At 34.8% G+C, this 72,089-nt stretch overlaps 6 non-coding genes across 6 annotated transcripts; 3 read left to right on the forward strand and 3 right to left on the reverse strand.

Moving 5' to 3' along the window:
- Positions 1-550: 550 nt before the first annotated feature.
- Trnag-ucc (transfer RNA glycine (anticodon UCC)) lies at positions 551-622 on the forward strand. The gene has a single exon. It is a non-coding gene; the product is annotated as a tRNA-Gly (tRNA).
- Positions 623-12,510: 11,888 nt separating this feature from the next.
- On the reverse strand, positions 12,511-12,582 carry Trnaa-ugc (transfer RNA alanine (anticodon UGC)). The gene has a single exon. It is a non-coding gene; the product is annotated as a tRNA-Ala (tRNA).
- A 6,185-nt stretch (positions 12,583-18,767) lies between these two features.
- On the reverse strand, positions 18,768-18,839 carry Trnag-ucc (transfer RNA glycine (anticodon UCC)). The gene has a single exon. It is a non-coding gene; the product is annotated as a tRNA-Gly (tRNA).
- A 3,430-nt stretch (positions 18,840-22,269) lies between these two features.
- On the reverse strand, positions 22,270-22,341 carry Trnag-ucc (transfer RNA glycine (anticodon UCC)). Its single transcript has one exon. It is a non-coding gene; the product is annotated as a tRNA-Gly (tRNA).
- Positions 22,342-25,788: 3,447 nt separating this feature from the next.
- Positions 25,789-25,860, forward strand: Trnag-ucc (transfer RNA glycine (anticodon UCC)). The gene has a single exon. It is a non-coding gene; the product is annotated as a tRNA-Gly (tRNA).
- A 12,240-nt stretch (positions 25,861-38,100) lies between these two features.
- On the forward strand, positions 38,101-38,172 carry Trnag-ucc (transfer RNA glycine (anticodon UCC)). Its single transcript has one exon. It is a non-coding gene; the product is annotated as a tRNA-Gly (tRNA).
- Positions 38,173-72,089: the final 33,917 nt, after the last annotated feature.

The raw sequence follows: 72,089 nt of genomic DNA on the forward strand, positions 1-72,089 counted from the left end.
CTTTTATTGAAATAACCCTTTATCTATAAGTAAGCCTTCAATCTATTACAAAATTTGAAAAAAAAAAAACAAATGCTGTGTTTTTAAAAGTTAACAATTAATTTTGGAGTGAAGCTTATTAATCTTTTGTTGAAGATTAAGCTTGAATTGAAAAAAAAAAAGAAACTTTCTCCTGAAAACTTGACGTCTTTCCTGACTTTTTAAGGATCTTTTTTAAATTGTTTAAAGTGAGTGCATACGTTTTTGTTTTTCAATGGGCTATACCAATGTAAAAATAAGTGCGACTTTTGATCATTTTTTGTAAAAAAAGAGTACTTAGAGAATTTTTTGGAATTTCTATCTTCGGAGAGGCCAAATAAAATCTTATCTAATTATAAAATCATCAGAGGCGATGAAGTAGCTCAAACTTAAATAAAAATTCTTTAAATTAGAAAAACCTTAAAAAAGTATCAATATTTAACGAAATGGCGTCTGTTTTGTATACGAAATACGAAATTACGGGTTCTGCAGCCACCCTCCTGATTCCAATATCCCCTCCCAAATCTTAAGTGCGTCGGTGGTGTAATGGTCAGCATAGTTGCCTTCCAAGCAGTTGATCCGGGTTCGATTCCCGGCCGACGCAAACACCTTTTTTCTTATTCATCCTAAAGCTTAAATAAAAAATGTTCAATAAAACGTAATAAAAATCACAAAAAATGTATAACTATAGGAACTCTAAATATTTGTTTATTATTATTATATCCATAACGACACATTCACGTGTGTGTACACAACTCAGTTAACTCAATTAGCTATGTTCAAAAGTTTATCCTCTTTTCAGTATATACCAACCCCTTTACCCTAACTAACCCCCTCCCGACCGACTTACTCACAGCAGACTTTTCTCAAAACATTATTTCAAAAAGTATCTCTCAACTCAACAAACAAACTTTCCATCCATAGTGTGCTAACTATTTGCCCTAAATTCCCAGTTTGAAAAGTGTTTGTTTGGTTTATTCGCGTCGCAGTGTCTACAAAGTTTTCCACTTGTGATAACTTTGAAACTACTGATTGTAGTCGGATTCACTGTATATACATATTTCTATACACCCATTTTATACTTTTCCATTTATATATAAGTATACATATATATAGTTGTATGTGTGAATGTTTTTAAAATATCTTTTTGTAGAGAAAACTTTAAAATAAAATCGAAAATTTAAATTCACTTTCACACACATTTTTGTGGGGAAAATTTTGTGTGATGCAACAGAATTCGGTGACCTTTTCCTAAAGTCTTTCAATATACATAACACACATATCTATATAAAGAAAAGTGTATATAGTCTCTATTGCAACATAATTTTCAATTGAATTTAAAGTTATTCTTTTCGTTTTCCATATCTCTCTCTTTAACCCTCTCTGTCTGATGTACATTTTGAAATTTTTGCTGAAGAACATCCTGGAAACCTGAAACATGTTTCAAAAGGAGACAGGAATTAAGCTCGAACACTATAAATTTATATCTTATACAGGACTTTAGGTTAAAGAAGAAAAACTTTACAATTATTATTTCATAATGTACATGTACAGTACATAACTAGGTAAATAGCATTTAGAGGTGCTTTAATATGCTTTATAATGACGTTTAGCGATGTTATGTTTGTAGGAAGAGTCACTCTATTGTCAGTTTTCTGTCAAGACCAAGTTTTTTTTTTGAATATATATGAGTGTGTAGGATTGCATAGTAAATACTTGAATCTAAAACAAACTTTTTGAAGTGAGAGGAAAATTTTTGAACAATATTTATAACATGGGACTCCTCCATGTTCTGCGGGATTTCCAGAAAACTGAAAGTTAAAGGAAGAATGAAGAAACTTGAACTGCTATTGCATAAAAAGAAAGTACAAAGATAGAACGATGTCCTTGAAATTATAACATTATGCTTGTAAATTTTGTTTGAAAATTGAATTAATATAAGGAAAGATATCAGCTGAAATTTGAAAAGTATAGTTAACAATATATAACTGGTAAAAATATGACTTTTGAATCAAATATTTCCAAATAAAATCTGAAAGTTGGTGTGGAGAATTTTTCACACTAGATAAAATCGGAACTAAGCCAATAAACATTTAACATATCTTTTATAAATAGATAAACAGACAAATTTGAGAAAATATCAACGTGAAATAAAAATTTGGCCAGTCGGGCGTATACGCACTTTATTTTGTTTTGTTTTATTTTTTAACTTCCCATGGGAACTAATTGTCATCGGTACGAATTGTCAAATTAAATATTGACATATCTCGACTTTTAAGGACTCAAGAATATAATTAAAAAATGTATAGAGTGATGTATGCATGTGCGTGTGAACGAACGTTAAGGATACTATTTGCCGCTTCCTACAAGGTTATCCATCTTGCGGTTTTAAAAGTAAACGTTATTAAAACACACAATAAATATTTTTTTTCGTGATATTTCTTCTTTATTGCAAAATTTGAACTATGAAATTATATGTGAAGCCCTACATTATTTAAATGACCAATACGAGCACTGTTGTAAACATCGATTCATTTGAGGTATTTTTCGACCGATTTTTGGCACATATTGGCAGGTATATCAGCCCTAACATGACGAATGTTGGTTTTTAAGTGCTCAAGAGTTAAAGGTTTATCTGAATAAACACGGTGTTTCACGTAAAAAAGGCAACGGTGTCAAATCGAATGATCTTAGGAGCCAGTTGATATCGCCACGACAAGAAACTACGTGGCCAGGATGTGTCTCTTCCAATAAAATCATATTCGCGTTATGTGGCATGTCGCCCCATCTTTTTGAAACCACATATTCTTCAAGTCGTATTCTTCCACAGAAGGCAAAAAACGTATGTTATCATAAAACGATAACGATCTGAATTGACAGTTACAGTTGTTCCATCGTCGTTTTACAAGAATTAAGGTTCAATCACACCTGTGGACCAAAGAACGCACCAATGTATAGATGTAATGACATCTCCTCAATTACTTAAGGATTCTCAGAACCCTAAATACGACAGTATCTATTTGAATCAACAGTACGGTGTATATAATTTATTGTTTGAAGTTTATTTCCTGCAAAAGTTGACCTTGACTGCGCCTCAAATGGTCCATCCGCTTAGTCCAATTTTAGTTTACTGTTTCCAACATTTCGGCCAGTATTTCACGAATAAATACTTCAATGTTGTCTTCTAATGCGTCAATTGAAGCTTGCTTGTCTGTATAGACATGAGCTTTAACATAGCTCCTCAAAAAATAGTCTACGAATGATGTGACATCGCCTTAGTGAAACTACGTGCCATGCAAGTCAAGCTCTTGCGTTTTGGGTACAAGAAAGTTGGATATCATCTCACGGTAGTGCCCACCATTCACAGTTACGTTACGATTCGCATCATCTTTGAAGAAGTACGATCCAATGACTTTTTCTGGATGCATTTATAGCTCTTGCAATATTTCTAGCTGATATTCACCCCAAAACCGAAAATTCTATTTACTTACCCATTGAGCCAAAAATGAGCTTCGTCGCTGACCACAATTTTTCAGTAAAAAAGTGGATCTTCGGCAAACTTTCCAAGAGCCTATTCACCAAAAATTGTACGTGGCAGTAGGTCGTTTGGCTTCGATTCTTGCACCAGCTATATTTTGAAAGGCATCACACCTAAATCCTTCCACAAAATTTCCCACGTTCGTTGGTGAGTAATAAAGGTCCAATTGCTGCGAACGGCGACGAATCGAGATTTGGTGGTCATCATTAACACTGTCAAATACAGCTGCGATATTTTCTTCAGTTCGCACTCTACGTAAGCGTGTTGGTAGTTTAATGTCCCACAATGTAAATTTGGTGCGAAATTTAGTCACAACAACCCGAATAGACCTTCAGTGGATCGATTTATGTGATCATAAAATGGAAGAAGTGCGCTAAGAACTTACTTAACAGAGCACGCATTTTGATAAAAAAAATTCAATAATTTGCAAGCGTTGTTCATTTGCAAGGTGATTCATGGTTAAATTAGAGACCAAATTGAAGGTTTTTGACAGTGAAACAGAACACGAAACGTGTGTCCGCTATTTAAGCCAGTGTTGCCAAAAATATTATAGCTAAAAAATCATATCTGGCTGCTTTACCAATTTGTTTGCGTTATGCGATGGTTAAACGATCCATTGTTGTAAATATCAGACTTTCAACTATTGGTTTACCAACTTAGTTTGACAGGTGTCAAGTTCCAGCCCTATGTTTTTAAAAACCCAAAATGAATAACCCGTTATATCTCAATTAGAGATATCGACTTCAAATAAAATTTGTTGTACAGATTTTATAATCGAAAGATGCAGAAAGGACTTTCAATAAAATTTAGTATGTGATTTTTGTAACTTTAGCCTTAAAAAAATATTTTTGTATTGACCCCAAATATCTCACGGACCAATAACGCTAGTGACTTCAATTTAATAACATTACGTAATGTAAAGTTATACCAAATTAAAATAATTATGAAAAAAAATCAATTAACAATTTTTTTTAACAAATCAAAAATCGGACAAAATATTTGATACCTCGAATATTTTGCGAAACGAAAAATGATAATATCTCCAGATTTATTTTATTTAACAAATAATACCGTTTTTCGCACCTGGACAACCAAAACAACGCGTCTCTTATAAAAACAAAAACGTAAAAACGCACTACTTAAAGTTTATAAAAATAGATTTATCACTTGAATATCTTGGCAAAAATTAAAGATGTTGTATTAAATTAAATCGTATGTTATGCAAAAATATTGTTTTACATATTTAACAAAATTAGTAGAAAAGTCCAAAAGTCAGCTTTTTTATAAATAGCAAGAAATATTCCGCTAAGTTAGTTAAAACAGATGTTTAGACTAAAATATTTTTAAAATAGATGAATGTGTTGACTTAAAAATTATTTCATTCTATGCAAAATATTGTTTTTAACAAACATAATCGATATTTTCTTTTTTTTTAATAAAAACTTTTAGAACGGTGCTAAAATTTAAAAAAATGGAGCCTTCTAAATATGTCAGGATTAAAAACAGATCAAACTTATTTTATCATATACAAAATATTGTTACTCACTTTTGGTTAATTTATTTGCAAAATTGTAATAAAAACTTTTTTACAAAACACAAACACCTACAAAAACAACAAAAAAAATGGTAAGAAATATTTTTCCATTCAAGTTTTATGAGGACAAAGAAAGTTATTGATTTCATATTCTGTATCTCATTCAAAAAAATGTTATTAATATTTTGTAAAATTTTTAGAAAAATTTGGAAGGCGGTTACGGATAGAAAGTTATCAGTGTGGGTTGAATCCCAGGATCTTCTTTATTTATTTTTGTAAACGTTTTTTAGAATCGGAACTTCTTGTGCTCTTTTTGTTTCCCTTTCTGGTTTGGTTTTAAATGCAGTGTTGTAGCTTTCAAGGCTTATCAACAGCTATTTCCGATCTTTCACATTTAAAATAATTAATACAAATAATAAATAAAGGCCCGTGAGCACCAAATTTAAGAAAAGAAATATAATTCTAGAAAAAATCGAAGTTTTAGTTAGAAAAAAAAAATTTTAAATTTTTAAATAAAAATGAAAAATGGATATTTTCTTCTGTTTTATTAACAAAATAATTAAGTTATCACACGCTTTTAAATTTCTAAACAAGTTTAAATTTGTTTGTGTTTAGTTTGTTAAGAATCGATTTTACCAAGAAAGAAATGAACATTTTATTAAAAAAAAATCAAAGATTTCTACATTTTAACTTTCCTCCCAAACTTATCTTTTTACATTTTTTAATCAATACATTTTTGAAGGATTTTCAACTGTCGAATTGGTTTTCGTAGTTTAGCAACACAAAATGGAATAAATTAACAGTGCTTATATTTGCAATCTTTGAAGGTTGTGATATTTTGTAAAAATGTTAGTTTAAAATTGATTAAAACTCATTTCCGACTCGGATTAACTTGCGACTAAATAAAAATGTTGGCTTTAAACTTATTACACAATTTGGTAAAATTTTCGTTTAAAATAAACTTAAGAAATTTTTTTCACCAAAGCAATGTATGTTTTAAATGTTTTGTATATCTTAGTAAAAAAAAAAACGTTTTTCTTTAATAAATGTTAAAAAAAACTTTTGAACTAGACAACACTAAAACGTATTAAGTTAAGAGGAAACCATACAACATTCCACACAATTTGGAACTTATAAATATATATTAAAATTAGTTTGAAATCGAAAAAAATAAAAATATGTAGATACATAAAAGTATTTGAAAAAAGAAATTCAGTTTCAATATTTAATTTGAAAGCATTATTTAACGTTTACATTTAAAAGTTTTTTCAAAACTATATTCAAATGGGTTTTGAGTGCTCAGTTTTTTTTCAAAAATTTCACAAAGTCTTAAAATAAATAAAAATGTATTTTTTTAATATTATTAATTTTAAAGGAACACATTATCTCATTTTTTTAATAATTCAAAAACGAATTGTGGAAGTTTTGTTGTTATTAAATAATAACATTTTTGAACCCTTAACGCATTTTTTAGGAACAAGATGAATAAATATTATGACCCCTATTTTATTTGATGTTCTCAATAGATTCTCGATTTATTATACCTTATTTTATAAATTGTCTTATCCAGTTCTCTTTTGTCTTTTCATTATGGAAATCCATTGTTCTAAATGTAATCTTCTTACTTCTAAAACTGATTTGAATTTTTGCGGAGTTTGTCAATCGGGTTTTAATTTTAAATGCACAAAACTAAGTGAAACCATACGGACCACGATTGAATCGAATGATAATTTATTTTTATTTCATTCCTAAATTCTATACCATAAATTAAAGACCTATATAAATTCTTAAATGTTGATAATAAATCGGAACTCGATAAACATGTGAAGTCCCCGCGTATAACGCTCTGAGGGCAAGTCACCGACTATGGTACAAACCAACAACAATAAACAATCACAGCTGAAAGGAAGAAAAGAAATTGTTCATCTTTTCCTCCATGTTTGGAATACGATGATATTTGTTCGATTCTTTCATATAACTTCTTTAATCGATTTTAAACAGAGTTTTTCAGAACAAGATGATTTGGATAGTTTAAAAAAATTGATGTGTCAAAAAAAACTGGTTTTCAAATGATTCCCCCTATTCTTTTGTAAAAATGTTAGTATTCACTTTGTAGTGTTTTAAACTTTATTTTAAATAAATTTTTACAAAATGGTGTTTTTCTTAATGAAAGAAAATAGATCCCACTTATAAGAGTGATTTTAAGCACTTAGTGAAGCACTATAGACCAATATTAAAACTTTCAGTTATTCCCAAACTTTTTGAAAAAACGGTCATACAAAGACTTCATTTTGCTGTGTCTCAAAAACAGCATGGTTTTGTAAAGGGTACATCAACGTGTACTAATTTAAGTCTACTTAGAAATAATTGTTATAATCATGTTGAAAAAGGTAGACAAGTTGATGTCCTGTATACTGATTTTGTAAAAGCCTTTGACCGCGTGTATCATGGTCTTCTCCTACAAAAGCTTAAGATATTAGGATTGAATGCTTTATTTTTACAGTGGTTAGATTCATATCTTTCTGATAGAAAACAAGCTGCTAAAATAGATGATTGTGTTTCAAATCTTATAGACGTGGTGTCAGGTCTTCCACAAGGCCGTCATTTCTTCTTTTTATAATCTTTATAAATGATTTACCATTTATTTTTAATTTGTAACTGCTTGATGTACGCTGATGATGTGAAAGTATTCTCAGCCACATCTTTCTTGAAGATAGCTTACTAATGCAGTTGGATATAAACAATTTTCTTAAATTTTAAGTGCATCTAAAACTTCATCCCTTATTGATTTTGAGTATGAATTCTATGATGTTAGTCTTCTGCGGGTAATTGAAGTAAATGATCTTGGGGTGGTTTTTGATTCAAAGATTGACTTTAGATCTCATGTTGATAAGATGGTATCTAAAGGTAATTCACTTTTAGGTTTCTTGAAGCGGAACTCTAAAATTTTTAAGGATCCCTATACTTTAAAGACCTTATTTTTGTCTATTGTAGAACAATCTGTTTTAGAATATTGTTGTATCGCCTGGTCTCCTTTTTATGATAATAATATTTTGAGAATTAAAATATTTCAGAAAAGATTCACTCTTTATGCACTTCGAAAACTTAACTGGGTTGGGTCTTTACCAGATTATATATCAAGGTGTGCCTTATTATACTATTGACAACAGAATAAACTCTTTTGATTTGCTTTCATTAATTCTATTCCATGTTCCATCATGAGTTTTTCGCAATATAAATTAAATATTTTATCCTCCTTTTCATAGAACTAATTATGGTCTAAATGAAACAATAACGCGTTCTCTATATCTTTTTAATACGGTGATTGATTATTTAATTAAAATATAATCCAAAATTCGTGTAAATATGTATAATTTATAATAATGTAATTGTATACATCTTATTAGATTTTGTTTTGTACTAATTTTGTAATCAGCAGATCTTCTATCAATTGATGAAATAAATAAACAAGTTATTATCTGAGATCACCTCACTTTGACTATATGATATCCAAGTCTTTCCAAATTCGGATAATCATGTTTTGTATGAATAGAACAAATTAAATCGTGGGCATTTCTAAGATTTGTCCACACATAATATTTACTTTTTTTTTACAAAAACAGTGACATTTTTAGAGAATTTTTTAAATCAAAATATTATAGAGATTTTTGTTTAATTTCGAAAGTCAAAATATTGAAAAAAGAGTTTTAAGGTCGTAACTTAAAATGCAGAATTTAAATGGTTACCTAATAAATAAGCATTTAATTATTAATTTTACCCGAAGTCATGGCACGGAGATCATAATTTAATATAACACTGAAAGAGAATAAGTCTTAAAATCGTACTTCGATAAAAAAAAAAACTACCTTAGGAACCAATTGATGTGAAAGTGTTGTTGGAAATTTAATTTTCTTGAATTTATTAACTAAGTTATTGTGATGGATCCGATTTGTCGAATTAAAAATGTTGAAATTTCTCTACGTTTTAAGGTCTCTAGAGAAAAAATAAAAGATTTTTAGTGAGTATGTGCGTGTGTGACGTACGTTCGTACGTTCGTACGTCCGCACGTTCGCTACGTTTTTTTTCGTGGTCTAAAGCTCAAGAACCATAAAAGATATCGTCTTTAAATACATTTTTTATACCGATAATAATGCAGAAAGATGCACAAAGGGCTCTCAAGAAAATTGCGTAGGTGGTTCTTTTACCATAGCTGTTTAAAAAAAAGGTGAACATTTTGGTTAACCCTAAATATCTCACGAGCCAATAACTCTACAGACTTGAATTAAATTTTATATTATAAACTGTAACGTGATACCAAACCAGTATATTTTTGGAAAAAATCCACATAACCGTTTTTTTATAAATCAAAAACACTGAACAAAAAATTGTCACCTCGAAAATTTTACGAATAAAAATGATTTCATCTCCAAAACAATCTTGTGCAACGAAAAATAACGTTTCCAACATCTGGTAAAGTTTTGAGAAAAATCGAACTGACAGTTTTTTTTTACAAATAACTAAAAACCTACAAAAGTTGTTAAAAATTGATTTTCGAGTCAAATATCTTTTCAAAACTTTAAGATCATATATCACTGTCAACATTCAGTAAAATTTTAAACAATAAAATCCTAAAAAAAAACAATACTAAAACTTGGTAAAAATTTACTTTCGACTCAAATTCAAAAATTTAAAATATTGTCTTTAAGCTTTTTATTTAACAGACAATTCGATATTCAGTAGTTTTTTTTTATAAAAATCCAACTGTCCGTTTTTTCATAAAAAAAAATAATATCTACGTAGAAAAGTACGCAAATTTGGTAAAAATTGATGTTCGGTTCTTAATATCTCTCAAATTAATTTTATTCGTCCAATTTGCAAAAATTTAATAAATGCCGCTAAAATGGGCAACATTTTTTTAAAATATTCTAAATGTTTTTCTTAAAATATTCTGAATGTACACAAAACTTGTTTATGTATAATCTTTAATCTAGTCCATCATTTTTTCAAGAAACAACACTTTAATCTTTCTGCACTTTATCTCTTAAACATTTTGTCCAACTCTCCACTAATGTTCAGCTATCAGGTTTATTTTTGAACTGAGTTTCTAGTTTTCTCTATTAATGGCTAATCAAAAAATGTCCATTGATAAGACTTGAAAAAATGAAGTTCCTTGACTCTAAATATGAGTGGATTCAGATAAGTGAGTTAAATAAAATGTTGAATCATTTTCGAAGTAATAATCTTGACACCATAAATTTGTATTTATTTTTTCAATATTATTTTATTTATTAGTAAAATAAAAGACGACTTTCCTTAAACTAAGATGTTTTGTAACTTTTGTGGATATGTTTGAGAAATGTTAACATCAAGTTATTAATATTGTTTACTGTCCTGAACAACACACTTTATAATAATGTCTTCTTGAAGTTAATTATGTCTATAGTTCAGGAGTTAATCTTTGCCTTCTTGAAGAAGACAATTAGCGTTTTACCATTGCATTACATTACGTACAATGCCATCGTTTAATCTGCTTATTTTATGCTTACAGTTATTTCCCACGATTTAATTTGAAATCAGTGTTCAGACTTCAGAGACATATTAAAATAACTCTTCGGTAAACCGTGATTTATAAAACGAACACGAAAACTCCATATCGTTATAATGTCAACGTGTTGTTGTTGATCTCATCCTCCTTTACACTGTCGGTGGTCATTACACATTGTCACGTTACGTTACGATGTTTCAATTAGCATCGCTTGCTGTCAACAGTCCCTTTTGACAGTAAGTCTCGCGTTTTTGACCTCAAGCCATCATCCAGGCCATGTAACCGTATATAGCAGCTTCTTCGTCTTTCACCTTTTTAGCCAAAATAATAAAAAAAAAAACAACGGCATTCATTTACTATAATATCGGCCTTTTCTTGGGTTCCGTTCGTTCCCACATGCCATCGAGGGCATCGTGGTCATAAATATCCATTTCATTCAATTTGGATCCCAAAACAGGTCGTCCGACTTTTTTTTTCAAAGAGGCTTCTCTGATGCAGCATCTTTATGCTGCTGTATCGAATATCTGAAAAAAAAAAACACACAAAAGGCCAACCAGGGTTCAAATAGATTCGGTGTGAGGAGCTTGGCGGTTCACAGCGAAGAAGAAAAACATCTTCCTGTGTAATTTTCTTAATTTTCCTTCTCCCTGCTCCTGGTTATTGGTTAGGTTAGGAGTTTGGTTGATGATAATATGGCTCGCCGAAGCGAGAACGCACTCCCCAATTGTTGAGATTCATTGCACTCTTTGGCTTTGCCGAATAGATGTACGTCGCGTCGAGTATTGAAAAATTAGCGGAATGCAGCGGAAAAAACTCGTGAAGCTGAAACGCCTGCCGCCGCCGCACCGCCACCCTGCCGCTACACCCCTTGGATCATGAAAAAACAATCGTGCGGCTCCAACAAGATTTTGGTTGTTGTTTGAGGAGTTAAACTCAGGGAGGAGGTGAAAAATGGGAAGCAGCATTGGCTGCGATATTATGTCTAGCTGTAGAGTAAAGCATCAACAATGGTGTAGCCACCTGCGCTGCGAAAAAGGCTCCAATTTTCACAGTCATATTGTATCGCTGCGGAGCATCTTTTGGTGGATTGTGGGATTCCGTGTGCCTGCAATCATATATACCTACGACTACAGACACAGAAGTAAGGCAATGAAAAAGGGGAAAAAAGGTGAAGGAGCTAGTTTTCTTTTTGGAATTTTCACTTCAACAATAACAACAAAATAGATGGAGTAAACCACATAGACTGCAAATGATGGTTGCATTGCGCTGCTGTGACCAGTTCTCTTATTTTGAGGTTTGGTCATGTTTTTGGTTGGATTCTTTAGGCCATGGTTTCGAAGCAGCAGCAGCAGGAGGACTACCTCTAGAGTCATCGTCGTTGCTTATCTTCCAGAGGCGATGATAAGTGGGTGCCTATTGTTGGTTTTCTCGCATGCATCTATACTTTGGGTTTGGGGTTTTGTTACCCAAACCAGGACTTTTCTTTAGATTCTTATTTTTGTTTTACCTTTTCGAAAACTTGAACAAACATTATTGTGCTCTAGTTTCTCATTTTTTCTTGTAAGGAGCTTGGAGGCGGGAAGATGCATGGCTTGAAATGATATTAATTTCTTCACACGATTATTCGTATCACAGTTGGTGCGCGATAGTTTGTAAGAGGATCTATGAGAATAAATTGTTGGGAAAAAGCGTGTTGATTTTGTGTAATGAAGCATTTCCTATGTAATTCTGTAGATAGATGTAAAAGGTGTAATGGTTCTTAAGAACACCAATTGAAGGGTAGAAGTTGTGTTAAACAATAAATTCAACTAAGTTTCTAGTAAGTTGGGTTTAAGAAGTTGTCAAAATTCTAGTGTGTTGGGCACCAAAAAATTATGGAGATGCCGGGGATCGAACCCGGGGCCTTTCACATGCAAAGCGAACGCTCTACCACTGAGCTACATCCCCGATATTATTTTTCATTTGGCAGATTTCGATAGTCGTGAGTGGTTTTTAATGGGTATTTTATGCACTTTCGATTTAGAAATTAAAAATTAAGTACTAAGGCCGCCAATTCACGACACAAAATAACTGCGCAAACTGAAATTTTACTCAAGTCGATTTGTGCAAAACATGATACAAGTGAACTGCACAGATCTCAGTTTAAAAAAGTTTTCGTTCGTTGAACATGAGTTCAAAATTAGCTATTTATATAATGCTTGCTATTGTAGTAAAAAAAATTAAAATTTAGTGCAAAAAAAGCTCATAGGCTTTACTCTTCATTATCCTGTTGCTATATATTCCGGGCTTTTTATTTTCCATAGAGCCGGATGTTCTTTATAAAGTTCGAGGAACTCGCTCCAGAACTTTTGTTCATCAGCCATTATAAAAAAAAAACAATGTATAGTGGCGTAAATAAAATTTGTATACTGAGCGGTTGCACAGTTTTTGACATTCACGACACAAATAACTGCACAAATTTAAGACTAGAGCAAAAATATCAAAATTGTTTTAATTTTTACACAGTTTAATGCACAAACCGCTCAAACAACCCCATTCACAACACAACTAAACTGCGCAAACCCCAGTTTGCGCAGTTATTTTGTGTCGTGAATTTGCGGCCTAAGTAAATATGATTCGTGCAATTAAGTCAAAAGGTTATGTATAAGACGAGGCTCAAAAACAACCGACGAAACGTTAAATGTTGGTATATTTTGTAATAATAATACAAGACTCGTCAAGACTAAATGAACAGTGAACTTGATATCAAATCAGATTGAATTTTTTCTATCTTATTGTCTACTGTTTCGAATAAATGTCTAATCTGTGGGTCTTTATGGGTGCAGCACTTGGAAGGTTACCTCAGCCATAACAAGAAAGCTGCAAACATTCATGAATAGATAACTTCGTAACATCCTAAGGATTTTCTGGCCAAACCGCGTATCAAATAAGGTCCTTCATAGAAGGACAGGTCCACGTAAGTGGAAATGGATTGGACATACGCTACGAAAAGATAACGACTGCATTGTAGGCTAAGCAATGCAGTGGAATCCGCTGGCTAAAGAAAGAAGAAGAGCTGGACGACAGAGAAGCACATGGTGCATGCCGTCCACAGATTTCTCTCAAAACGCACCTCCGTCCAGTTAGTTCCAGTTAGTTTTAACTACTTAGTGAACACTTTATAGGACTATTACAACATATTCGAAGCTCATGCCTGTAAGGAGCGGTTATGCCGGCTCTCGCCTTGGAGTTAAATCGTGCATAACCGAGCGTCTCATAGCCATCAGCATTAAGGCTTAATTCCGCAACATTAGCCTAACATGCCCAAACGCAACACAGAAGAGAAAGATGGCAACACCAAGGCCATGTTCTTCGAGCTCTTGAACAAAATATACAAGCAGTGTTCTAGCTACGATATTAAAATTGTCCTTGGGTTTTTAATGCTAAGATAGGAAGGAAAGACATCTTTTGTGGAATAATCGGAAAAACATCCTGAATGACAACACTACCGAGAACGGATTGAGGCTCATTGATTTTGTTGCGGGGCGAATCGTTATTATCCACAAAGAAACTAGAAGCTCTCCACATCAATCTACCGTCAACCAGATTGAATGCAATGATCGACGCTAGAAACGTTTTCAGCATCATGATTGTCCAAACTTTTCAAGCAGCTAACTTGGGTTTAGACCACTAGCTCGTAGAGGAGACCCTCTAAACTGCACCAACTAAGGAGGCATCAGCCTACTTAACATCGCTTACAAGATTTTCTCTGCGGTAGACCATCTTTTCATCGATTTCAAAGCCGCATATGACAGCATCTACATCTACAGAAACGAGCTATATAAACCAATGTCTAGTTTGTTTGCGCAAGATAACTATGGAAAATTCACGCTGCTCTATAAAGGTTAGAAACAACTGAACAGAATCTTTGGATGTCAATAAAGGTTCTAGACAAGGTGATGCGCTGTCATCCAATGTTCTTAACATCGTACTGGAAAGAATAGTGCAGAGCTCCCATGTCAACGCTAGAGGCACTCTCTTTCAAAAGTCTAGCATATGGTGATGACATCGTCATAATCGGAAGAGTTCATCGTGGTGTCAATGGGCTTTTGTGAGTATTAATACAGAGGCGGCAAATGAGGGTTAATGAGAGAAAAACAAAGTACATGCCGTCTCAAGAAAGGAAGGGGTTGGTGGATGTGTGTACTCTAAACGACTGAAATTAAGTCTCTCATTCCGCCTTCTCAATCATTGTAGCGTGTTACAGGAGGACCTTTTGATGATAAAAGGAGTCTTGTCTTGGCTCAAAGAAAAAGTGATATCAACATCTGATATCCGTATTTTCTCTGATAGCCAGGCCGCTATCAAATCTCTGGAGTCTGGACTCTGTCTCTACGAACTCTATAACAGTCCATAACTATCGATCATCTTTAATAGAAATGGCGCAACAGTTTAATATTCGCCTTTGCTGGGGCCGGGCCATAGAGACATTCCAGGTAACTGTAAGGCAGATGAACTCGCCAGGAACGGTACAGTAAAGCCCATGCTACCACGTTTGGCAAGTACTGGCATACCAATCGCTACTTGTAAGCTGCTGCTTATGCAAGACGCTGTGAAGAGGGCAGGCACCAGGTGGAACAACATCACCACGTGTCAAGTTACAAAAAACATCTGGCCAACACTGGATTTAAAACGTTCAAGGTGCTTTCTCTCTCTAAGCAGATCGCATATATGCTCGATAATAGGTGTCATAACCGAACAGACACTGCCTAATAGGAAAGCACACCACGAGACTAGGCGTATTCTCAAATGACTTTTGCAGAAGATCTATGGACGAGGAAGAGGAAGAAACGGTTCTTCATCTTCTCTCCACATGCCCTGCTTTGACTCGAAAACGCAATAATTACCTAGGAGAATTCTTCTTTAACGATCTAAACGATTTAAATGATATCGGTATTATCAGCCTCTCACGTTTCGTACGGGACTCAAGCTGGTTCCATTAAGCTTAGGAGAAAGCCTCAATATTCATGTGGTATCACAATGGGCCATTTAACTGGCCTAAGTGAGTCCGTTTCCATCTTGGACAGCCATTATAACCTAACCTAACCTTACCTCAAGAAAGGACTTACAACACCGACACGTCTCGGTCAAAACGTCACCATCGACAGACGTAACTTGGAGTTCGTTAAGGATTTCTTCTACCTAGGCTCCACTTTGAACGCAGAAAACAACACCGACCCTGAGATCAAACGAAGAATAACTCTTGCCAACCACTGTTTCTTTGGTCTAAGAAAGCAATTGAGTAGCAAAGTCCTCTTTTGAAGGACCAAAGTGTAGCTATATAAGATTCTCATCATCCCCGTCCATACGGTGCATAAGGATGGACTACGAAAAAAGCGGGTGAAAGTACATTGGGTAGTTTCGAGAGAAAAGTTCTTCGTGTGATTTTCTGTCCCGTATCCGTATGCCTAGAAGGGGAGTGGAGGAGAAGATGGACTGTGCAGCAACGTAGACTTAGTCAGAAGGGTAAAAGTCCAACGACTTAGATGGTTGGGTCACGTGGAGCGCATGAATACCGATGTTCATCCCGGAGAGTCTTAGAATCCACACGTTGCTGTATGTAGCTCGGATTATATGAAATCTCGATTTATTCGAGTTTAAATCCGTTTTGATTTTTCAACTGCCTTACCGCTTTTAATGCATTAATTCAAACATCTGTGTTTATCTTATAAGTATTGTCATATTTTTCATTGATTTCATAAAACTAACTTTACGAAGCAAACATTCACAAAGCATAAGACTTACAACCAATTAACATTAAACCAAAAGCATATCGTCAATCCGATGCTGAATTATTGTCCATTAAATAAATCCATTTCCCGCCATTAAATTCTTTGCAGTAATGTCAATGTCAATAAAAGAGTAATGTCGTCCATCAAATCAACTGTCATCACATCTTAACCATCAGTGACACCCATTCTCCTGAATCATCTCGATTGCAGCTTGCTGCAGTTGTGCAGCAGTTCACATTCACTTCACATTGCGTTCCATCAAAATTTATGCATTTGTTGTACCTGGCCTGGTCCGCCTCTTTGGCTGTGGCTGCGAATGCGAAGCACTGCTCCGGCTCGAGTTCCACTTCCATCGCATCGCATCTCCTGCAGATTGCACACACTGCACGTGATTATTATTATTATTATTGTTGTTCCCAAACAAAGACATGTTAAAGGGTTCCCTGCATCGGCATCGGCATCAGCATCAGCATCGGATCGAATTACAAGGCCGGGCCGAGCAGTCTTACAATACGAGTTGAGTATAACAACATGTCACCTGTGTAGTAAAGTGCGGTGCTCCTGTCTTCTCTTCGTTGCTTCTGTATGGACACGGATTGTATTAAACCAGTGCGGATTTCACTTAGAGAACCAAGAGATGCCATTGGAGCGACATAATGGACCAATTACCTTATCTCAGATGGTGCGTCGATTATTTATTGCCCCAGCCAGCCAGCAGTCGCAGTCGAGTGTGGCCACGAATTTTATGAGCGCTTCCAGCTCGTGATATGGGGAATTCAGAAAAGGAACCGAGCTTGGGTTTGGGTTAGGGTTCGGGATGTGTGTTCCAACATAAGGATCATCGACTACACCAATAGACACATATGGAAGCATTGTTCAAGTGTTGATTTGCTAGCTCAGAACTCAAATCCTAGATAGCACCGCTTCGCCGCCGATGCCACCGCTAAATCACAGCCGCACACAGAGTGGGTTCCTCCAAAGATACAGATCTCAAGGAAGACTTTCGATGGGGTATGGTCACATCTTGCATCTTAGATCGCAGAAGAGCAAGGAATCATCGAATCTCTGTACGCCCGCCCAGCCAATGCTTCTCAGCTCTGTGCTCATAGATTTTACTTCAAATAGCTGTCTCATAATTTCAGATCGAGTGTGTAGGCCTAGGAGACGCTATTAATCTCGGACACCACACCACCGCGCAGCCGTCGCGGTCGCTGCCACCAGTAGCCTTGCTGGCTTCTTTGGTTGTGGCATCGCACACGGTGCACGGGAGGGCTTGATTGCTGTTCTGCTGAAGCTGTAGCTTATCGGTTGCTCAGTGCATGGAGATTTCAAGATACCGCGAATCAGAGAGAGAGATCCAGGACCACCATACGCTGCCGGCCGCCACTGTAAAGCCACATCAGAGGGCGTCTTATATGTACAAAGAATCAGAACCGAAGAGTCTATCGATCGATCGAGAAGATTATCTGCTGTCTGTTTGTCCAATCGGCAACTATTCGACGACGACGACGCCGAGAATGACGACGAAAGAATGGGCCTAGATATACTTAGGTGGGTCTGGAGAGGAAGGAATGCAAAGAGCATCTCTTAGGTCCTGTATGCGCTGCCAATTATCGCCATTATTTTGCAATTGTCAAGAGATTTATTGAAAGATGAAATGAGTTAAATCGAAGGGAAAACAGACACTGCCTTGCCATAGGTTAGGTATGGTTTACGTAGGGTAAGGCAACTTCTTGCCTTGAGGTTATTTTCATGTAGATATTGTGTAGTTTAAGGACCTTAACACAAGAAACCTGTGATGTGATGGCTGTGCCTTTTTGCCATGGCAATGAATGCAATTAGCATGGAGGTTAAAATTAATTTTTCCAATTAAAATAAATCAATTTCCGTTTCGCGCGCTACGGTCTTTATGTTCTATGTACGGTAGTAATCGGTTTTCATTAATGCGCCGACAAATTGAAAAATTTACGATTTGATTCTTTCTTTCGGCTTATAGGGATTTTTATTTTTATTTTTATTTCCTTACAAAAGGATAGTGTCATTCTCATTTCGAAAAAAAAAATAAGTAAAACGATGGAGGATCCTAAAAGGATTAAACTTTAGTGGCAAAAATGCGAAGATAATTAACAATTTAAATTGATTAGAAAATGTACGCTAGAGCCTATAGAAAAAGTTTTGTGATTGATGTTTTCAGGGAGAAATCTTGTCAGAGAAAATTCCTTCAACAATAATTTAAAGAAAATGTTATTCTAACTTCATAATAGTTAGGGAAGAGGTTGATAGCTTATTAAGAATTGTTAAATTGCACGCATTAGTAAGTGAAGCTTTGATGAGTCTTAACTCCAACTTAAGCAAAAAATGTGCGTCGGCCGGGAATCGAACCCGGATCAACTGCTTGGAAGGCAACTATGCTAACCATTACACCACCGACGCAACTTACCGTTATAATTTTCAATTTTCAAAATCTCATTATTATGAAGAAAAAATATTAACTAAAGCGAGCTTTAAAATTAAAGGAGACATGAAATGAATTATTTAGTCTTAAGTGCTTGCTCTCAAACTTGAAGTTCCCTAGAATTGTATTTAAACTTTAATATTAAAAGATAAAAAATTGAGTTCAAAAACAGTATAGCTATTTGTTTTCAAAAGCAAACACAAGTGAAGAAAATTGGATTAAAAACGACGCGACGGTTGAATTTTGGTGGAGAGCTTTATTTAACTATTTCTAAAAATTCCTCTCAATGTCGAGTGAAGCACAAAATTTTAAGAAAGCGTGAAAGGGGTGAAGTTTTATCTAAATAATTCAAAACTGTGTCTTTTTCAAAAGTTAAAAGCTCTTGGGTCTTTCATTTGCTAAATATTCTAAGATGTTTTTATGCCGGTTTAACCATTGTTTTATTTTTATTATTATTAATAAACACATCTTACGTCAATACAGCGGATGTTAATGCATAAAACGTTCTGTGGTAAAATATCTTAAGTTCACTTAAGCTATTTTTAACTTCAAATAGTAAGTTATTGTAATGGGTTCGATTTTTCGAATTCAAAATGTTGACGTTTCAGGACCCTAAAGTCGAAATAAAAGATTCTTAGAGAGATGAGACATTGGACTTAAATTAATTTCATCTTTTAAAAATATTGTTTTCAACATTCAGTCAAATTTTGAGAAAAATTACAAAAAATAAGAACCTACACAAAAAGTTACTAAAAGTTAGTAAAATTTGAGGCTTAAGTAATTTTTGACACAAATATCTTTTCAAAAAGTTAAGATTATGGTTTCCAACTAATTTTATCTTATAAGAAATATTGCTTTCAAAATTCGGTAAAGTTTTGAGAAAAATTTAATTAACAGTTTTTTTTTACAAAAAATGGAAATCTTACAAAGGCTGGGATGCGACCCACACTGATAACTTCACATTACGTCTGTTAATTTGTCTTGGTTAAAAGTTTGTTAGTTTTCGTGTTGGTTAAAAAAGTTGTCAGCTGAACTATTCTTAAAAGTTTAAAAACTACCAACACTATTTTTTTATAAAGAAATAGTTTAGTTTGAAAATCAAGTTTTAGTCGAAGTCGAGATTTTTAGTCGAAAACATATTTTTACCAATTTTAGTCACAATTTTTACAAATTGGATGAATAAAATTAATTTGAGAAATAATAAGAACCGAACATCAATTATCACCAAATTTCAAACGGAAAACAATATTTTTAATTCTTGAAAAGCTATTTGTGTCGAAAGTAAATCTTACCCAGTTTTAGTATTGTTTTTTTCTCAAAATTTTACTGAATGTTGACATAAATATTGTTCGAAAAACAAAATTGGTTTGAAGCCAATATCTAAAAGTTTTGAAAGGATATTTGAGTCGAAAATCAATTTTTTACAAACTTTTATTAATTTTTATGTTAGGTTTTTTTTGTTAAAAAAACTGTCAATCCGATTTTCTCAAAAATTTACTAAATGTTGACAACAATATTTTTTAAAAGGTAAAGTAAGTTTAAGGCCAATATCGGTATCGATGAATCTCTTCTTCGTTGGATTAGAAATTTTCTTTCGAACCGTTCAAAATAAATTGGTTTGGTTCAAGTCTGAAACATATAAAATAAATGCTGGTGTGCCCCAGGGCTCCATTTTGTCTCCGACCCTTTTCCTCATTCTCATAAATGATCTCCTGTCTGCTACTGATAATCCAATACATTGTTTCACTGTCAATAGCAATCTCAGCTTTTTATATTCGTTTCCAGACTCACCATCCTCCTGTTTGGATGAGGAACTGCAATGGTAAAATATAATTAGATCTTTAAATTCCGACATACACAGCATTGTACAATGGGGAATAAAAAACCGCTTCAAAAACCAGATGCTGTCTTGTATCGTTAAAGCAAGATAAACCCTCTTTGCCACTATCTATGCGTGGCACTTGCAGCAACGAAACGGAAAATCTTGACATCCTCGGAATTTTTATCAGAAACCACCTTTTGTGGAGCGATCTCATACCCGATGTTTCCAAAAATGCCGCAAGATGTCTAGATTTTTTGAGACGTTGCAATATACAAAACCGTTATACGTCTGAAACTTTAATATATAACTCTCATCTCTGTGCTAGTTCAGTAACTTATTTAAGCCTCTTGGATAATATTCAAAAAAGGGCTTTTAAAATGATTGGTGACATTAACATTATCAACTCGTTTACGTCACTCGAACATCGACGAAAGGTTTCTTGCCTCAACCTTTTTTACCGATATTTTAACGGACTAAGCTCTAGTGAAATAGCCAGTTGCATTCCTCTCCTTAAACAATTTAACCGTAATACCCGTGCTTCTAGAAACGCCCATCAGCTTACCCTTAAGCCCAACTTCATGATGAAATGTCAAAGCATACTGAGCATCTTTCTCTTTGACACCATATCTGAAATCCCGCGTGATCTTTCAAATACTAATGCATGAAAATCCTAACCTCAAAAAAATCACACTTTATAAAAAATCTCAAATTTTTGAAGAGATATTTGTGTACAAAATTAATTTTTACCAATTTTTGTTAAATTTTCTCATAAGTTTTTTTTTTTTTTAAGAATATTGAAAACAAGATTTCTTATAAGATAAAATTAGTTAGAAGCCATAACCTCAAGTTTTTGAAAAAAAATATTTGAGTAGAAATTCAATTTTTACCAACTTAGAATAATTATTTTTTTAGGTTTTTATTTTGTATACAAAAACTTTCAATTTTATTTTTCTCAAAATTTTACCAAATGTTAAGTACGTCATTTTTCGTCGCACAAAATTGTTTTAGAGATAAAATAATTTTTTATGCGTAAGATTTTCGAGGTAACAAATATTTTGTTTTCAGTTATCTTGATTTATAAAAAATCGTTAGGAAAAATCGAGTTTACAAAAAATGAAAACCTAAAAAAACATCCATTCGACTCAAATATCTTTTAAAAATGTAAAAATAAAAAACAATCAGTTTTTTCATAAAAAATTAAAATCTACAAAATGTTAAAGGTAAAAGTGCACCTAGGCGTATACTCACTTTTTTCTAATTTTTCGAAGGTTAAATAATTTCGTGATGAATGAAATGGTATTGGCTTTACTGAAGGAACATAAAGTATTCATTAAATTCTAACTAAAAATCTTAAGCCATTCTTAACACATCCAATTAATTTATCAGCAATATTAATTTATAGAAGCTTCCATCTTTCTAAGACGAATCAGTAATTCCGAAGCCAAACCCCTTCATCAAGGTCTTCTATTTGTTTCATGTTCAGAGAAGTCTAAGACACTTAAATTGAGCTCAAATTTCTACTACTAAGTTACAGCTTTATTATTATCACAAACTTAAGTTCATAGGATGAAGTTTGGTAAAAAATGTGCGTCGGCCGGGAATCGAACCCGGATCAACTGCTTGGAAGGCAACTATGCTAACCATTACACCACCGACGCAACTTACGGTAAAATTTTGATATTTTCACAATTTCATAATATTTTTGAATTTTTAGCGTACGTTGAACGTGGAATAATTGGAAGTGTTGGTATGAAATCACTTAAAAAGGAGTAACAGCGTGTCGCCAAATAGTCTGTCTTCAGTTTTTATATCTGTCAATACCCTGCTCAACGGCTCAAGCGAATGTTTGTGTGCCATAATGCATTCATCTCACATGATTATTTTACATATTTATTATTGCATATTTGATCGTTTCCACATTCGCGTAGTACGGCTAAAAAACGAATCTCTGTATTTTACAGTAAGGCCGAAGTTAGGCTCGAGGGTATACTGATGAGCATTCCTAGAAGCGCGAGTATTGTGGTTGAACTGTTTAAGCCCCCCCTGCAACTGGCTATGTCACTAAAGCATAATCCGTTAGAATGAAGGTAAAAAAGGGTCAGACAAGAGACCTTACGACGATGTTTAAGCGAAGTTAATGAACTTATGATGATATTATTATCTATCAATTTAAATGATCTACGTTCAATACTATCCAAGAGGCTTAAGTAAGTTGCAGGAGCACCAGCCCAGATGAGATGGGAGTTATACTCAAGCTTTGGACATATGTAAGTCTTATAGATAACAGCCAGATCAGAAGAGGTGAAATATTTCTTGCATCGCCTAAAGAAACCTAAACACCTTGCGGCATATTTGGCGACATCGCGTATGTGATCATTCCACAAGAGGTGGTTGGTGACACACATACCGAGAATATCGAGGTGTTCAGTCTCATTGATGCAAGTGCCATCCATGGATAATGGCAATGGGGGTATATCTCGCTTTAACGATACAAGACAGCATTGGGTTTTCGAAGCATTAAATTCCACGCGGTTTTTTAATCCCCATTGAACAATGCTGTTTAGGTCGGAATTTAATGAGCTTATCATATTATGATGTTATGAATATGAAAAGCTAAGAGTACAATCGTCAGCGAAACAACGTATTGGATTAGAATTAGCAGACAGGAGATCATTAATAAAAATGAGAAAGAGTGTTGGAGATAGAACAGAGCTCTGGGGCATACCAGCATTTATTTTATGGTTTTCAGACTTTAATCCATCCAATACTACTTGTATTGAACGATTCGAAAGATAATTATTATTCCAATGAGAGAGAGATTCATGAAAATCGAAAGCTCGCATTTTCGATAAGAGAGCCAGATGCCAAATCCTATTAAATGCTTTTGAAATATCAAGTGCAATAATCTTACTTTCTCCAAAACGATGTAAAGGTTTACTCCACTGTTCGGTGAGATGAACCATGAGATCACCAGTGGACCTATTGCTACGAAAGCCGTATTGCAGGTCATTAAGAAACTTTCGATCTTCAAGATATTTCTTGAGCTGATAATTAATTAGCGTTTCCATGACCTTGGAAAGAAAGGACGTAAGTGCGTCGTTAGTAAGAGGATCAGAAAGATTCGCGTTTTTTGGGAATAGGCTGGACAAATTCGGTATTCCATCCGCTCGGAATGAGACTTGAGGAGTAGGACAGACGAAAAAGCTTACGCAGTGGTTTTGCCAGCACACCTCTTCAGAACAATAGCGGGGATACAATCCGGACCAGCGGATTAATGTGTGTTTAGATGTCTAAGAACTCTTGCCACCGACTCGTGCGAAAAAAAATTGGTCCCATAGAATCACTAACTCATTCAAGTACAGGCGGAGTCAAAATACTCACTGGCAGCGTAGAATTGGCGGTGAACTGTCTAGCAAAGAGATTAGCTTTCTCTAAAGAGCTAACAAAAGGAGTGTCATTGACAACAACGTAGGAACCGTAACTTTTGGTCATGTACAAATTTGGTCCGTCGAATATGGGCTTTCCTCAACGGAAACTTACCTCTTTGGCCATAATAACCTCTTTGCAGCTCTCATCGAAACATGTGATTTAGTTGGGTCTGACACTTTTAAACCTGTTCGGTATAAAAGTTATCATTCCTAGGAGAATCAAACTTTTGATTATATCAGCGCTGGCGTCAACGTCACTATCGAGGAAGCATAATGATCAGTTAAAGATCCTGAAGTAATTATTGAGACCGTCCCAGTTGGCTTTCTCGTATTGCCAAACGGTTCTCCTAGGAGCTCTTTCTATAACTGGAAAATTTGTACACGAGAAATTTGCTGATATAACACAATGGTCAGATGTGCCTGGAGGAGATAGATCACTAACATTGTACCTATCAGGGTAAGAGGTAAGAAACAACAGTGTTTTCTGCTCGACCTTCAACGTCCGATATTCGGGTGGGCTCTTTGAGTAGCTGAGTTAGGTGGTTCAACTCAGCGAAGATTTCTGTTGTCTAGCTTGAATTTTGAAGCCATGAAGATTTGTGTACATTGAAATCACCCGTAACAACGATTTCAGTACGAGGATAGGACGAAACAATTCTTTGAATGGATGGATTCTTTGCACCGTGAACACGGTGGTGTTGATGGAATTTAACAATAGCACTTAGGAATTTCATTGAAATTGGTTAAGCCGTTTCGTAGGAGTATGGCAACTAACACTGTGAAGTGAGTTATTGGAACGTCATACTAAACAAATGTAATTCAGGAAAAAAATCCAATTAACTACCTTTTCAAAAATTTGAGATTATAGCTTCAAACTAATTTTATCTTATAAGGAATGTTCTTTTAACATTTGGTACAATTTTGAGAAAAATCGAATTATCATTTTTTTCCTAAAATAAAAACGTAAACAAACGTAAAACTTGGTGAAAATTTATTTTCGACTCAAAATTTAAAGATATTGGCTTCAAACTATTTTTTTTTTCATAGAAAATTTTCGACATTCAATTAAAACCTTAACTTTTTTTCATTTGATTTTAATCTACACAAAAAAGTACGAAGATATTGACTCCAAATTAATTACATTCATCCAATTTGTATTTGTTTACATAAGAAATACATTTTTTTTTAGAAATGGTACTAAAATTGGTACAAATTGGTTTTCGACTAAAAATCTCGTTAACTAACATAGATTTTGAAATCAAACTATTTCATCATATGCAGAATATTGTTGGTAATTCAACTGAAACCTTTTGTTAACAAAAAACCAAAAACCTTCAAACCTGTTAAGCAAGACAAATCAACAGAGGGATGGGAAGTCATCAGTGTGGGTCGCGTTCTAGCCCCCTTTATTTCAATTTCCATTTAATTCATGCTCTTTATCTAAACCCACACTTACTACAGACAAGAACTGAACCTTCACAGTCTTAATTCTTTTTCTTACGTCTTTCTATAAACTTCTCTAAAACAAATTTATTTTCAATTAAGTACTCATGCACTTAATCTGCAAAGCAAGGCTTCATAACTTATTTGTCTGATCTTAAAAATAAATAAATAAAAGCTCAAACTAAGCTTAGTGAGAATTTTCCAGCAAGGGGTAGGTTTAACCCTGCATCAGTTGCGTCGGTGGTGTAATGGTTAGCATAGTTGCCTTCCAAGCAGTTGATCCGGGTTCGATTCCCGGCCGACGCACATAAGCTTTTTTGGAAAGAAGTTCTCCTGGCTCAAACTCGATATTGAATTTGTTCAACTCCGAAATCATTTAAAATCTTTAAGACTACTCTCAAACCTTAAGCTTGATGTTAACGTAGATAAATATAAAGAACTCTATCTATGTTTGCTTTTGTACGAACAACAGATAACTACCTTCATAACCTTTGTTTGTTTTTTCCCCATATATACATCCACAGCTAACATATGTACAAACCTAAGCACATAGTCATATTTAATCAGTTGAAATCCGTATTAGGGTATTTTTATGAGTGAGTATGAAAGACATACAAAAATATGTTTCCCATGCCAACTGTGAAAACACATCACAACAACTTTTCAACAGCAGCAAAACGAAGAGATTTACAAAAATGTTCTTTTTCTTTAGTTTTTATATTTTTGTCTTCATATTCTCGCATTTTCTCCTTTTTGGAAAGAAAATCCCATCTAATGATCTGGAAAACTATGAAATAACTGTGAAAGCAAAATACTGATAAAAGAGAAATAAGGCCATCCTCTGATCCGATTATTTATTTATCCTATTTCGTCCTCCTGTGTCTTCCTGCTTGTCTGACTGCCTGCCTGTTTGTTTCACTGTCTTGATGCCTGTCTGCCTTGATGCATACAAAAAACAGAAAACAGAAACACAAAAAGATTCGACGCATTGTCCGAATGCCAATCACTATATCCTTGTGTGTACTATGGTCCTGCCTGCCCTATGCAATCCTTGTGTATAACACTTAGGTATACATGTGCCATCACATAGGTCTGCTTATTGGAGTCCTTTTGTTTTAATACGGAGAGCGCATAGCAGCCTGTCAGTCTGTTCTTTCCGATGCTGTGCTGCTTGCATGCCTCGTTCAGCCTGTTTCTGAGTTTTCGGACGCAGGATGCGAACTGACGCAGGCCAAAGCTTCGGGGATCAAATTTCCCCCAAAACATGGAAAGGAAAAAAAACTGCAAATCCATTCCATCCTACCACCTCCGCCATTCCATATCTCTTATCAATGTGCAATGCAATTTTTGTAGTTTTTCCTTTTTTTGAGGAGTTCGTGTTTGTTGTCTGGGCCGGCCAGGATACAGGACAGGCCAGGCCGGCCAAGCTATGGCAAAACGAAATCCAAATCGAGGATGGTGATGATGCTTGCAGCTTTGTTTTGTCCCTTCCGATATGGCGCTGTGTTTTGATGTAGGTATGCGGACTTGGAGTGACTTCTCCCGAAATATCCCTAAAAACGTACACCCTGTGATGTGCTCCTCTTATTCGGACCAGCATGTATATATAACCAATAGCATTGGTGAGCTGCAGAATGTGTGTAAAATTGGGAGTGGCTGAATGGCCACCACCATTCGACAGATACAAAAACAACACAAAATCCTTCGGCAAGACGGAAAATTCTGGACTTTTTCTATAGTCACAGTTTTTTTTATTTCAACTTTTTTGCTGTCCTTCGAAAGTCAACTTTAGGGTTATAGGACCAGGATCAGGACCAGCTAGGAGCAGTTACAGGATATAGAACTAGCGAGTTGAGCTGAAGGAAATCTACACTAAAAACAGGACCTCAAACGAATGATTTTTTGTGTGTGCAGTTTTTTGCCAATAGATGGAGTAGGTGCTTGACACCAGATACGAGTACGAGACTCTTCTATCCCAAGGAGAAATGATATCCTCTTGCCTTAGGATGTAGGATCCGAGGATGAGTTATGCTATAATTTGGTTCTATACTCGTCGTCGTCGGTGTCGTTGTCGTCGTGTTTTCCCTGCTGGGACTTCGTTGTTTGTCTTAGTTTCCTCTTCATTTTTTTGGTTAGGTTTTTTAGAAGGGGGTTTAGGTTTACTATGAACTAGGACTAGAATATAATTGTAAAATGGGACCCGTTTGGTTTTTTTGAAGAAAAAGTTCTGTGTGTGTGTTTTGTTTTTATTTTGTTAGGTTTTATCTAAAATGGTGTCCTTGTTTGGCAGCGGCTACGACCAACAACCAACGACGACTACTATGAGAGGTTAAATGAGTCTACTCCTTAATGATACTCATTTATTTGGGTTACATATTGAGGTGGCATGTTGTCCTGTCATTTAATATTTTCTGGCTTCCATAACAACTACTTCTATATTACTATTTATATGTCTGATTCGGGTTGGTATTTTACTTTATTTAGCTGAAGAGCTTCCGACATGGACTCTCCATTCCAAAAGTTGAGCTCGAAAATGTATACCTATAGGGTTTTGTATAAACTCTCAATGTATTACCTTAGAAGAGAGTAATGAGATTCAGGAAACCAATTTGATAGCCTAGCGAATATATCTTTAGGTTTTCTTAAGCTTTTTTTTTGTAGTACCCGTGGCATGATGGTTAGTGCGTTGGACTGTCATGCAAGGGGTCTTGGGTTCAATCCCTGCCTGTGTCACCTTAATTTAAAAAAAAAAAAAATAATTTTCGCGGGTACTGCCTCTTGCGAGGAATTGACAATTCCTTCAAGAGTAATTCTTGTCATGAAAAAGTGCTTTCTCAAATTAGCCGTTCGGATTCGGCCTTAAATTGTAGGTCCCTACTATTCCTGACAACAGTACTCGCACACAGGAATGGTTGAGAGTTGTAAGTCACTAGGCCCTGGTTCACAACGGACTGTTGCGCCACCCCATTTGATTTTTTTTGATTTTCTTAAGCTTTACCTTTAGTTTAGAGACGCACGTATCTTATTTAATTATTGTTAACTTTGTATTTAAACTTATACAAAATAAATTTATTGTGTTTATTAAGTCTGATTTTTATTCCATAAACCAGTAGCAACCATACCTTTTCAAAAAAGGTCACATTTTAAATCCCCCTGTTTTATGTTTGATTTGAAAAAAAGTAAAATCCTAAATGTATTTTAGTCCACAAAACGAGCAAACAATGCTCCAATAAAGAAATAAAAAAAGTAAGTACACGCCCCAGTTGACGTTTTTTTTATTTATCTTTTTCATTTTTGCAATAATTTACAAAATAATAATTTTTAATAACATACTCTATATTGTAAAAATAGGAACAAATGTGCCTTATTAATAGACATTACATAGGCAAAACAATAAGCTTTATAAGAAATTGTACTCGTTTAAATTGGAATTAGTATTTGTTAGAAATCATCGGTATCCTGGGAATGAACACGACTTGATCTTGGGCTAAGCCGGAAAGAATTTTAGCTTTAGTCACGTTCCTCTGCATAGTTGCTATCCGTTATCTAGTACCATTGCATAATTTCGGTTTCTCATAAGTATTATTGGAACCCCAATTTTCAAGTCCAGTTTATGCGGAGGAAGTCCTGACGTATAAGAATATCAATGGCATTATCTTGATCAGACAGATTATCAATAGAAAGATTGTTGATGGGCCTGAAACATTGAGAGAATTTAGTTGTTTATGCTTGTAACAGAATTGTTTTATGGTGCTAAAATTGCTCATTCGCGTAAACAATCATCAGTTTTCTCTGAAGTTTGGGCGGCTTGCTGGTAAACATTAGCTATTAATTCATCTTGTCCAGTGACGCTAGTTGCAAATGTTGCTTCTATTAGTACTCCACCATCATTATTTAAAACATTTCAAATATCCGAAAGAGTTCTTGAAAATTGTGCTGCATTATAATCACCACCCAAATGAACGCGCATATTTGTGGTCAATCTTAAAAGTTTGACAGAAGCCTACAGACACGACGATGTTTGCCAAAAATCACTGGCGAACAGTATCACAACACCTCCCATAGGACCTTCAGCTCTAAAATTTCTAAGTGTACAGAGCTTCAGGCCCACCTTTATTTACCATAGTTGATTCGTCCCACACAACAAACGTCGTTTCTTTAAGCACTTTAGCTGGAGAGCATTGTTTCGAGATTCTACAAAATGGACACAAGCCATTTACTCAAATTACTCTTTTTAGAGTTTTATGTTACTTGACACACTTCACATTGCAAAACGAACTCTTCAACATCCGTCGGTCGTGTACCAGCTCTTATACCTTATTTACCAAGATTTTTGGTACAACAATTCGTTCACCATAAAATATGCATTCGGATTCCGTTGCTAACGAATCCCTTTTAAAAAAATAAGGTCTCACATCTATCAAAATATTATCTGACCAAACAATTATGACATATTTGTAGACCCCAGCTAACACCTTATCCCTCTTCGTTTTTTTGCTTACATTATCAAGCTTGAGTGGGAAATCAGAAATGCTTAAGGAATTAATACTATCATCCTCAACTTCAGTTCTTGCCAAAAGCGGCAACCTCGATAATACGTCTGCATTTCCCATCTTCGAAGCTTTCTTGTACTTAATAGGGTACATGGACAACATAATGGCCCAAAGATAGCTTATAGTGGTTGGTGGTCACTATAAATTGTGAAGCTTATCCCATAAATAAATTGGTGAAATTTTTTAATTGCAAAAATAATTGCTAACGCTTCCCTATGTAATTGCGAGTAGTTTCTTTCAGGCACACTAAGTGTACTAGACACAAACATCACTGGTCGTTCTTATCCGTCGATCAAATGGGACAAAACTGCACCTACCCCATATGGACTAGCATCTGCCGTAATAATAATTTGTTTTCTAGGGTCGTAGTTCGTCAAAACATCAATTGCTAGCACTAAGTCTTTACTTTTCTCAAACACATTTTTAAGATTTTCATTCCAGATCCATGGCTTGTCAACTAAAGTCAACTCATGCAAAAATGCAAGCTCACCCGACAAATTTGGAATGCACTTGTTATAATAATTGATTATTCCTAGGTATGACTTTAACTGAGTTTTATTTACTGGGTCGGGTGCTTTTAAAACTGCTTCCAACTTTTTGGTACTTGGTTTGATACCTAACGCACCAATTCAATATCCTAAGTACTCCAGCTCCTCCTTGAAAAACTCGCATTTATTCAAGTTTACCTTAACGTTAAATTCAAGAAGCCTATTTAACACCGATAATAAGTTAGTCATACAGTCTTCTCTATCTTTACCACCCACCAGCATATCATCAAAATATATATGAACCATCTCGATTACTGAACTGATTGTACATATCGGTTCAGATCGGTTCGAAGATCGACAAATGTGCATCTTGCTAACCAATTTCCGATCTCGATCTTTCTTTGCCTACTTACTCCCGACACAGACGATCCAATAGCAGCCCCGGGGCGTGAGAATAGTCCAAATATTTAATATAATACAGCATATGTAAGTTAAAAACCTATTAAGAGTTCTTAATGTACAATGCATTTCAAACTATTTTGGCTATTAATTTTTTTTAAGTGAAAATCGAATTGAATTGGGGTAATACTCCGGATGTCCACAACTGTGCGTGTACCTAAGACCTGTACATCCAGTGTAGCTATTCAAATAATTGTGTTATAATAAATATTACATAAAACGTAAGTCAAGCAAAATTTTGTTTTTAAAACACAATTAATTCATTAAAATTATTGATAGATTGACACACGGAGAAGCGATTGATAAATCAAAATCTCCGTGAGAGCCATCACGTACAGAAATTTCAAGTGATATAGGTACCCTGGTGCTTCTTTTCTATCGCCGTGGTCTAAAAAGCAAGACGTTACCTAATAGCTTTACAGCGAGTAAGGCTCAGTTGTAAAGAAGCTCCGAAGAGTGTAACAATTGCCACGTGGGGTAAGTGATAAGGATTGTGTAGGTAGGAGGAATATGTGACATGAGAGGGAAGAGGGGCTACATCTTCATTTACTTTTGGCAAGAAGTGTAGTATGGTGGCAGCAAAGACTGCTGCAGGATAAGGGTTGCCACATAGCTTTGGCTAGCACAACAAAACATCGGTTATGTTGATTTCAACTTCTTGGATTTGTGCAGAGTGAGACGATTTTAGTCTTTTCGATCGATTTTTTTCGATTTATCGTAAAGTAATTTTTGAGATTGGCACGAGTATTTTTTTATTTATTTTTGAGGGTATAATTCAGCAAGATCCCCCCATCCGACGAATAAGGCCGTGCGTCGACAAGCGTGCCACCTGCTGATATACAAGGAAAATTAAATCTTACTTCCAACCTTCACACGGACTTGCCCATTTACTCCGCATTACTGGTACTAATCTCTCCTATTCTTTCCTAACTTTGTCTCTTAATCCAAAAGGAACATTATATGCTTTACAGAAAATTGGATAAGCATCATTGACAAGATCAATTTCTGCCTTAAAGTGTTTAACCACCGATTCATTTTTTTGTGTCCTATTTTACCACAATAAAAACATTTAACACCCGTTCTACTGCTGCTTTTATACAGCGAGTTATGTGCTGTCTTTTGCTTGGTTTGCCTTGGTTTGCAATTTCGGCTGCTTTGTCTAATGTTTTTAGTACAGTTTCATTTAAGAGTCGTTTTTGAATTTTTGAGTCACTTAGCCTTCTCCAAAAAACTCTCAAATTCGCGCTCATTAGACAATTATGTCAATATTCAACTATGTAGTCACTGATATTTTCAATCAGGTTTTGTTTTCTCTTAACAAATTTAAAGCTCTCCACTAAACTGTTCTTTTCAGGCGCGAAATGTTATTTAAGCTTTTCTATCAATTTCATGTATGAATAATCAGTTTTGGCGCAATTAAAGACATCAGGATTTTATACAAATCTGGACCTCCGAGGCTTACAAGAAATGACACTTTCTTTGACTGAATTGAAATTTTATTTAACAAAAGCCACTGAAATGTCTTTTATGAAGGTTACGCTTTTACAATAAAACAAGTTGAGATCTCGGCTTGGACTAAAGTTCTTTATTTAATAAAAGAGCTTGAATTCTAAGAGAAAGAGAATGAATGTTTTATGTAGTTTACAGAAACACATCGCTCACTGAATCACAGATGAAATATACTTGCAAAAATTTCGGTTCGTCAGGGTTTTTTTTGCAAAAGCGATCCAATCAAATGATAGACCTGACCCTGAGCTTTAAATGTTGGCATAAAATATCCAAGTCTGATTTCTTTGGCACCGGATGACGTCATTTGGAAAGTAGAATTGTAAACACGAAACATATCAAGAAAATGTTTAGAATCTCGCTGAGAATGATTCAAAAGACTTTTTAATGGTTCCAGTGGATCAGCAATTTCTGCCAATAAAACTTTTTCTCCTGAACAGCGGAACCCTGGTGGTTCTTTAGGCTATTTGAATGCGTGACAGAAATTGCACTTGGTATTCATATTTCCTATCAAAACGTTAGTCAGTGATATTTGGATTTTATATGTATGGATAACAAATTATTGGCCAACAATATCGGTTGTGATATCTTCTTTCATTTAAAAAACAATGCATGACAATCCGATAAGAAGTTTCAAAGCCAAACGGTACCAAAGATTTACTCTTTTCCTTGATTTCGGTTTTATATATATAGCTTAGTATATTGATCAAGAAGTAGAAGATCATTACGAGTTATGAAACAATTTCAAATTTCGTTTAAGCATTTTAATGAGCTACACAAGATGAGTCAAAAAATTGTAAACAAATTATTTTATTTTATTGAGCTTGAGAAAACAAAACTGATCCAAAAAAAAAACACTCATACGCCTCAAGCTACTTTTCATTTTGATGATGACGACCGAAAAAAATGCACAACTTTATCACACGAATTTTCTTCTGTTTCAATATAGAACTAATAATTTAAAATTTAAAAAATTAGCAATGAAATAAGTTTGTCTTTAAAAGTTTAAATGTCATTTAATTAATCACAAAATTTGTGTTCAGTTAGTTTTTTTTTTCCAAAATTGTTTACGTTTTTGACTGTAAAATATTATTAAAACATTGAAAAAGTTTGTCCAAAAAAAAATTATTGAAATCGGTGTACTAGTTCTTGAGAAAACTTGAAAACAAAATAGTAATTCTATTGGGGGTACCCTCCTCAAGTAATAGACAAATATTTGTATTTTTTGCCAAGCCAACCCCAAAGATCTATGACCTATAACTCTATCATCAATCCTTCTTAAGACCTTAGAAACATTGATCGATATCCATTTAAGGGCAAGTATTGATACAAGACTCCTGTATAGGTCCCAACATGCCTACTGTAATGCCAAATCGGTGGAAACAGCGGTACACATACTAGTACGTAATATCTTATACTCAATCCTTCATTTTGAGTTCACTACCTATGGTTATTTTCCTTGACATCGAAGGGTCTTTTAACAATGTGGACACATCTGCAATCATATCTGCACTAACATCTCTGAATGTAGAGGGTTTGCTTGGGGAACTGAACAACTCTTCTGCAATAGGGTTTTTAAATAAGCGTGGGTAGATGTTGTGTTTAGATGTCGTGGCGTTTGCTGTGTGGCACGTAGCGCCCGCAACTAACTAACTACAGCAACTAACTTTTTATTGAGGGGTCTTTAAACAAAATATAAATTAAAACCACAATCATTCACACTTTAGAAGAAAAAAAAATTTTAAAAGAGTTTAAAATAGCTTAAGTTGTGACATTTAGAAGATCTAGGACTTCATGCTCGATCACATTTTTCTTTCTTTTTGGAATGCACCTGAGACTTGCGATGAAAGGATCAGAAGTTATCAACAGTCGATTAAAAAGATCTGTCATCGTGTGCAACCGCGATGTTTTTCTGGTGAATAGTTCCCGATATTTCCTATTCTCTTTGTTTCTTGCCTCTTGCGCTTCCTCCGAAAGTTGGCGAATTGGAAGAATGCAAGAAGCAATCACTTGTCTGCCATGAAATAATACTTTATGGACGCTTACTGGCATGTAATACCATCCATACTTCTCAAGATATAAGGTCCTAGTCCTGGTCGCACATGCTTCAAAAGCATCCAAATTAATGGGAAATCTAGAAGCTAGGGCTTCTAAAAGAATGTGAAACCATTTTAGAAGCTCTATATCAATTCCTGTTATTTCAGCCGTTTTATTTTCGTCTCGGAAGAATCGCCTTGCCGTATTGCCATCGTTCGAGTTGCCAGCTTGTTGAGTTGGCATGTCAATGCGTAAGCCAGTCTCCATTTTAAATCTTGTTTGTATGAGTTCTTTCCTGGCTTTAACCTTTTCCTTGCTTTCCTTCTCTTTGACTTGCCAAACCTTAACATCAAGCCTGTATGCTATATGAAGGATACACTCCATAAAACGAATCCAAGAATGGAGTGGACTTAACCCAAAGGACATTGAAAACGCATCCAAAGACTTTCTCGAAATAATAGTGGCATTATTCATTTCTGATGGCTTTGCACCGCATATGTAACATGTTTGTGATGACGATGTCACAGGTGATAAGGCAGTGCATACTTTGCCATCTACCATTGTTAACAAAAATATTGGTTTAATTGTAACATGAAATTCTTCCTCATGGATTTCAATAGGTGCTAATGCGTTTATTTGCTCAGCTATCAGATCAACTTCCAATTTTATCAAGTCAGCCGTTTCCTTGGCAAAAACAAGTTTTATGGGGCGACAGTATCTTGTTGACGAGGGGGCAGGATTTTGCCAAATTATGGTCTTGATACGATCTTCCTGACAAAACATTTGAATTGGAACCATAGACATGCTGAAAAGGTTTTCGTCATAACATTCTTCAGACGTGTATTTTTGTTTATATGATCTTTGCTGGGCTCCATCACATCCCCATTTAAAAATCAGAGATAATTCTTTAAGCCCTGTTTTAAAATCCTCACAATTCAACACATCTTTCTTTGCCAAACATAAACGCCTGACACTATGATCAACTAAGCTCTGAAGATCACATGTGGCAGCCGATTCTGACACAGTGTTCATATTAGGATAGCATTTCTTCTTGGATTCTTTAATTTTGTCGTATGTGGGCATTAAATTTGGAACAAATTTGTTGAGTTTCTGACGCACAATCTCATATTGATGAGTGGATAGCTGCGCATCCACAATCAATGCTAGCGATTCATCAGCAGATAAAGAAATTCGGTTAGAGGACACTTTTTTGAGTGATTTCTTTAAATTTGTACCTTAATTAAATCAAAAGTAAATAAATGTTTATGATACAATATTGAAAACAAACCTTCTTTTGGGGAACTAAGTGCCAATTTTTTAATTATAGCAGCAGTATCTCTCTTTCCAACTTTCCTCAAGTTTTTTTCATAAGCCGTTCCAATTTCTTCAAAGCTATATGAGTCCAAGAGGCTTTGCACTTTTTTTATTTTAATTTTTTCACAGCACTCTTCAAAATTTTTTTTTGGCCTTCCTACTTTTTTAATATTTGAAGTGGATGGAATTTCATCCAAAAATTTATGTGGCAGAGTTAGGGTTTCATTAAGCCAGGAAGAATTAATTCCTTCGAAAACATCCCGTTTCCTACCACATTTGGCCAACCTCTCATTAATTTTATAAGAAATCTGACTAACAGTCGGCTTAAGTGCTTTGATTGCATCCTCTGAAAATTGAATTCCATCAAAATAGCTCATAATAAATGAAAACACCGCTTCAACACGCTTTATTTTGGTTTTGGAAATCCAAACCCCAAAAATTTGTGTTTTTGTGATTTCGATAGACATTCTGAAAATTTCAAAAAACAAAACCATATGTGAAAAGCCTAAACGCACCATAAAAGTGAAACATTGACTTGTACGTACCACAAAAGACGACATTGGACACAACAAAACTAATATTAAAGTCAGAACACAACTTAGCCAAATTTTTTTTTTTTGACACCACTTCAAATGTGAAAAAAAAATATTTTCGCACCTCTTCTGCAGCACTTTAGAGCTTTAAATGATAGATAATATATCAGGCTTTCAAATACATATAGTAACTAAACCGAATAACCCGAAATACATAAAGTTTTTCTCTCATAAATACAAAAATTTACTAAAAATGCCTATTTTTTTTTATCCCAACCACCAAATAAAAATGTAAACACCCTATAAACCAAAAATTTTACTTACTTTTCAGTTCACTGATATCGTATTTAATAACACAAATCAAAAGTTTTTATAAAAAGCATACACAGGACTCACAAGAAAAAAAATACCAAAACTACTTTTGCAAGCCAATTGATAGTGAAATTATCACCAACTGCAACTTCAAGACTAATTATTTTTATTTTACATGCTTCCCACATACAATTTTTTTCTTATTCGCTTATTAGAAGGTTTAGGCTGCAAGTAAAACCTGTATTCGCATCAATTTGTGCTACTCATTTATTTAATTAAATTCCGCTAGATGAGCAAATTCTCACACTGTGCGCCGTTCTGCTGAAACCACAGGTCGTCTAGGTCCATATGGTTCAATTTGGGCCATAAGAAATGAGTTATCATCGGTATGTAGCGCTCGCTGTTGACAGTACGGTGCCCGCCTCAATAACGTCGTTTTTAAAAAAGTATGGACCAATTACGCTACCGGACCAAAATCCACACCAAACGGAAACTTTTTGAGGATGTATTATCACCTGGTTAATCTCGCGTGGGTTGGTGTCGTCCCATATTTTGCAATTTTGGTTATTTACACAGCCATTCATCCAAAAATGTGCCGCCCTAGTCACTAGACATGATTTTTCGGCTCAAATTATTGTCCTCTTTCAAACGATTTGAAGCCCAGTCTGCGAAAGAAATAGACTACCTCGGATTCTGCTATACAATTTTACAGACAGCGGCGATGTTCTCGGTCGATCTTGCGTTCTTTGAACGTACTGGTGTTGGCTGATTGTTAACTGAACTAGTCTTTTCAAATTTTGGCCACCAAACGTTAAAGAATTGGATGTGAAGGGCCAGCACGTCTACCGTAAAATAGGCGCAATGCTACTGATTTTGATAATAAAGTTTTTATCATTTAATCGTGCTGCTCAATCGTGTAACTTGTCATGATGATTTGGTATAAACAACGAAATAATAAACAAAAGATTTGACAGATGTCACCAAAACAAAATGGCGACCACGGTACGCCAAAATCTTTCCACGCCACTTGAAAAACAATTTATTTTAATAACATTTGCAATCTTTTTAAACTTTAAACATGTTAAAAAATCTTGTTTGAGCTTTTAAGGGCAAAATGTGTCGCATGGCAGCCTCATTCTTCCGATTGTTTGTCTCCAAACGTATTGCTTAGCTGGTTTGTTTTATAGGTTTCAAGAACTTGCTCTAAGCATATGCCCTGGACCATTCCCTCAACAAATAAAAGGCATTCTTAGTCAAAATTAACAAACCCAAACCTCTAAAAGCTCCAAAAGAAGAAAAAAATCAACCAATCGTCGTGATTCACGGCAAATTTAACGGTATATTGCGTCGGTGGTGTAATGGTTAGCATAGTTGCCTTCCAAGCAGTTGATCCGGGTTCGATTCCCGGCCGACGCACACTTTTTCAAAAAAAATTTCTATTTCTTGGCTTCTATGATTTTCTTATAAATTATTTATGAACTTCTTTGATTGAATCAGACACTTTAATAGCTGACAACTTAATTTCTTGACTAAATTAAAAAATAAAGCTCTACAATTATCTTGTACTTTGCTTCACATGGATGCTACCTCTTCTCTAAGCTGAACCGCTATGCATCGTTGCTAAGAAAACGCATATTAATCAAAAAAATATTATTCATGTCTCCATCATTATATCCGCTCTCCTGACAATGCAGCAAGATGAAGACCGTATATATGAAGGTAGGTCTAGGTATATAATCTTAGATTGTATGGATTAGCATTTGAATTACAAGTTCTCAAATGTGCATGTTTCATTATTTATATCTTCCAGCTGAACTGCTTCATGTCAGATCAACTCGTAATATAATGAGTACAAGAAAAAAAAAGCCAAGCTATGGTTTTGTACCTTTTTTTTAATATTTTAATTAATCGGTCTTCTAGTTATGATGATATAATTTTATTCTTCAAGTACATGAGGTATATCTTTCAATGTCTTCTTTATAAGCCCGAAAGGAAGCATTCTAAATGTCGAAGAGAAGCTTGAATATGAAAGAAATAATAAGTGATGATTAAAAATAGTTGCTAGGTAGTCTTTTTTTCAAGTACGAGTATAATTACTCAATAATGGAGCAATGAACAGAGGCAAGTACCCATTTAAAGGTAACCCAACACGTCATGAGAATCATGTTAATTGTAGTTCAAAACTATTAGGGTTTAATAAATTCTTTTAATACTGTTCACGGTTTTTGTTTCATTTAACATAATTTTGTTTTTAGACACAACAAAAAATAATATCGCACAATTTAAAACAAGAACGAACTCTTGAAAAGGTTGTGTTAAAATATGGAATAGAAAAGGCTCTTGAAAAAAGGGTGTCTTAAAATGAGCTAACGATTAAAGTTTGTCATCAGTTGTAGTATTGTTATAAGCTTGGCAATCTTAAACACTCTGAATTAATGCTTCAAAGTAAACTTCAAGGTTTATTACGTATGTAGGTATAGATATTTTGTATATATGTACCTACGTTGTTTAAAACCACCAGTATGTAAATTTTTGTAATTTAATCAGCAAGTACATATAGAAAGATTGTTTTACGATATTAACACACGATGGAAAAACAATTTAAAATATACAAAGTTGCAATACAAAATTGTTGTAAATTGTAAAGGTAGGCACAATATCTGACTTCAGGCACGCAACCCTTTTGAAATTATAATACGAATGAATATACCTAATGTAAAATTCGTTATTTTAATAGTTAGTACCTGATTTGCATGTCTTTTTTGATTAAGTATAGGTGCCGATAGTAATTTATTTTCTTAACCACCTACAGAATATACATAGGCATGGATAATGCATGCAATGCATTTTAAACATGAAATATTAAATCATTAAATGTCTTACAATTCTCACACATTAAATTACGAACTTGAACTTTACAAAAATTATCTTTTTGCTTATGAGCTTAAATTTTCAAAATTAAAAAAAAACAAATAGAAATATTTATTTTGTATTTATATACAAATATGTTTGACTATGACGGGTAAGGTGTTTTTAAATTGTTTAAAATTTTAGTAGAAATAAAGTTCATTGTTTTACGTGCATGTTTATTATTTCTAATATTTTAAATTTGAATATCGTAAATATAGTGTGTTTTTCTTAGGTTAATTGAGAGATTAAATGGTAGTTTTCTACGGCTTGACAATTGAGAATATCAAACTGGTCTGTTTATTAAGTTAAGTTGTTTAATTGAGCGCACACGCTGAGAATATTACAATACCCTTAATATGCAGAGACACAGTGTAGGCACTAGAAACAGGAGAGAGGGTTTGAAAGGAGATGTCGGTGGACATTGGTTTTGAATTCCTGAATATTGCAATGACTTGGAAAAAGAGATTGCGATAAGGTATTCGACATTCGTGAAGTACGGCTAAAAAACGAATCCCTGTATTTGACAGTACGGCCGAAGTTGGGTTCAAGGGTATACTGATGAGCATTGTCAAATGCGCGAGTATTACTATTGAACAATTAAAGGGGAGGAATGCAATTATCTATTTCACTAGAGCATAATTCGTTAAAACAATGATAAAAAATTGTCAAACAAGAAACCTTAGGATGATGTTGTAGCGAAGCAAATTAACTTATGATGATATTATTACGTATATAAGTCTTGTTGATAACAGACAGATCAGAAAGGGTGAAATATTTCTTGCATCGCCTAAGGAAACCCAAACACCTTGCGGAATTTATGGCGACATCACGTATGTGATCAATCCACAAGAGGTGATTGGTGATACACATACCAAGAATATCGAGATGTTCAGTTTCCTCAATGCAAGTGCCATCTATGGATAATGGAAAGGATTTATATCTCGCTTTAACGATAGAAAACAGCATTGGGTTTTTGAAGCATTAAATTCCACGCGGTTTTTTAATCCCCATTGTACAATGCTGTTTAGGTCAGATTTTAAAAGAAGCGGATTTTAAAAAAGCTAAAAGTACTATCGTCAGCGAAACAATGTATTGGATTAGAAGTTGTAGACAGGAGATCATTAATAAAAATGAGAAAAAGTTTTGGAGACAAAACAGAGCCGTGGGGCACACCAGCATTTATTTTGTGGTTTTCAGACTTGAACATATCCAATACAACTTGTATTGAACGATTCAAAAATTAACTACTAATCCAATGAATGACGGATTCGTGAAAACCGAATGCACTCTTTTTTGATAAGAGATCTTGATGCCAAAATATATCAAAAGCTTTTGAAATATCAAGTGCAATAATCTTACTTTCGCCAAAACGATGTAAATATTTGTTCATCCACTGTTTAGGTGTGATGAACCATGAGATCATCAGTAGAACTATTGCTACGAAAGCCATGATTAAGAAGCTTTCGATCTTCGATCAGGGTTTTCATGACCTTGGACAGAAGGGACGTAAGTAATTAAGATCATTTCTAGCTATATAAATTGGACATTAAGCTAAATTAACGTTTAGCGAAGAAAGAAAATCCTCAAGCCATTAACGAATCAAGACACGATATATTGGGAAAAGTTATTTAAAATTGTACTGATCGAATACACTACGTCAATAAATTCCGCATTCGTCCGGATATAAAGGGTGGTTTTTTAGCTATTATCTTTTGACAACACTGGTTTAAACGTGTTCTGTTTCACTGTAAAACATCTTCAGTTTGGCCTAAAATTTAACCATGAATCGTCTAACAAACGAAAAATTTTGTTAAGAAATTATTGAATTTTATTATCAAAATGCGTGCTTTGTTAAGAAAGTTCATCGCTCGCTTCTTCCATTTTATGGTCAGTTTAATCGACCCACTGAAGCGGCTGTTCGGGTTATTGTGAGTAAATTTCGCACGAAATTTACATTGTTGGACATTATACCACCAACACGCTTACGTAGAGTGCAAACTGAAGAAAAAATTGCAGCTGTATCGGCCAGTGTTAATGATGACCATCAATGATCTATTCATCGCCGTTCGCAGCAAATGGGCCTCTGTTACCTAATAACTAGAAATTAAGCTGGTGCAAGAATTGAAGCCAAAGGGGCTACTACAACGTACAATTTTTGACGAATTTGCTCTTTGAAAGTTGGCTGAAGATCCACTTTTTTACTGAAAAATTGTGGTCAGCGACGAAGCTCATTTTTGGCTCAATGGTAACGTAAATCAGCAGAATTGTCGATTTTGGAGTAAATATCAGCCAGAAGCATTGCAAGAGCTACAAATGCATCCAGAAAAAGTCACAGTTTGGTGCGATTTATGGGCTGGTGCCATCATTAAACCATACTTCTTTAAAGATGATGCGAATCGTAATGTAACTGTTAATGGCATTGCAAGACAATATTGAAGCATTTATTTGTAAAATACCAGCGGAAATGTTGGAAAGAGTATGCCAAAATATGACTTAGCTTGAAATTGCATGAAATAATCTTCAAACATTAAATTATATGGACCGTACTATCAATTCAAGTAAAAGTTTCATGCATTTTTATGAATTGTTTGTGTTTTTTTAACATTCTTATAGCTTTTAAATAAACAATATGTCGAAAAGCTTATTTGGAAGTTAAGTCTCATGAAATCAACTTAGCGCCCCACACTCATAACTTTCCATCGGTGCCCATTTGACGATTTTTCTAAAACTTATTAATAACGATATTTTATGTGAGATACTATTTTTTTTAATTCTTCTAGCTCTTAAAAAAGGTTTTTGTTTTACAGATATTTAACTTCTAATAGAGATATGACAACGGGATTCACTAGCCACCCTGGAGCCTGCAAAGATAAGGAGGGGAATACCGTAGTCGAGACGCAGTCAATGCTTAAAATCTGGATAAATCATTTCAACCAGCTGCTTAAAGGCGATGAAATCAACGATTCCGCCAACGAACAGCCACGTCAAATCCATTTGGTTGACGATCTAGATTTCCACCCACCCGACCAGAGTGAGATCAAAGTCGAACAAAGCAGCCGGTGATGACGGTTTACAGGCGGAGTTTTTAAAGTACGCACCGGCTAATTAATACAATTTGATCGGAGGAAAGCATGCCCGACGAGTGGAACGTAAGCACCATCTGTCCGATCCATAAAAAAGGTGACCGCCTTCTCTGCGCCAACTACAGAGGCATTAGCCTTTTAAAAATCGCGTACAAGATCTTGTCCAGCGTATTATGTGAACGCCTGAAGCCATTTACTGACGAACTAATTGGCCCATACCAGTGTACGACTGATCAGGATGCCGCTGGAAAAAGCTCGTTGCTGCGTCAAAATTGGAAGAGACTCGACCGAAACCCTCGAAACCACCAGAGGACTTCGAGAAGGCGATGCGCTGTCATGTAGCTGCTTCAATATTATTCTTGAAAGAGCGGTGCGCAACACCATTTTTCATAAAACCACACAATTGGCGTTTTTCTTTTTAAGTTCAGAGCTGATCACTGTGAAGACTCTGAGCGAACAGAGAAGAGTAGAGTAGAGTTCTGAGCAGAGTATGTTCAGAGCTCTCTGATTTCATTATGAAACAACTTGAGCACTAAACTGCCATGATTTCAACTGCCGTCTGTTTGAAGTGGTTCAAAATGTTCTTTAATGAAATTTATTAAATAAGACAGTCATAGCTTTGGTCTATTTGACGTCTGGAATAAATTTAATTCATAAAAACGTTTTATTCAATTAGTTTTTTCTAAATTATCTTTCCTTTTGCACTAGAGCGACCAGCCTCTTCCGCCATTTTTATTGTTTTGACGATGATTTTTTTTTTATTTCCCGGCTTTAAAATATCAAATTTTTTCTGTGCAGCATTTTACTCCGGTTACTCTGTTATTTTATTCTGAGCTCATAAGAACATATTCAGAACTAAAAAAAGCCACGAACTTGAGGCTCTGAACAATCTGAGCTCAGAAAGGAACACAATTATTTTTTTGACAGTTCGAGCTCTGCTCTGAACTTAAAAAAGAAAAACGCCAAATATCTTACATATGCAGATGACATCGACATTATGGGAAGAAACAAACGAGCAGTGACGGGCTGTTTTCTCTAATGTCGAGCCTGATACAAAGAAAATGGGTCTTGACAAAACGAAGTATCTACTGTCATCAAATAGGGTCGATTCACAATGTAGACTTGGTCAAAATGTGAAAATTGACAGTTACAACTTCGAGGTGGTAAACAAATTTGTTTATCTGGGCACTGCTGTTAATACTGCGTGTGCAACGCTTAAGATGGCTAGGGCATGTCGAGGTATTCAACGCCATGCCTGCAGGAACAAGAAGCAGAGGCAGGCCTCATCTTCGGTGAAGTGATCAAGTTGAGGACGACGCACGTCAACTTGGTAATCAAAACTGGTGGCAGCGAGCTAAAGATCGAGTAAGCTGGCGAAAGTTATTACTTGAGGCCCAGGAGCACTACGCGCTGTAGCACCAACTAAAGTAAGTAAGTAATAGAAGTAGATGTCAAGTTAGGTTTCATAAAAATGTAGTTTGTTTGACTTATGTTCAGTATACTTTGTTAGGATATCATGCAAGGATTTCTGTATATCAAAGCAACGTTTATAAATCTCCGAATTTTTTCCAAAACCATATCTTTATTTGCGAAATAATGTTAAATCATCTTCAGCGGTAATGCTAATTTGTGGCTTGAGGGATTGTGCCAACCTAAAATTTTTAAAAAATCATGAATACCGTGCTCATAACCGGGACAGTTTTTAAGCGAATATTGCAGAAAATGTGTCACCTCGAATATTTACAATACAAAATGATTTTATCTCCAAAACAATTTTGTGCAACGAAAAATAACGTTTTTAACATCGGGAAAGATTTTGAGAAAAATATAATTAACAGTTTCTTTACAAAAAATAAAAACTTAAAAGAAGATTTAACAAAATTTGGTAAAAATTGATTTTCGACTCAAACATCTTTTCAAAACTTTGAGATATTAGCTTTAAAATACTTTTATCTATTAAAAAATGTTGTTGTACAAATATTTCTTGGTTGAGTTGAGAAGCGTTATGATCCTTTTTCAAAATGCTATATTCAAAAAACACCCACTCAATTTTTTAAAGACGACAATAAATAATATTCCAAAAGTACGGACGAACAGGCATCTCTCTTAAAATCTTTAATCTAGATCTTTGGGACATTCAAACGTAGAGAAATGCCAAAATTTTAAATTTTGACAAATCGGTCCAATAACTATCATTTCTTATGGGAAGTGAAAAATTGCTCAATATTTATGTTAGAAAAATTCTCCTAAAATCATTTCAGCTTTAAGTAGACTTGAATTAAAACCTAAACTTGAAATCGACCATTGCAAAAATGGAGTCTTGTTTTTTTTTGGTTCTTTAGCCAAGATGCACATATTACATACTTCAAATTTTATGAATTGCTGTTATGAGAGTTAATGTCGTTATAAAATTTCCCCCAAGTAATTTCCACCATTTCTACGATTAAAAGAAATTCCCTTCTTTGTTCGTTCCCTATATTTTTTAAAACCAACAACAACAGCAAAGACGTAAAAAAACTTTTTAACACATTTGAATTAAACAAAATGGCGTATAACAAAAGCCAAGGATCCCCGATTGAAAAAGAAGAGCTTATAACAACCCTTAGTCAATCTCCGGATCCTTATTGAAAGAAAAAAATAATACCCAAACCAACTTAAGGAATAACCCCGCAGAATTTGAACTTATTCAAAAAAACTCTAACTCTGATAAAACAGGCAACCCTAAACATAAAATACTCGTAGATACTTATACAATATTTATGTAGGTATCTATACAATCACAATCCAAAATGGAACTAACCTACCATAACGCACTTTGCATTCGGCGAGGGTAGTTATGGAGGCCAAACAGCAATACAAGACGCGCTGAGCCATGCTGGCAAAGTCACCCTCGTTGTATTTTTTTCTTTCTACTTACAACTGAAGGATAGTAACGCGCTGTTATGTGGGGGTAGAATAAGTATTATGTGTATACCAAACGGTATTAGCGCCAGCTCCATATACTTACTTACTTACCACCTATATGTATGTTCAGAATAACCGACTTGATGCCCTCGTTTTTTGTGTCATTATATACTTTCGGGACGCACGTACATATTTATTTCTTACATCTATCTATCTATCTGTATGTATATAGACTCGTTCTATTTACTGCTGTCCTGATGCAATATTATCCCCTAGGTTCGCCAAACAGCCACCATACTTATACTTACCCCATGACCAACCCCAACTGTCTTCGTTGTTCGACTGGGGGTCGACTTTCAAATGACTTTTCGCCTGATGGTGAATCTTTTTTCGGTGTTGGGTTGAGGCGAGAGAATGGGTCTCTGGAGGAACGAATATAAAAGTTGAAGAGGTGAAATGCCTTTTGCCTTTGAAAAACACAGCTCTTCTTCTTATTATATTTTCTCATTTTCTCTTTTTTCTTCTACACTTCCTTCCTCATGCCTTTAGTAATCGTGGACGAAGAAGACTCCGACTCCGATGACGACGTTTCGATGTTTTTTGTTGGCGTGAGGGTGGATTTGCGCGTCGTCGTCTTCAACGTCTTGTGTTTGAATGGATGGCAGGGTTGCATTGAAGTAAAGAAGTTATTTAAGGCGGAAAATTCAAGATGGTGGTTTAATCAAAAAAACAAATGATTCTTCAAGAGTTATTCTATGAACTCTTCGTTAATAACCAAAACAGGAACTTTTTTAGAGCATTTGGTCCATGATCGCCTAATTTTTGATAATTTAAAGTCAATTCAAATTCAATTCAAATTCAATTCAAACTCAATTCAAATTCAATTCAAATTCAATTCAAATTCAATTCAAATTCAGTTCAAATTCGATTCAAATTCAATTCAAATTCAATTCAAATTCAATTCAAATTCAATTCAAATTCAATTCAAACTCAATTCAAATTCAATTCAAATTTAATTCAAATTCAATTCAAATTCAATTCAAATTCAATTCAAATTCAATTCAAACTCAATTCAAATTCAATTCCAATTCAATTCAAATTCAATTTAAATTCAATTCAAATTCAATTCAAATTCAATTCAAACTCAATTCAAATTCAATTCCAATTCAATTCAAATTCAATTCAAATTCAGTTCAAATTCGATTCAAATTCAATTCAAATTCAATTCAAATTCAATTCAAATTCAATTCAAATTCAATTCAAATTCAATTCAAACTCAATTCAAATTCAATTCAAATTCAATTCAAATTCAATTCAAATTCAGTTCAAATTCGATTCAAATTCAATTCAAATTCAATTCAAATTCAATTCAAATTCAATTCAAATTCAATTCAAACTCAATTCAAATTCAATTCAAATTTAATTCAAATTCAATTCAAATTCAATTCAAATTCAATTCAAATTCAATTCAAACTCAATTCAAATTCAATTCCAATTCAATTCAAATTCAATTCAAATTCAATTCAAATTCAATTTAAACTCAATTCAAATTCAATTCCAATTCAATTCAAATTCAATTCAAATTCAGTTCAAATTCGATTCAAATTCAATTCAAATTCAATTCAAATTCAATTCAAATTCAATTCAAATTCAATTCAAATTCAATTCAAATTCAATTCAAATTCAATTCAAATTCAATTCAAATTCAATTCAAATTCAATTCAAATTCAATTCAAATTCAATTCAAATTCAATTCAAATTCAATTCAAATTCAATTCAAATTTAATTTATTTCAATTCAATTCAATTCAATTCAACTCAATTCAACTAAATTCAACTCAATTCAACTCATTTTAATTCTTACCTAATAAAATTGTAGTGTGGCGCGGACTTTTGTCAACTACGGTTACGGCCGCTCCTCAGACTTTGGGATGGGTTCGGTTCATTTCATACGATTCCCAAGATGGGGTTGCAATCCAATGGCAAGAAGCTTCATGGTGAAGCATTTTTCTGTGCACGTTTCTTGGCCGATTTCTTACGCCATTATGTAGTTTTACGTTGTTTGCTTCATCTCAGCTTTTTACTAGACATTCTGTCACGTGCGATTATACTGCTGCTGCCACTGCCGCTGCTGCAGCTGCTTTGTGCAATGGTGGGCGGACTTGGGAGTTGGGATAGCACAACAACAACAATACCAAACCAACTTCTTCGGTTAATACTGAGGACAGCAACGACAACGAAGACGATGGCATTTCTTTATTTCTTTCTTTCTATCTTTTCTTTCGGGCACTGTCATAATAAGGAATGGCGACATTTCAGTTTATTGATGAGCGTATTTGCTATAGACGGGAGACTTTTCTTACGTACATTTCTATATTTTTACATATGTGCATTTTCAATGTGCATATAAGATATCGTGTGTATGCGAGGTTGTTTTCCAACGAAACGTGTCTGCATTTTCTTTGTTTTTTTTTTTTTATTTTTATTTCAAACAAGGACGATGTGATGGTCGGTTGGAGATTTATTGAAATCGGAAGGGATTGGAAGTCCTTGGAAAAGAATTGTTTTCCTTAAGTTTATTTTATTCCATTTTTTTGAAGAGAAACATTTTTAAAGTTTTTTTTTTAAGGTTTTGAGCTTTACACATTATTATCTCCATCGAATAGAGGTTCATGTTGAAGTTTAAGGAAAAACTTTATAATGTTGATAATTGTTGGAAGACCAAGCCAATGAAGTTGTGTTAAATTGATTCAATACATTTTCTATGAATTTCGTAATAAGGAGTCCATACCTGCGAAGCGTATTCAAGATGAGGACGAACGTGGCAATTGTACAAAGAAAGAACTCATTGAACTCCTTTGCCAAGCGTTTTATGGAACCAAGTATAGAACTTGCATTATTGACAATACAATTAATGTGATGTGTAAATTCTAAGGTGGAACAGAAATGAACACCTCAATCTTTAAATGTGAAGACGTGACAGAGTGTCTGCTGTGATATACAATAACCAAATACATTAACGATTAATTTTTTAGTAAAAGTTATCATTTGGCTTTTTAAAGGGTAAGGCTGTGAAACTATCAATAGGAATACAATCATGGGTGTACTTTAATATTTTAAAAATCCTTACGTCGTCAGCAAAAATGAGACCTTTATCTAAGACTGGACATAACAGTAGTAGTAGTACCTGTAGCGTGATGGTTAGTGCGTTGGACTGTCTGAGCCTTGAAAGAAAACTATTTCATCTTGGCCGGTGATTTTAACGCAAAACATGAAGATTGGGGAAATCAACATAGCAATCCCAGAGGTAATCATCTTTTTAATTTGATGAATCTTTACAGCGTTGAATATGGCGTCGACCTGCTGGCTACTGAAAGGCTATCGTATCCAAGAAGCGGCTCCTTTCTGGATCTTTTGCTGTACGGCACCAGACTGACAGTTACGACAAAGTGGGAAATCACCCTCGAAACTGCTTACAGACAGTCGAGTACGACAGTGATCACTGCGTACTGGCTGCTGTAATGCACATTCCGAACGAACGCGTGGAGTTGGAGGAATACGTTGCAACGCACTCTTACAGTTACAGTAAGATGCGTTGGCCTCGTTTCACCAACGCCCTAGCGAGAGAACTTCGTTCGAGTGACATAGCCCCACCAAACAACAGAAACCAACATTTACAACAGATGGACGAAACAATAAAACGAACGATGGAACGGACAATTCCAAAGTACAAAGAACGGGACCAAATGGACGCTTACAGAAACGCGGCTATTGACGCACTACGTAAGCACAAGATTGGCTTACTGACAAGACTCAAAAACTTGCACAGACGACTTGCAGACCCACACGACTTGGAGGTTAGGACACTGAAGTCGTCAATAAAAAATGTCAATCTATTGGTTTAGGAGAACTACAGGTTATCAATTAACAAGTACTGGGACAGTAAGATCCGGTCAGTTAATTCCAGTGACCCTAGTATGTTCCCTAAAATCAATAAGATATTCAGGAAAAAAAACGACAATGACCTTCCGTGTCTTAAACTCCAAAGAACCGAAGAGAACAGAGACTTACTCATGACAGCGCAAATAGGTCCAGAGGAAACCATCTTGGACGATGACTTTTACATAATTGAAGATCCGAAGGAAAAAGTGGAGGCGGTGGGAGCTGCTTTCCAGCAAGTGTACAAGGTGAATGTTACCATTCGGCCCAACCACGACCTAGAAAACAGAGCCCTACTTAATCACTTTTACCTTCGTAATGATATCACACATTGGCGATCTGAGAACCGCGGTTTCATGCGGTTCAATGACGATTCCTTGGCAAATGCCATAATCGCCGAGCAAACGGGACCAAGTCCTTTGTTAGTGACGAAGGTTGAGCTTCTGCTCATCTTTAATTCAATAAAAAACAAAAAGTCAGCAGGTGTCGATGGTATATCCAACGTTGTACTAAGACATTTACCGATGGAAGCAATTGACATTTACACCACACTCTTCAACAATGCACTGAATAATGCATATTATCCAGTGCATTGGAAGACTGCTGTGGTTCATCCTCTCCCTAAAAAGGGAAAGGACAACTCCAACCCGTCAAATCTTCGGTCGATAAGTCTTCTTCCGAGCATCAGCAAAGTTTTCGAAAAAATCATTAATAGGGCTCTGACTAAGTGGGCTGCGGACAACAAAATAATTCCGGATAAACAGTTCGGGTTCAAGGCGGGTCATGACACAATTCATGCTGCGTCTAAACTCGTTTCTGATATCCAATGGAATAAATCAAAACAACAATGCACAGGTGCTGTCCTGGTTGATTTGGAAAAGGCCTTTGACACCGTATGGTTAGAGGGTCTTTACCTAAAACTGAGCAGGCTTGGCAAAAGCAAGCCATTGTTGTATATACTTTATGATATGCTTAATGGTAGAAAATTTGTTGTCAAAAGTGGCAATGTAACTTCTACCACAACATTCTCAATTAAAAATGGTCTTCAACAGGGAGCGGTGAACTCGCCGATTCTCTTCAGCATTTACACCAGCGATCTGATAGGTAGTCTTACAAAGGCAATTGCGTACGCCGACGATCTAATTGCATACAGAACGGCCCGAAAGGTTGAGGTTATTAGAATTCTCTTGCAGCGTGATTTCGACAAGATTCAGCGATATTGCGACGACTGGAAACTGAAAATAAATGTCCAGAAGTCAGAGACAATTCTGTTCCGGACTCCGTTGGCTAGGGCCACGAGGGATACGTGTAAGAATTGGCGCAAGATGGTCATCGTTGATCTTCACGGGCAGCCATTAGCGAGCAAAAGTGTAGTGAAGTACCTCGGTATCTGGTTAGATCAGTATTTATATTTCCACAGACATAAAAATGCGGCTCTGGCCATGGCCAGAAGAGCCTTCGCTCTGACGAAACGGCTGTTTTTTTGCAGTCAGCTTGACCCCAGAGTGAAGGTAATTTGCTACATGGCCCTAATACGGTCGATAATCGTTTATGGTTGTCCGCGTGGTTTAACGTTGCTCCTTTTCAGATGGAGAAGTTTCAGGTATTCGAGCGGCAGTGCTTACGACGCTGTACCGGCTTATATCGAACAGTCGAATCTTTTTATGTGCAATACTTTTCCAACGAGGTCCTATACAACGGGGCTCGAATCAACAGAATTGACCATTTCGTGATAAAACTCGTTCGAGGTCACATTGCAAGAGCTATGTCTTTGACTAACAATTTAATTTTTGCACATGAACGTGAAATAAATCGCTCACTGAACTCGCCTCTCAATAAGTCCGTTGTTGCACACGCTATGTGGAATGCACCTATGTCTTGTTGAAATCATGTGTCATGCAGTCAAGCTCTTGCATTTTGGGCAAAAAAAAATATATATCATCTCACGGGAGCGCTCATCATTCACATTTACGTTACTATTCGCATTATCTTTAAAGAAGTACGGTCCAATGATGCCACCAGCCCTCTGACTTTTTCTGGATGCATTTGTAGCTCTGCCAATTCTGGTTGATATTCACTCCAAAATCGACAATTTTGCTTATTTACGTACACATTGAGCCATGAGCAATGAGCTCCGTCGCTGAACACAATTTTTCGGTAAAATAGTGGATCTTCGGACAACTTTCCAAGAGCCCATTCAACAAAAATTTTACCTTTCAGTACGTTGTTCGGATTCAATTCTTGCACCAGTTTTATTTTGAAAAGCATCGCACCTAAATCCAATAGATACCCAATTACTGCGAACGGCGACGAATCGATAATTGGTGGTCATCTTTAACACTGGCCGATACAGCTGCGATATTTTCTTCAATTCGCACTCTACGTAAGCGTATTTGTAATTTAATGTCCAACAATGTAAATTTGGTGCGAATTTTAGTCACAATAGCCCCAATAGCCGCTTCACTGGGTCAATTAAACTGACCATAAAATGAAAGAAGCTCGCGATGAACTTTCTTAAAAGAGAACGCATTTTGATAATTAAATTCAATACTTTGCAAGCGTTGTTCGTTTATTAGACGATTCATGGTTAAATTAAAGAACAAACTAAAGATGTTTGACAGTGAAACAAAACACGAAATGTGCGTCAGCTGTTTTAACCACACATCCGTTCGTTTATAGTTAGAAGAAATTTGTAAACCTCTATCAATATCATTTACACCTTATTTGGTTAAGGAGATCTTCTATCACCAACATTTTTTTCATAAACAAGTATTTCAATGTATTGAAACATGATAATACTCTAGTCCTGATTATATATAATATACGTCCATTCTAGTGATCCAAAAATGTTCAACTTCGTAAACTAGTAAAATCTCTAAAATATTTAGCCTAATTATCGCTTAGACAACCTTTGAAACTAGAAACAGAAAATCATTAATAAATACTCGTATACTCGGAATAAACTAATTCCTAACAAATACTGTACTGCATAGCTCTTAAGCCCAATATTACTTAAGTTTTTGAGTTAATCTTCAAAAAGCACTAAGATAGGTAGTTACTTAAATAATATAAATATATCAACTGAATCAACATCAGCCCTCTTCTCCATAACTCGTATAATAACTTCAAATTCATTATATTCACCCTATACCTACATAACATATGTATCAATATATTTAGACAAATATAAATGTATGTATATACTTATAGAAACATATCTACTCTCCCTTCTATACCACCGCAAAAACACAAATCCCATTTATTCTATTCCCTACCGAAACAAATATCCAGCTCTTCATCATTAATCCAATTTCGCAAAATCTCCCCTAGCACATCTCTAATCCTTTTAAATTTGTCTTAAGCCAAAATCAGAGTAAAAACCTCGAGAACACTGACGTTTGTTCGTTCGTTCATTGTGAACTGGCGCCCTCTATTCGACTTTCGAGAACCAAACACACTCGCACCCTTAAAAAATAAGATAAAGAAGCACACTGCAATCGTACGTAGGTATGTATATAGAACACAAACAAAACTATACCCTATTCGCCTTGTGCATCAAATATCCTATGCGTTTATTGAACCTGAAATTTTCTTGATATCGCGCAGAAAATATACGACTACGAGTGTTTATCCTTGACGTCCCTAAGAAAACCGCCCACACAAACGCCTCCCGTTCGCAACCCCCATTTAGCAGCCTAATCCCCTAAAAATGTTGCATGCAACTGAAGTGGTGATCTTAACCATTAGTCTTATACACGACTGTGTGCTGCAGCAGCGCCATCATATACTCTATAACACCTCCCCCCTCCGCATCGACCGTCGCCGTCGTCGTCATCAACAACAACTGCACCAAGAGTTGTTATAGAAATTCTCCTTGAAGTTCCTTCCTTTCTTCCTTTTCCTATACCTATGCTCGTAGTTTAACTCTTGGGCGCCCACAACAGCGCGCATATCGTATCCTTTTTGGTGTTCCTGGAATAAAATGCATAACAAGAACAAATCTTATACTACCAAAGATATCGAAGTGGGTGGCATAGGGAGCCAAACCAATTACCAGTAATGACTGCTGTTGCGATAAGAAAATCCTGGCGCTCGCTCCAAAACGAACGTAGCCCGAAACGCATATACCGAAAATGTTCCCTTTGTATTTTATATTCCTTTCCATTATTCGTCTCTAGTTTAGATATACTATATGTGTACATAGATGTTGTGCATTTGTATATCTCGTTTCATAGAGGACATTCCAAGGACGAAACCTACAGAGCTGCAGTTTTGAGATTTATATTAAACCATTGCTCTCCTTCGGAATACTAATAACGTTTATTCCAGAATATAGGGTGGTGGTTGATGATGATTACACACAAAATGACGACACCCTATTTGTCCCCATACCTATACTTTGACGCTATAGCTCTTGGTCCTTTGGGTCTTCGTCTACGTTTTCGTTTTCGTCTTAGTTTTGGTCTTGGTTGGAGTGCGGATCTTTGCTTCGACTGCTGCGGCACAAGGATATTTCAAACATTTCAATTTTGCTGCTTCATTTGGCTGGAACTGCGTTGTGTTTTGCAAAATTAATGCCACACTGGTGACGACGACGAGGACGGAATGGAGGGTGAATTTGGTTGTCCTCGTAGTTCGTTCCTGTCTTTGATGTCAGTGTGTATATAAGTTTATTTCTTTGTCCGTTTGGTTTTATTGAAAAGACGCCTCTTTAACCTTTTCCATTTCCATATCCTTTCCTTATTCAGCATCAGCTACAGCTTCAGCATCAGCATCAACTTGCATGCTGGGAGTTCGATGAAGCTTTCTCAATTCACCAACATGCACCGCACCGATGCGACCTTGTCCAAAATTTATTGATTTCCTTGAACGCAATATGACGGCGACTTCAAAGGAATCGAAATCAGGGGAATTTAACCAGTACGAGAACTTAGTTAAGAGGGATTTAAGAATGAGGGTAAAAGCTATGCTTCCATTTAAATCCTTCTTACAGAAGCCACCCGCGCTCTAAACGGAAAACAGTTTTTCGGACTCCTTTCCTTTGTTAATCTACACCCATCTGTGCTACAGTGCACATCCAAAAATGGTTAAAAAACAAATTAACTATTTATGACACTTCCTTTTTTGACATTCTATGTTTTTATATGTTTTTTGCGAGTGTATTAACTTAGTACCAATTTAGAGAACCAACCCTTTTATTTATTTCACTACACTTTTGCTCGCTAATGGCTGCCCGTGAAGATCAACGATGACCATCTTGTGCCAATTCTTACACGTATCCCTCGTGGCCCTGGCCAACGGAGTCCGGAACAGAATTGTCTCCGACTTCTGGACATTTATTTTCAGTTTCCAGTCGTCGCAATATCGCTGAATCGTGTCGAAATCACGCTGCAAGAGAATTCTAATAACCTCAACCTTTCGGGCCGTTCTGTACGCAATTAGATCGTCGGCGTACGCAATTGCCTTTGTAAGACTACCTATCAGATCGCTGGTGTAAATGTTGAAGAGAATCGGCGAATTCACCGCTCCCTGTTGAAGACCATTTTTAATTGAGAATGTTCTGGTAGAAGTTACATTGCTACTTTTGACAACAAACTTTCTACCGTTAAGCATATCATACAGTATATACAACAATGGCTTGCTTATGCCAAGCCTGCTCAGTTTTAGGAAAAGACCCTCAACCAGAACAGCACCTGTGCATTGTTGTTTTGATTTATTCCATTGGATATCAGAAACGAGTTTAGACGCAGCATGAATTGTGTCATGACCCGACTTGAACCCGAACTTTTTATCCGGAATTATTTTGTTGTCCGCAGCCCACTTAGTCAGAGCCCTATTAATGATCTTTTCGAAAACTTTGCTGATGCTCGGAAGAAGACTTATCGACCGAAGATTTGACGGGTTGGAGTTGTCCTTTCCCTTTTTCGGGAGAGGATGAACCACAGCGGTCTTGCACGGATAATATGCATTATTCAGTGCATTGTTGAAGAGTGTGGTGTAAATGTCAATTGCTTCCATCGGTAAATGTCTTAGTACAACGTTGGATATACCATCGACACCTGATGACTTTTCATTTTTTATTGAATTGAAGATGAGCCGGAGCTCAACCTTCGTCACTAACAAGGGACTTGGTCCCGTTTGCTCGGGGGTTATGGCATTTGCCAAGGAATCGTCATTGAACCGCATGAAACCGCGGTTCTCAGATCGCTATTGTGTCAAATCATTTCGAAGGTAAAAGTGAATAAGAAGGGCTCTATTTTCCAGGTCGTGGTTGGGGCGAATGCTAACATTCACCTTGTACACTTGCTGGAAGGCAGCTCCCACCGCCTCCACTTTTTCCTTCGGATCTTCAATTATATAAAAGTCATCGTCAAAGATGGCTTCTTCTGGATCTATTTGCGCTGTCCTGAGTACGTCTCTGTTCTCTTCGGTTCTTTGGAGTTTCAGACTCGGAAGGTCATTATCGTTTTTTTTCATGAATATCTTGTTGATTTTAGGGAACATACTAGGGTCACTGGAATTAACTGACCGGATCTTACTGTCCCAGTACTTGTTAATTAATAACCTGTAGTTCTCTTTAATCAACAGATTGACATTTTTTATTGACGACTTCAGTGTCCTAACCTCCAAGTCGTGTGAGTCTGTAAGTCGTCTGTACAAGTTTTTGAGTCTTGTCAGTAAGCCACTCTTGTGCCTACGTAGTGCGTCAGTAGTCGCGTTTCTGTAAGCGTCCATTTGGTCCCGTTCTTTGTACTTTAGAATTGTCCGTTCCAACGTTCGTTTTATTGTTTCGTCCACCTGTTGTAAATGTTGGTCAATTTCTGTATTTGTCAGGTTTCTGTTGTTTGGTGGGGCTATGTCACTCGAACGAAGTTCTCTAGCTAAGGCGTTGGTGAAACGAGGCCAGCGCATCTTACTGTAATTATAAGAATGCGTTGCAACGTATTCCTCCAACTCCACGCGTTCGTTCGGAATCTGCATTACAGCAGCCAGTCCGCAGTGATCACTGTCGTACTCGACTGTCTGTAAGCAGTTTCGAGGGTGATTACCCACTTTGTCTGTTACTGTCAGTCTAGTGTTGTACAGCAAAATATCCAGAAAGGAGCCGCTTCTTGGATACGAATGTACTCTCTGTGTTTAGAAAGCGATGGAAGATTTATGAGCGTAAGCCTATGATTGTAGGGTGAAAGTTTAAGCCTATTGGACCATGGGAAGAAACGAAGGCATAAGCGCATGAATCTTCTTTGTACTCCTTCTATTCTGTTTATATGGACTGAATAAAAGGGAGCCTATATTATGCAGCCATATTTTAATATTGGTCTTACAAATGATATATAAAAAAGAATATAAGGGTCGAAAAAATCATGTGAAAACCGTTTTATAAATCCGAGTGTCTTATTTGCCTTTTTAATAATGATGATTTACATTTATCTATGTTTAGTAAAAGCTTATTTTTAAAACACTATTCGCGAAAACTATTTAGATCATCTTGTAGGAGTAAACAGTCATGAAGTAAGTCGATACGTTTGAAAAATGTGATGTCATCAGCGTAAATTAAAACAAATCAGTGTTTTATAATAGAAGGTAAGTCGTTAACTTACAAAATAAACAGTAAAGGTCCTAAGTGGCTACCTTGTGGTACGTCAGAGTTATTATAAAAATATGATGACTGCTCATTCTTAAAAACTACGCTGCATGATCTATTATATAAGTACGACAAAATACAACTAACAAATTTGTCGTTAAAGCCTTGCGATTTAAGTTTGGAAGTTAATATTTTATGGCACAATTTATCAAAGGCCTTACTGAAGTCTGTGAAGACATAGTCAACTTTTTTCCGTTTTTCAAACGAATCTAATCAAAGTGAACTGTTGACTGAACTGAAATGTTTTGAACAAAACCATGTTGACTGTCACAAATTATAGGCTTACAATTAAACGATATGACTTAGGGATGATGTACAGTTTTGCAACGGAACGATAATTTGGTATTTCATTTTTAATACCCTTTTTATGTATCGGTGTTATGAGCGAAGTTTTCCAAATTTCAGGCAAAATTGGAGATTTAAGCGATTCATTAAAACGAATATGAAGAGAGTAGGATAAATAGGATGCTCATTTGTTCAAAATATAAGAAGGTACACCATTTGGACCAGGGCTATAACAAACGTAAAGTTCTGAAGCTTTGTGAACGATTTCATCCTCAGAGATCCAAAGACTAATTGAATTCAAATGAGGGAAATTTTGTGAGAGGGCAAAAGACTCAGGCGTTTGACAGGAGTGCGCTACTTCGAAAGCATCTTTGAAAAAATTTGCAAACATATTTGAATTTTTTTCAGAGTCATGGCTAAGTTCCTTGTTGAAAGACATGCAGTTTGGATAGCCGTCAGTATTTCTCTTACTATTAACATAGCTCCAAAAGTTTTTTGGGTTGTATTTTATGTCGGTTTCAGTATTTAAAATAAAGTCAATTTAAAGAATATCTGAATAGTCAGTAAACATATTTCGTAGCTCATTGTATACTACCAAGTCATTATCAACTTTTGTTTTATTATATTTAATCCAGGCCTTGTTCCTTTTATTTTTTTAGTTTTTTAAGCAAGAGTCAAACCATGGAGGAGATTTAGAAATATTGCGCGGTTTTCGCAATGGTGTGGTCTCATAAAAAAAATTAAAGAGAACACAGTAGAATTTATAGCACATAGCATTAATTTCACAGTTCTCAAACAAATGATTCCAGTTAACATTATATATATGGTTGAAAAGTTCATTAAGTCTGAATTTTTTAAAGTTAAATTCAAGATTTTTTTTGGAGCAATTAGGAATAATACATACATTTAAATTAAAAGATAGGTCTAATGCTGGTTGATGTCGGTCTTCTTCGCCTAGTAGGGTATTGGCTGAATTTATTTTGAGTGTGTCCGAGAAGAATGTAAGGTCCAATATTTTGTTGAACTTGTTGGCAATCCCATTAAATTGGGTTATTTCACATAAGGAAAGACCGTCAATTGTCAAGAATTGATTGGTGGAGGACATGTTAATAGGAGATAGATGTTAATAGGAGGTATGGCGATAATGTAGAGTAGTCCTGTCACCGTTTTAACTTTATGCAAATCATTTCTACATCAAATTGATGAAAGTTGTCAACCAAAGTGCAATTTTTTACGGGAAGCTAGAATGTATCCAAGAACGTATTGTTTGGCCAAGTTTCAGTCAAAATGATTATATCGTGTGGTAGAATGGTTATATTTCCGTAGACCTTATTGATCTTTGTCCGTAGTCCTTTGACATTTTGAATTTGTTGAAGCTGCTTCTTTGATAATACGGCATTCTCTAAATATTGCGAAAATGGTTAGAGGATGATATTCTTGAAAGAAACGGAGTTGAGAAGTCCAAAGATAGAGTCGGGAATTCTCAGTTTGAAAGATGCATATTTTGAATAGTTGCGGTGGATCAATTACTCTACTTTCATGGTTGTCGAGAAACCAAACTTTTTTTGAATATAATTCTTAATGTCAAGAGCATTAGTTGAAGGGTCGAGTTTTGATATGAATAAAGTACGGTTGCGTTCGACTACATTTAAACCACTAGATATAGGAGTTATATTTCGAACTCCCTGTCCATTTGTATTAATCGTAGGAATTAATGGCGCTGGTAACGTTAGCAGAGGTCCTATTGATGGCGCAGTGAAAGGAAGAGGAGGGCATGATGATGGCAATGATGTAAGAGCATCTGTTAAAGGAGATTCAGTCGGTGTTGCCATAAGTTGTTGAGAGGTTGGTGAAGGGTGTATCAACACTGTTTCCTCGAATACTGGCTGCTGTACGGAATCAATTCGCTGAGTCGATAAAGATGAGGATTCTGGTTGAGTAGAGTACCAGAAAACCAGAAAAACAGAAAAACTTCTTGCATTCAATTGTTGACTGTTATTTTGTTAGTTGTTATAACTATTTGCACTTGCTATGTTTTCTATGTTTCTAATATGTCTCAAAAAAGTTGTCAACCATTCATTTTCGATAACAGCTAAAAATTGCACACTTTAATATTTTCTGTCAATTAACCTAAACTTTCTTTCGATGGCTTAGATATTTTTCTTTTTCTACGTTTTCTATGTTTTAGCTTTTTCTTTTATTTCATAAGTATATTTTTTTGTTTTATAATAATACCACACTGAAAGGGGTTTGTATACCTATAGTATAACAAAGACACAGTGTAAGCATTAGAAAAAAGAATGTGGTGTAAAATTGGTTTAATTATTATACGAACTAATTAACTTAAACAAGAATATTAAGCAATTACTTAATTTTGTAAAAAATAAATTACGTAGTTATAAAAACATCGAAAACATGCAATGATAGTCTTCGAATCCGTATCGCTAGAATTTTCAAAGAGTTTTGCCATAGAACCATTTTTATAAACAAAGTAACAAGCAGAAAAAATATAGAAAACATAGAATGAATGAAAATTTAAGATTAATAAAAATAAACCCAAACATATCTCAAATGTCCGATTGCTGAATTCTATTTTAATTAGCTCTTATAGGCATATTTCTTAGTTCTATGTTTTCTATGTTATGCCTTATCCGATAACTTGTCAGAATTATAGAAATTGTTTCTAAGCAATTTACTTTAACAAGAGAATATTAAAAAAACATAGAAAATATCAAATGATAAATTTATTGATCCCAATTGCTGCAAAATGAAATTGGTTTGCTGTAAAATATGCTTAATAAGAAAAATACTAAACAAACTAAAAAAAACAGAGAAAACATAGAATGAATACAAAAGTTATTGCAATGGCAATTCTTTTCCTATATTTTGTATTAAATTTGATATTTTTTGTTGTGTATGTATTATTTCACTGTTTGTTCTACGTTTTCTATGTTTAAGCTATTCATAAATTGAGCAAATAATAATGAAGCAATTAATTTATTTGCGAAAAATATTTACTTGTTTGTAAATTTCATACAAATTTTACTGTTAAAAAAAACATAGAAAACGTCGAATAAGGCATTTTGGATTCCTATTGCTGAATTATAAAAAAAAACCATAAAACATAGAAAACTTAGAACAAATAAATAATTTTAAATTATCACAAGGTCATCTAGGTACATGGAAGTCCATTTGAATAGTTAAGATGCTGGTGAAATTCCTTTTACTAAAAGCCCAACCAAAGGAAAACGATCACTTGTGGCACCTCAAAATGTCAAATATCCCCTTTGAAACGTGTGCTATGCATACTCTTAGTTCCACATAGAGCAGCAGCTCCTTGTTTTTGCTTTCGCATTTCTGCGTTGTAGTCGAAGTCGGAACGACTTGTTTTTTTTCAGGATTCTTTGACGAAGGAAAGTTTTCTTGTCGCCCACCATCCTTTTGAAGGACATACAAGATGTAGTCGCAGTTTATATAAATACTCACATGTATAGGTATAGCATTAGAACAAGACAATATTTGCCTCCTTGTAAAGTCCTTGGAGCATACTATAAGGATAACCATACTCTTATGTATGTATATGTATGTGTATGAAGAACGCATTTATATCGTAGATTGGGTTTAAAATTGGGGAGTTGGTTTGTTTGTTAGTTTGACTATACAGGAATAATGTGAATTGCATCTTACGCGTTCTCTTATACCCCTACCTACATTCTGTTTATATGTGTGTGAGGAAGGATATTTTTTCGTTCGTCATGTTTTAGTATTACAGTTTTTAGAAATTTTATCACGTTTATTTTTAGTTTTATATTCTTTTTTTTTTGGCAAAGAGGAAATTTTTCGTTCGTCATCTTTAAGCGGATCTGCGAAGCTATTTTCGAAGGATTTTTGTTGTTTTTGGAATATCAATTTTTTTGGTAAAGCAACTCTCAAAACGAAGAAAAGAAGGAAAAAAAGGAAATGCATTAAGGTATATACGTATATAACAAGGAGGTTTTCTGTGATGGTTTTCTTTTTGGTGTGTTTTTGTACCAAGCACAAAATGTCAAGAAAGGATATCGTTAGGATGGATGAGAAGAAAAATGGCCGCTTGTAATGAGTTCCGTTTTGCCATGGTTGTTGTCGTTTTTGGCGTCGTCTTAGGTCGTTTTCTTCGTTATTGTGCATAAATACGACTTATATCCTTTAGATGTATGTATGTACATTAGAGAATGAGAAAAACATCAAGACGACAAACTACAGCAACTATTCTACTATGAGAAGAGAGCAATACGCGATATGATGCGGATACGGAAGGCAATATAGATTTGAAAAATGTTTTTTTTGGGGATTTGGGATAACTATTCTGAAATATTTGTAATTTTCCTTAAGGGGCTTTGGATTTTCGAAGCCAGAAAGAAAGGATATCTGTCTTTTCGTTAAGTATAAGAAAGGACACTGACAGTGGTGGATTTTTTAATAAATTAATTGTCAAAGAGAAAGAGATAGTAACTTTGTGTATTTGTTTTTTTTTTTTTTTGAGGTTATGGGTAGAAAGAAGAAGGAGTATATTTATTAGACAGTGATGAGGGGTCAGCTGAAAGACTTTGTGTATAAGATATCAACCAACATAGTTTTTGACATACTTTTCTTGATGATGGATATTGTTTGAGGAATAACACAAAAACATTTTCACAGAAAGATATTATCCTATTAGACTTTTGTCTCGGAATTAATTAATTAAATTAGGAAGTTTTAAGATGGTATGTAAGAATGAAGCTTGAAAGTATATTATATACCGGGTGTCTCATATTGAATGGTTCAACCTAAATATGTGCGTATGTGTAGTAAAATATATACTTTTTTTTAAGTTTAAAAACTTAAATTAATTAATTTTTGTTTTTTTTACTGAGAATTTTATCTCATAACACATTTTTACCAATTTTAACATTTTTGAAAATATGGATTGGAATATTCTACATATAATGATATAATTTTGAAGCCGTTACCTACAATTATTCTCTAGATATTTCGTTCATCAGATTTTACCAATTTTGTGTAGAATTTTTATTTTTATTATTTTAATTTTTTGTAAGAAAAATAATTATTAAATTTTTCTAAAAAATTTAATAAATGTTCCAAACAATATTTTTGACTCTTTGATAATTGTAAACTAAATAAAATCTACTTCAACGCTAAAGCAAATATATAAGTTTAAAACCATCAAACAAAATTAAATATTCAAGGAAAAATAATAAAAAATGCGGAAATTTCCCTCCCAGTTAAAATAAAATTAAAAATAATTTTTCACCTAAAAAGGTGAAGGCATTTTATTTTATCTTATATCAGCGAAATCTTTAAAAATATAAGGAAAAAACAAAGAATTTTTTCCAAAAAATGTGTACACTTTAAATTGACCCAAGGAACAAACAATAAAAGAAAACAATTGGATTTGTAACAAAGGACACAAAGAATGGTCACCTTGGGAAAGCTCCCCAAGAACAAAAGAATGTTACCATCACGGATCTCGCAATCTCTGGAGACAAAAAGGAATCGACCGAAGGTCTAGCGGGTTAAATTTTTAACTCTTTATAGCCAACCACAAATTACAAAAAATATGAGAAACACCAAACTCACTCGAAGGAAAAAAAATACTTAGCTTCTTTTGTTTGAAAAATCGGACCTGGCTCTTCCATTATCCTCTCTTTTCCAAAAACGCCTTCCTCAAAAATTTTTTTTGGTTTATCAGATTTTTGTTTTACTAACACCCAACAAAAGCTACCACGTTTTTTTTCTTTTTTTTTCTTCAAAAATGTTTCACTAACTTAACTTTTTTTACAAGACCTTACTCTCCTTCGATTCTCTAAAAAAGTGCCATATTTATGGCGAACTTCCTTCATCCAAGAGGCCACGACAAGTATGTCATCCTACTCTGAGCTTTTGTTATGATCTGTTTTTCGCTTTCGGTCGAATTGCGACACCCGGCTTTTTCGCTCGGGTGCATTCCGAACCGGTCCAGTTTAATAACTTAAAGAAATCGTTCTTGTAATTAGAAACCCTTTCATTTCTCTCTCAATCAAGTTTGAAAGGCAGGGTCCGATAGTTCGAAATTTAGACTGTAAACCGTGCAGATCATTTTAGGGGAAGGGAAAACACATCGCAAGGTGACCTTAGTTAGTAGTCCGACACTTTATGTTCATGCTGCGTCTAAACTCTAAATGGTCTTCAACAGGGAGCGGTGAATTCGCCGATTCTCTTCAGCTGGAAACTGAAAATAAATGTCCAGAAGTCGGAGACATTTCTGTTCCGGACTCCGTTGGCTAGGGCCATGAGGGATACGTGAAAGAATTGGCGCAAGATGGTCATCGTTGATCTTCACGGTCAGCCATTAGCGAGCAAAAGTGTAGTGAAGTACCTCGGTATCTGGTTAGATCAGTATTTATATTTCGACAGACATATAAATGCTGCTTTGACCAAGGCGAGAGGAGCCTTCGCTTTGACGAAACGGCTGTTTTTTAGCAGTCGGCTTGACCCCAGAGTGAAGGTAATTTGCTACATGGCCCTCATACGTCCAATGATCGTTTATGATTGTCCTGTGTGGTTCAACGTTGCCCCTTCCCAGATGGAGAAGTTTCGGGTGTTCGAGCGGTAGTGTTTACGATGCTGTACCGGCTTATATCAAACAGCCGAATCTTCTTATGTGCATTACTATTCCAACGAGGTCCTATACAACGGGGCTCGAATCAACAGAATTGACAATTGCGTTCTATCCGAACGACGAGTATTTTGAGCAGGGCCGTCTTTACCCTTTTGAGGGCCCTGGGCACTTTTCGAAAATGGGGCCCCTGTATGATTGTAAAAAAATGTTGTGTTGTATAATAAAGGTATTCAGAAAAAATCACATAACTTTGAATTGATATTTATTCTTTTAATTTTTGTATGTAAAAATAAAAACAAAAATAAATATTTCATATAAAAATTCAAAAATAAACAAAATTAAAATAACAGACAATTTAAAGAACAATATAGTGACACAGACTATATTTTTCAGGTATAAAAAAAGGTAATATTTATTGAAGGGGTCTTTTTCTTGATTTGGGATTAGCAAACCCATTGATCACATCTTCAAAAGCGATGCCTCTGAGGATGTGGCTTTTGATTGACATCAGTGACAAACATGTCAATCTTTCTTGAATCATTGTAGTTCTGAGTTCATTTTTGATTCTTTTTAACTTAGAGAAGGAACGTTCCCCACTTCAATTGCTTACCATCATACTTAAGAAAATTCTTAGTGCAATTTTAACATTTGGAAAATTATCTTCGATTTTATTAGTTTTTAAAAAATGATGAAGCTCTAGAATGTTGTCAGTTTTTTTCATTTTCGTGTCGACTAATTTTCAAGTAGTCTTTTAAATTCAGGCATTCAGCATCTATGTCCTAAATCGTTCGCGATAGACATCAAAGCTTCTTCAATTTCTTGATGACCTTTATAAATATAAGGCGCTTAGTGCATCAGCTCGCGCCGACCATCTTGTTTGAGAAAGACTTTTTAAAACTTTTTTTGGCCTAAATGAGAAGTCAACTCACTCCATCGATGAGAAGATACCGAAAAAAGTTATAAATTTTTTGAATAATGTCAAAGAATTTGGTTGCTTCTAAAACACACCCAGCGGCATGCACTCCTACCAACTCTAATGAGTGCCCTGCACATGGTACAAAAGTGGCAAATTTACATTTTTCTTTTATTCTTGCTTCAGACCAGAAAACCTTCCTGACATATTTGCCGCGTTGTCGTAGCTTTGGCCACTGCAACCTGTTATCGAAATGTCATGATCCTCCAAAAACTTCAGTATAGTTTCCGCTAAATAATTAGATCTATGTTCGTTAATTGGAATAAAGTCCAAAAACCTTTCAACAGGCTCGTGATCTTTTACGTAACGAATAATAAATGTTAGTTGATCAAAATGAGACAGATCGGGTATACTATCAACGCTAATTGAAAAATATTTTGCCATTTTGACTTCTTTTACAATAGTTTTCAAAACCTGTCTTCCCATGACATGAACAAATTCATTACAGATATTTGCTGAAAAATAACACGCATGACCACTTCCTGGATTTCCAAATTTGCTTACATGATCTGCGAGAAAGGGGTCAAACTCGCTAGGCAACTCAATGTATCCCAAATAATTCCCGTTATTGGGAGATCCGAGGATTTCATTGTCACCGCGAAATGGAAGCCCTCTCGAAGCTAAAAACTTTACAACAGCTACAATCCGCTTCCACACATTTCTCCAGTAACTTACTTCATTTTGATGTTGTGATATTAATTCAGTATCTACTCTACCTGTCACTTTTGTTCGTGCTGTAGGTCATCATAGATTGTCTATTGGCAGAACTGCTTTCATGTGAAAAAATTATTTGATTGATGTGTTTCCAATCGCTACATCCACTTGGAGAGCATAGATGAACGTCACAACCATTTTTTTTTCCACGTGTTCATTATTCTTCAATTTTCGAGTGAATAATTCTTTGTTGAAATATCTTGCTTTTAATCTATTTAAATCTTTGTAGACTTTATGTGAATTGGAAAAGTAAGAGTTCTTATTTTGAAAATAGGCAGGTCCATTTCTTATTAAGTTTTCGAGATCTTTTTCCGCAAAATTATCGGGAAAATAATCTGCAATGTCGTTCGATATTTCCTGGTCAACTGAGACACTTGATGACGTTTGTGAAGGTGACAAAGTTGTTGCAGTTTCATGATTAGGGTCCTGCCCCTGGCTTTTTGATTCATCTCCGAAATTTTTAGAAGATGTGGCAGAAAAAATTTCTTCAACTTGGGAAGATGAGGACTTATTGTCATGCAGCTCGCCCTTTTTAAATACAAATAAATTTATAAATATTTCTGAAAAAACTGACTAATGAAATAAAAATGCATGTTTGAACATTTTTAATTTCTTTTTACCAATAAAGCGAAGTTTGGTATTAGACATCAAAGTGAATTAAAATGTCTGTATAAAAACTTGATTTTAACAATAAACAATGAATAAGTAAAAAATTAGGAAATCATAACTAGCTATACGTTGCTTTGTTTTATTAAAAGCTATTCTGTTCTGAATTTCCATACAAACTTATGTCATAAATTGGTGTATCATTCGAAATTCCTAAATCTTAATTGTTGTTGCGCTCGTGCTCAAAAATCTGCCGGACGAAGAATAATTTCTTGTCGGCGCGCCGCGTTCGTTGCTCTGCATCAAAACGGAACATTCTAACATTGTATCGAAATATTTTTTTTTCTAGAAAACAGACCAGTAGATGTTAAGTGATGTTTCAGCAATTTGGGGCCCCTGATGATTGCGGGGCCCTGGGCCTGGGTCCATTGGTAAAGAGGAGTCTGATTTTGAGAGTGCACGCTTGAGCGGCTTCATTCCACCAGAGACATTCCTCTTTTAAGATAGATGCGGTCTGATGCAGGATAGATTTTCAGTTCCGCTAATCTACCACGTCAGACGACGAACCGTGGATAGGCGACTAACTCCTGTATAATCGGGACGTCATGGCACAAGGCGGAGCAGAGCTCCTTCGGTTCAGTAGAGCTGTGTCCGAATGGGACCGAACTGATAGGTTGAAGCAGGAGAACCAGTTTTGGTGGCTTCAATCGGCACTTAGGGCCGAAAGGCATTAGTTTTAAGTGTTATAGTTTAACTTAGAGTGTCTGTATGTGAACATTAAGTTAGTTGTAAGTTATGGATAATTAGGCTAGTTTTATGAATTTTTTGTCTAGCTTTAAGATAGGTTTAAGAATGAATCAATAAAAATGAATTTAAAAAAAATACTTATATTTGGCATTAAGCCATACTAATTTTAGGGTGGTATGCAAATTAGAAAGGATGCACACTATTCGTGGAACATGAGTAAACTCTTCATGTTTTTCTCCTTGGGTGGGCCACCTGTCGCACACTCAATAAAGCCGTCTTCGCGACTCATCCGTCACACAATTATGCATTTTGTAACCGGCCGTCATAAATTTTAAAAGTAACTTTGGATGTGAACTTTCTGTCACACAACTTGGCATTGACAAAGAAAGACCTACTTTGTTGGCTTTTCTTAAATACAATAAGAGCAGGACACTGACTGATGGAAAGCTGGATTCAACTGGACTTTTAAAATATCTTCGAGCCGCAACGACGAAAGGAAGGATAAAAAATTAAAAAAGGATATGAGATATGCTAGTGAAACATGTTAAGGTAAATTTTACCGTAACAATAGGGAAGTGAAAAAAAGTAAATCCCCCGATTTCGTCCGCCTATCTGTCTGCCTTGGTCCCTACAGCCCAAACCATTTGATCGATTTAGTTCAAACTTAAAAATGAAGGTTTTAAGCCGTTTCGCGTTAAGCGTTTTTTTTTTATTTCTGTAATACTCAAAACAACAATAGTTTCCATACAAATTTGTTGGGTATAAATCTTAAATTCGAATTTACTCAAAAATAAACCGATAGATTTTTTTAAATTGTTGTTAATTTTTTTTTACATTGCCTTTTTTTCAATATAAAAAAAATGTTTTTATTGTTCCAGAAGGGTATCCCCATAGAAGCGTTATTTTTGTATTAAGTTTTTTTCAAGAACTTATGAGCTAATTTCATTAATTTTGTTTCTGCACATGCTTTTATTTTGTTTGAATAATGGCGCAACAGTCCGTTGTGAACCAGGGCCTAGTGACTTACAACTCTCAACCATTCCTGTGTGCGAGCTCTGTTGTCAGGAATGGAAGGGACCTACAATTTTAGGCCGAATCCGAACGGGTAGTTTTTGAGAAAGCACTTTTTCATGACATGAGCTACTCTTGAAGGATTTTTCAATTTCTCATACTATCTTCTTAACATTTTAATAAAGTTAAAATCACCAAATGGCTACTTTATCTTTTTAGTATCGTACTAAATCTGTATGACATATGTAATTTTTCTCAAATGTGACAAAGTGTTTTAAAATTGATAAATTATAAAATACAATTTATTTATAGATATCATAAAAAGTAAATTTATTTAAAATGTTTTCGGAGGAAGAAGATATTGAAATGTTTGATGATTCATTGTTGTGTAGTAAAGTTAAAAGTTTAAAAACTCGAGCAAATCCTCTTGAAGAGCTTAACGATGATGAATTTTACTCCAGGTATAGATTTGATAAAACAACTGCTCGGTTCTTGGTTGAGAATCTTGACATCCAAGACCAAATTACATACCGTGGGCTACATATTTCTCCAGATTTGCAAGCTCTAGTAACGTTACACTTTTTTGGAAGAAATGTCCATCAATCTGATGTTGGTAAATAAACTTTTCTATTACTAGTCAACAAACATGTAAACATGCTCAACTTTTCGAATACTTTAGGAGCATTACATGGAATGGTGCAGATTTCCCACACTTTATAAAGTTCCCATCTTCCCCTGCGGAGTTGAATGACATCAAATCCGGATTTTACAATATCGCTAGGTTCCCAAAAGTCATAGGTGCAATGCAATGCAATGCAATTGCCCTCATGTGCAAATCAAGAGACAAGCTACTCGTAGGATTGTGGGACCTATTATGGCTGGCCACTACATAAATAGAAAAGGTAGATATTACATTCCCAACTAAAAAATCGATAGTCAAACATTAATGTCATTTGGTCCATGTAAAAAACACTATTAATTTCTTAAAGGTTATTATTCATTAAATGTCCAAATTGTAACGGATCATAAATGCAGAATTATAGATATCATTGCAAGATCTCGTGGTTCTCTTCATGATTCCAACATTTGGAACAATTGTCGCCTTAAAAGTAAACTTGAAGAAAGTATTAGCATCCATCAGGGTATCTTGTTAGGCGAAGCTGGATATCCATGTTCCAACATTTTGCTAACCCCTTTAAGAAACCCAAGCTCCAGAAAAGAACAAAAATATAACAATTCTCATACTTCCACAAGAAGTCGTATAGAATGCCTAAATGGGCAGCTTAAATCCAAATTCAGGACTTTGCTAGATCGGCTACGAGTGGATCTGGAAACGGCAATAAAAGTTGTTGTTTCTGTGGCTGTGCTTCAGAATATAGCAAAGGAACTAAATTTTAATTTTTTCTATGAAGATAATGAAGCACAAGGCCAACATACAAATTCAATTTCAAACGGGAATAATGATCAAACTTGTAGCATTGTAGCTGCTTCTGGGTATTGAAGATGCTTCACGGGGAATAGATCTTTCGAAGATATTCAATAATTTAATGCACATTTCATTTAAACTTTTTCACTTAACAATAATTCTTTTACCTGGTAGAATAAATTTTTAATATTATTCGGTGTTAATATCCAAAATAGTTGCAACGAACTTAAACTTTAACGCAAATAAACCACGGCGAGTTATGAAAACAAAATTAATGAAAAAAGAAAATACAAATTCAATGTTGTCACTTTGACATTTGCAAAAATATTACGGTATGTTTGTTTTGTTTGCTCCACAATCTGTCATTATTTAGATGTGTTCATGTTTTTTTTTTAATAAAATGGTTTTAGCATGATACTAGTTAGCAAAACAACAAAAAGTGTTTAAAATTAGTGAAAAGTTAGTAGATTCTTATGTATATAGTAAATTGTTAACCAGTATCATGCTAAGGCCTTAATAATAGGTTGTTTAAAATTCTGCACCATTGTTTTTATTTTGGATTTTTAAAAAAATACTTAAAATTTTTTTCGAAATTCGATATCCCAAAAATGGACTATACATTATATACATACAAACTTATATTAATAAGCTCTAATAAACTGCACATTAAAATTTTTTTTTTGTTCTCAAATTAGGAAAATGTGTATATTCAAAATTAATTTAAAAAATAGGCTGGGATGCGACCCACACGTCTGTCGATTTATCTTGCTTAAGAGTTTGTAGGTTTATTTGTTGGGCTAAAAAAGTTGTCAGTTGAATTTTTCTTTAAAATTTTAAGATTACAAACAATATTTTTTATATCAAGAAATAGTTTAGGTTGAAAATCGAGTTTTGTTGAATAGATTTTCAGTCGAAAACAAATTTTTACCAATTTAAGACGCATTTCTTAAATTATTATAAATTTGATCAATGCAATTAATTTGATAGATATCCAGAACCGAACATCAATTTTTACCAAATGTGCGTACTATTTTTTGTAGAATTTATTTTTTTATGATAAAAAAGACTAATGTATTTTAAAAAAATGACTTTATATTGAAAACAATATTTCCTGTGAAATAAAAAAGTTTCAAGACACTATTTCTAATTTTTGAAAAGCTATTTGAGTCGAAAGTAAATTTTTACCAATTCTTACGAACTTTTGTTAAATTTTCTTGTAAGTTTTAATTTTTGTAAAAAAAAACAGTCAATTCGATTTTTCTTTAATTTCTTAGGAATGTTGAAAACAATATTTTTTATAAGTTAAAATTAGTTCGAAGCCATAAACCCAAATTTTTGAAAAGACATTTGAGTCGAAAATCAATTTTTACCAACTTTTGTTAAATTTTCTTTTAAGTTTTTATTTGTTGAAAAAATCTGTCGATTCGATTTTGCTTAAAATTTTTGGAATGTTAAAAACAATATTTCATATTAAATAAATTTAGTTGGAAGCCATAATCTCAAGGTTTTGAAAAGATATTTGAGTCTAAATTTTTACCAACATTTAGTGCTGTCTTTTATAGCTTTTTATTTTTTATAAAAAAATTGTCAACTTGATTTGAAAAAACATTATTCTTTGTTGCACAAAATTGTTTTGGAGATGAAATAATAAAAAATCTTTTATTTTGACTCTAGGGACTTTAAAACGTTGAGAAATGTCAAAATTTTTAATTCGACAAATCGGACCCATTACAATAACTTCCTATTGTACCTTAATAAAGTTAAATTGGCTTTATTTCGCTTTTGTAAAGTGCAATAAGGTCAATATTAAAAGTTGGTCTTATTTTGCTTGGCCATACTTCAGCTCACAGGAATAATACCAAATTTTGTTAGACTTGAACTTGATGAAATAAGGATAAACTGATCTTATTTCGCTTCCAACAGTTGATGGATTTCATTCAGTATACTTTTCAAATTGCAAGGTTTAGGTAAGTGGAAATTTGAGCTTAGTTAGAGATTACGTTACTTTTGTTATTTCTTGATCATTTATTTGAATATTGTACCCGAAATGCAGAAGGGAGAATTCAAAGATACTTATCTCAACAATATAAAAAAAAAGAAAAAAAAACCAAGTCAACTCGTTGGAGAGTCAAAGTAAAAAAGTTGTATTTTGAGTGTGCTCTGTTGCTCTGTTCCGACAAAGTTATGAGTACGAGATGTTCGATTTCTTATTACTTCAACTTTAAATTTCTAACCCCTTTTTAGAAAAATATAAAAGTGGAAAGGTGTTACTTCTTCTTTTCACTCTAAACCAATAACGACCCTTAAAGTCTTTCTAAATAGTTTATCATCATTGCTCTAAAGCTAAATAGTGTAGTTACCTGTTTAAAATGCTCTCCTTATTTAAAGTTCAAAGCAGAATTCCTTTTTGTTTATTGCAGTCTTGAGAATTCCACCAACCACAATAACTTATGT

The sequence above is a fragment of the Eupeodes corollae genome, chromosome 2, assembly GCF_945859685.1.
Source record: "Eupeodes corollae chromosome 2, idEupCoro1.1, whole genome shotgun sequence".
Taxonomy (NCBI): Eukaryota; Metazoa; Arthropoda; class Insecta; order Diptera; family Syrphidae; genus Eupeodes; species Eupeodes corollae.